The sequence below is a fragment of the Mesocricetus auratus genome, unplaced genomic scaffold, assembly GCF_017639785.1.
Source record: "Mesocricetus auratus isolate SY011 unplaced genomic scaffold, BCM_Maur_2.0 Super-Scaffold_100013, whole genome shotgun sequence".
Lineage (NCBI taxonomy): Eukaryota > Metazoa > Chordata > Mammalia > Rodentia > Cricetidae > Mesocricetus > Mesocricetus auratus.
In genome coordinates, this window is record NW_024429196.1 from 35940833 (window position 1) to 36012921 (window position 72089).

The 72089-nt window shown below is 38.4% G+C and overlaps 1 pseudogene; it reads right to left on the reverse strand.

Moving 5' to 3' along the window:
- Positions 1 to 22812: 22812 nt before the first annotated feature.
- Positions 22813 to 24082, reverse strand: LOC101827494 (annotated as a pseudogene).
- Positions 24083 to 72089: the final 48007 nt, after the last annotated feature.

Genomic DNA, 72089 nt, shown 5'->3' on the forward strand with positions numbered 1-72089 from the left:
TGGGTACCTCCCACTTTCTCTTCTAACAGGTTTAGTGTGGCTGGATTTATGTTGAGGTCTTTGATCCATTTGGACTTAAGTTTTGTGCACAGCAATAGACATGGATCTCTATGCAGTCTTCTACATGTCAGCCTCCAGTTATGCCAGCACCATTTGTGGAAGATGCTGTCTTTTTTCCATTGTGTAATTTTAGCTTCTTTGTCAAATATCAAGTATTCATAGGTGCATGGGTTAATATTGGGTGTTTAATTCAATTCCATTGGTCTATCTGAATATATTTTGTCAGTACCAAGCTTTTTTCAGGACTATAGCTCTGTAATACAGCTTGAAGTCAGGCATGGTGATGCCTCCGGATGGTGCCTTGCTGAACAGGATGTTTTGGCTGTCCTGGGTCTATTGTTTTTCCATGTAAAGTTGAGAAGTTTTCTTTCAAGGACTGTGAAGAATTGTTCTGGGATTTTAATGGCTATTGTGTTAAATGTGTATATTGCTTTCGTTAGCTTGCCATTTTTTAATGTGTTGATCCTACCTATCCAAGAGCATGGGAGCTCATTCCATTTTCTGGTGCCTTCATTAATTCCTTTCTTTAAAGACTCAAACTTCTTGTGATACAGGTCTTTCACTTGTTTGGTTAGCATTACACCAAGGTATTTTATGTTGTTTGTGGCCATTGTAAAGGGCTATGTTTCTCTGATTTCTTTCTCAGCCATTTTGTCATCTGTATATTGTAGGGCTACTGATTTTCTTGAGTTGATCTTGTATCCTGCCACTTTGCTGAAGCACATCAGCTGTAGGAGTTCCTTGGTAGAGTTTTTGGGTCACTTATGTAAACTCTCATATATTCTGCGAATAGTGAAAGTTTGACCTCATTTGTATCCCCTTGGTCTTCATTTGTTGTCTTATTGCTCTATCTAGAACTTCAAGGAAAATATTGAAAAGGTTTGGAGATTAGTGAATATCTTTTCCCAATCTGGGGGTTGCCTTTTTGCCTTGCTGACTTTGTCCTTTGCCTTACAGAAGCTTCTCAGTTTCAGTAGGTCCCATTTATTAATTGTCAATCTTAGTGTCTATACTACTGGAGTTATGTTCAGGAAGCAGTCTCCTGTACCAGTTCATGGGTACCTCTACTTTCTCTTCTAACAGGTTTAGTGTGGCTGGATTTATGTTGAGGTCTTTGATCCATTTGGACTTAAGTTTTGTGCACAGCAATAGACATGGATCTCTATGCAGTCTTCTACATGTCAGCCTCCAGTTATGCCAGCACCATTTGTGGAAGATGCTGTCTTTTTTCCATTGTGTAATTTTAGCTTCTTTGTCAAATATCAAGTATTCATAGGTGCATGGGTTAATATTGGGTGTTTAATTCAATTCCATTGGTCTATCTGAATATATTTTGTCAGTACCAAGCTTTTTTCAGGACTATAGCTCTGTAATACAGCTTGAAGTCAGGCATGGTGATGCCTCCGGATGGTGCCTTGCTGAACAGGATGTTTTGGCTGTCCTGGGTCTATTGTTTTTCCATGTAAAGTTGAGAAGTTTTCTTTCAAGGACTGTGAAGAATTGTTCTGGGATTTTAATGGCTATTGTGTTAAATGTGTATATTGCTTTCGTTAGCTTGCCATTTTTTAATGTGTTGATCCTACCTATCCAAGAGCATGGGAGCTCATTCCATTTTCTGGTGCCTTCATTAATTCCTTTCTTTAAAGACTCAAACTTCTTGTGATACAGGTCTTTCACTTGTTTGGTTAGCATTACACCAAGGTATTTTATGTTGTTTGTGGCCATTGTAAAGGGCTATGTTTCTCTGATTTCTTTCTCAGCCATTTTGTCATCTGTATATTGTAGGGCTACTGATTTTCTTGAGTTGATCTTGTATCCTGCCACTTTGCTGAAGCACATCAGCTGTAGGAGTTCCTTGGTAGAGTTTTTTGGGTCACTTATGTAAACTCTCATATATTCTGCGAATAGTGAAAGTTTGACCTCATTTGTATCCCCTTGGTCTTCATTTGTTGTCTTATTGCTCTATCTAGAACTTCAAGGAAAATATTGAAAAGGTTTGGAGATTAGTGAATATCTTTTCCCAATCTGGGGGTTGCCTTTTTGCCTTGCTGACTTTGTCCTTTGCCTTACAGAAGCTTCTCAGTTTCAGTAGGTCCCATTTATTAATTGTCAATCTTAGTGTCTATACTACTGGAGTTATGTTCAGGAAGCAGTCTCCTGTACCAGTTCATGGGTACCTCCCACTTTCTCTTCTAACAGGTTTAGTGTGGCTGGATTTATGTTGAGGTCTTTGATCCATTTGGACTTAAGTTTTGTGCACAGCAATAGACATGGATCTCTATGCAGTCTTCTACATGTCAGCCTCCAGTTATGCCAGCACCATTTGTGGAAGATGCTGTCTTTTTTCCATTGTGTAATTTTAGCTTCTTTGTCAAATATCAAGTATTCATAGGTGCATGGGTTAATATTGGGTGTTTAATTCAATTCCATTGGTCTATCTGAATATATTTTGTCAGTACCAAGCTTTTTCAGGACTATAGCTCTGTAATACAGCTTGAAGTCAGGCATGGTGATGCCTCCGGATGGTGCCTTGCTGAACAGGATGTTTTGGCTGTCCTGGGTCTATTGTTTTTCCATGTAAAGTTGAGAAGTTTTCTTTCAAGGACTGTGAAGAATTGTTCTGGGATTTTAATGGCTATTGTGTTAAATGTGTATATTGCTTTCGTTAGCTTGCCATTTTTTAATGTGTTGATCCTACCTATCCAAGAGCATGGGAGCTCATTCCATTTTCTGGTGCCTTCATTAATTCCTTTCTTTAAAGACTCAAACTTCTTGTGATACAGGTCTTTCACTTGTTTGGTTAGCATTACACCAAGGTATTTTATGTTGTTTGTGGCCATTGTAAAGGGCTATGTTTCTCTGATTTCTTTCTCAGCCATTTTGTCATCTGTATATTGTAGGGCTACTGATTTTCTTGAGTTGATCTTGTATCCTGCCACTTTGCTGAAGCACATCAGCTGTAGGAGTTCCTTGGTAGAGTTTTTTGGGTCACTTATGTAAACTCTCATATATTCTGCGAATAGTGAAAGTTTGACCTCATTTGTATCTCCTTGGTCTTCATTTGTTGTCTTATTGCTCTATCTAGAACTTCAAGGAAAATATTGAAAAGGTTTGGAGATTAGTGAATATCTTTTCCCAATCTGGGGGTTGCCTTTTTGCCTTGCTGACTTTGTCCTTTGCCTTTCAGAAGCTACTCAGTTTCAGTAGGTCCCATTTATTAATTATCAATCTCAGTGTTTGTGCCACTGGTGTTATGTTCAGGAAGTGGTCTCCTGTACCATTTAATTAAAGGGTACCTCCCACTTTCTCTTCTAAAAGGTACAGAGTGGCTGAATTTATGTTGAGATTTTTGATCCAACTGGACTTGAGTTTTGTGTATGGCAATAGACATGGATCTTTCTGCAGTCTTTTGCATGCTAGTGTCCAATTATGCCACCTCCTTTTGTTGAAGATGCTCTTTTTTCCATTATATAGTTTTAGCTTCTTTGTCAGATGTGACAGAGGTCTAATCTCCAAAATTTACAAAGAACTCAAGAAGCTACTCTCCAAAACACCAATTAAAACTGGGAGACTGAACTAAATAGAGAATTCTCAATAGAGGATTCAAAAATGACTGAGAGACATTTAAGAAAGTGCTCAACATCCTTAGCCATTAGGGAAATGCAAGTCAAAACAACTCTGAAATATCATCTTACTCCTGTCAGAATGGCTAAAATAAAAAACGCCAATGACACCTTATGCTGGAGAGGATGTGGATAAACACTCATCCATTGATGGTGGGAGTGCAAATCTGTACAGCCACTTTGGAAATCAGTATGGAGATTCCTCAGGAAAAATAGAATCAATCTACCACAAGACCCAGCAATTCTACTCTTAGGCATATACCCAAAAGATGCCCCTTCATACAACATGGATGTCTGCTCCACTATGTTCATAGCAGCATTCTTTGTAATAGCTAGATCCTTCAGCAACTTAGATTTAGATGCCCCGCAACTGAAGAGTAGATAGAGAAAATGTGGTACATTTATACAATGGAGTACTAGTCTGCAGAAAAAAAGAATGGAATCTTGAAATTTGCAGGCAAATGGATGATACTAGAAGAAACCATCCTGAGTGAGGTAACCCAGTCACAAAAAGACAAACATGGTATTACTCACACATATATGGATTTTACACATGGATCATTGGAGTGTCAGCCTACAATCCTAGGGTCAGTGAGTCTGGGAATCGGGGAGTTTCCCAAGAGATATGCATTACAGCATAGAGAAATGGAATTAGGCAAGATCTCCTGAGCACATTGGGAACATGGAGGGAGGGGAGAGGGAACCAGGAAAAAGGGAAGGGTTAAGAGAAGGGAAGAGGAAGACTTGGGGGAACAAGAAGACTGAGTCTGGGTAAGAAGAGAGGAGACCAGGATGAGAGATACCATAATATATGGATTCATTATAGCTTTGACAAAAGAGCTGACACTAGTGAGATTTCCAGAGATTTACAAAGATAACACCAACTGGAAAAGTAAGCAATAGTGGAGAGACTACATTAATAGCCCCTACCTGATGATAAGGTTGATGACTAACTTATATGCCATTCAGAAAACCTTCATGCTTTACCGATAGAAGCAGAGACAGATACCCACAGCTAAACACTGAACTGAACCCCTGGAACCCAGTGACAGAGATGGAAGTGATGGGCAAAGAGGTCAAGACCATGCTGGTAAAACCCACAAAGATAGCTGACTGGACAAGGGGGAGCTCTTGAACTCCAGACTTATGGCTGAGAGGCCAAGAGAGGACTGATCCAGACTCCATGAATGTAGTTCCAGTGAGGAGGCCTCAGAAATCTCTGGGGCCTTGGCTAATAGATTAGTGTTCACCATGGTGTACAAATGAACTTTGGGAGAACATTCCTAATGGAGGGATGCTCTTTCAGCTTGGACACAGGGTGAAGGGCCTAGGTCCTGCCGGGATGAAATGACAGACTCTGGAGATCCCCCCAAGGAGGTCCTCACTCTTCCTGTGGAATGATGTGGGGATTGGGCTGGGGGACTTGTTAGAGGGACAAGGGAGGAGAGGTGGGAGAGGTAGCTGGGACTAACATTTGAAGCATGCATGTTTATAATTTAAATAAAAGCATAAAAAAGAAAAGGTATGGAGAGAGTGGATGGCCTTGTCTTATTCCTGATGTTAGAGGAATCGTGTTGAGTTTCTGTCCATTTAGTTTGATGTTGGTTGTTTGTTTGCTGTATATAGTTTTATTATATTTACTTAAGTTCCTGTTATTATGGATCTCTCCAAGACCTTTAGTATGAAAAGGTGTTGGATATTGTCAAAGGCTTTTCAGCATCTAGTGAGATTATCATGTTTCTCAGCTTGTTTATATGATGGATTTTCATATGTTGAAGCATCCCTGCATCCCTGGAATGAAGCCTACTTGATCATGATGGATGAGTTTTCTGATGTGTTCTTGGATCTGATTTGCCAGTATTTTATTGAGTATTTTTGCATCAAAATTCATGAGGGATATTTGTCTGAAGTTCTCTTTCTTAGTTGTGTCTTTGTGTATCTTGGGTATCAAGGTTATTGAAGCCTCGTAGAAAGAGTTCGTCAAAGACCCTTCGTTTCTATTGCATGAAAACTTTGAGGAGAATTGGTATAAGTTGTTCTTTGAATCTCTGGTAGAATTCTGCATTGAGGCAACCTAGACCTGTGCTGATTTTGGTTGTGAGACTTTTGATGACTGCTTCTATTTCCTTAGGTGTTATACTTTTATTTAAATTGCTTATGTATTCTTTTTTATTTTAATTGTATTTTTATTACTGATGTAATGTATTGTCACATTAAAAAATTAAGCAAATATAAGAAGACAAGGAGGAAATGACTTTCCTCAAACTAACACTTAAACATTTATTTATTTTACCTCAAATGTCAGTTTTTTTATTTTATTTTCCAGTTTAAATTTAGATAAGAAACAAGGTTGCTTCACAAGTCAGTTCCAGGTCCCTCTCCCTTTCACTCCCCTCCTCCCGTGCCCTCCCCCAAACCCCCCCCCATTATCCCCTCATTCCCCCAGGGAGGGTGAGGCCCTCCATGGGGGTGTCCATAGTCTGTCATTTCATATAGGGCAGGGCCTAGACCCTTCCCCAAGAGTTCAGGGTGAGAGTGCACCTCACATTGTTCTATGGGAGTCCAAAGTCCATGTGTATACTTGGGATGGGTACTGATCTGCTGCCCAAGGCTCAATAGATTCTCTAGGCCTCCTCACTGACATCCAGATTCAGGGGTCTTGATCAGTCCCATGCTGGATTCCCAGGCTGATGCCTGGGATTCAAGAGTTAACCTTTGTCTGGTCAGCTGTTTCTGGAGGTTAAACCAGCCCAGTCTTAATCCCTTTGATCATCAGTCCTCCCTCTTTGTTACTGGCTTTCTTAGTTCAGCTCAGTACTTAACCTAGGGAGTCTGCCTCTTCTTCGATCAGCCACTAAATGAAGTTTCTGTTTCCCAGACCCTCTGGCCATAGGATTGTAGGCTGGCACTCCCCAGATCTATGTCTAAAATCCACATATGAGAGAGTACATGCCATGTTTCTCTTTTTGTGACTGGGTTACCTCACTCAGGATGGTTTCTTCTAGTGTCATCCATTTGCCTGCGAATCACATGATTCCATTATTTTTTTCTGCTGAATAGTACTCCATTGTGTAGATGTACCACATTTTCTCTATCCACTCATCAGTTGAAGGGCATCTAGGTTGCTTCCACGTTCTGGCTATTAAAAATAATACTGCTATGAACAAAGTGGAACAGACATCCTTGTTGTATGAATGGGCATCTCTTGGATATATGCCTAAGAGTGGAGTTCCTGGGTCTTGTGGTAGGTTTATTCCCATTTTTCTGAGGAATCTCCATACTGATTTCCAAAGTGGCTGAACCAGTTGGCACTCCCACCAGCAATGGAGGAGTGTCCCCTTTCACCACATCCTCTCCAGCATAAATAGTCATTGGTGTTTTTGATTTTAGCCATTCTGACATTCTGACAGGAGTGAGATGGTATCTCAGAGTTGTTTTGATTTGCATTTCCCGGATGGCTAAGGATGTTGAGCACTTTCTCAAGTGCCTCTCAGCCATTTTAGACTCCTCTATTGAAAACTCTCTATTTAGTTCTGCAGCCCACTTTTTAATTGGGTCCTTTGATGTTTTGGAGACTTGCTTCTTGAGTTCTTTGTAAATTTTGGAGATCAACCCTCTGTCAGATGTGGGATTAGTGAATATTTTTTCCCATTCTGTGGGCTGCCTTTTTGTCTTGCTGACTGTGTCCTTTGCCTTACAGAAGCTTCTCAGTTTCAGTAGGTCCCATTTATTAATTGTTGATCTCACTGTCTGTGCTACTGGTGTTATGTTCAGGAAGCTGTCTCCTGTACCAATTCGTTCAAGGGTACCACCCACTTTCTCTTCTAAGAGGTTCAGTGTGGCTGGATTTATGTTGAGGTCTTTGATCCATTTGGACTTAAGTTTTGTGCATGGCGATAAACATGGATCGATTCGCATTCTTCTACATGCCAGTCTCCAGTTATGCCAGCACCATTTGTTGAAGATGCTTCTTTATTTATTCCATTGTATATTTTTAGCTTCTTTGTCAAAGATCAGATCTTCGTACGTGTGTGGGTTAATACCCAGGTTTTCAATTCGATTCCATTGGTCTACCTGTCTATTTTTGTGCCAATACCAAGCTGTTTTCAGGACTATAGCTCTATAATAGAGCTTGAGGTCAGGGATGGTGATGCCTCCGGACGTTGCCTTGTTGAACACGGTTGTTTTGGCTATCCTGGGTCTTTTGTTTTTCCATACAAAATTGATTATTGTTCTTTGAAGGTCTGTGAAGAATTGTGCTGGAATTTTAATGGGGATTGCATTGAATCTGTAGATTGCTTTTAGCAGGATTGCCATTTTTACTACATTGATCCTACCTATCCAAGAGCATGGGAGATCTTTCCATTTTCTGAGGGCTTCTTTAATTTCTTTCTTTAAAGATTCAAAGTTCTTACGATACAGGTCTTTCACTTGTTTGGTTAGCGTTACCCCAAGGTATTTTATGTTGTTTGTGGCACTTGTAAAGGGTGATGTTTCTCTGATTTCTTTTTCAGCCCTTTTATCATCTGTATGGTTTGTCTGTCTTGTTGATTTTCTCAAAGAACAAGCTCTTCCTTATATTGATTCTTTGTATTTTTTCCTAGTTTCTACTTCATTGATTTCAGCCCTCAATTTGATTATTTCCTGGCATTGGCTCCTCCTGGGTGAGTTTGCTTCTTTGTTTTCTAGCACTTTCATTTGTGCTGTTTTCTCTAGTGTGACTATTCTCCAGTTTCTTCATGTGGGAACTTAGTGCTATGAACTTCCCTCTTAGCACTGCTTTCAAAGTGTCCCATAAGCTTGGTTATTTTGTGTCTTCATTCTCATTAAATTTTAGGAAGTCTTTAATTTCTTTTTTATTTCTTCTTTGACCCAGGAATGGTGCAATTGCACATTTTTCAATTTCCATGAGTTTGTAGGGTTTCTGCAATTTGTGTTGTTGTTGAATTCTAACTTTAATGCATGTTGGTCTGATAAGGTATATGGAGCTATTCCAATTTTTGTACCTGTTGAAGTTTGACATGTTGCTGAGTATGTGGTTGATATTTGAGAAGATCATGTGGCACTGACAAGAATATTCTTTTGTGTTTGGATGGAATGTGCTATAGATGTCTATTAAACCCAGTTGGGTGATAATTTCTATTAGTTCCTTTGCTTCTTTGTTAAGTTCCTGTCTAGTGGTCCTGCCTAGTGGTGAGAGGGGGGTATTGAAGTATCCCACTATAAGTGTGTCAGGTTTTATGTTTGATTTGATTTTTAGGAATATCTCTCTTTTTTTCTCTCTTGATATTGCTGGTTTTATTAAACATATGTAGCCCTGCAGTCTCTATTTTTATGTATGTTTTTTATTTAAATTGGAAACATGCCTGCTTTAAATGTCTATCCTGGCTCCACCTTCTGTCTCCACCAGCCCCATCACACTCCCCCACCCACAGGCCAATCCCCACATCATTCTCCAGGGAGAATCTCCAGAGTCTGTCATTTCATCCAGGGTCGGACCTAGGCCTTTCCCCATGTGTCCAGGCAGAGAGAGCATCCCTCCATGTGGAATGGGCTCCCAAAGTTCATTTGTATGCAATGGTAAACATTAGTCTACTTCCCAAAGCCTTCTCACTGGCACTACATTCATGGAGTCTGGATCAGTCCCCTATTGGCCTCTTAGTCATCAGTCTGCAATTCAAGAGCTCCCTCTTGTTCAGTCAGCTCTCTAGCACAGTCTTGACTGCGATGCTCATCACTCCTCCAACTCTGTTACTGGGTTGCAGGGGGTCAGTTCAGTGTTTAGTTGTGAGTATCTGTCTCTGCTTCCATCAGTCATCAGTCACAGGATGAAGGTTCTAGGGTGTCTTTATTTTATATGCTTGGGTTCTTGACTATTATGTGGCGAGGGGACTTTTTTGTGATCCACTCTATTTAGTGTTCTGCAAGCTTCTTGTACCTTCATTGGCATGTCTTTCTTTAGGTTTGGAAAGTTTTCTTCTATGATTTTGTTGAATATGTTTCCTGTCTCTTTGAGTTGGGTTTCTTAATCTTCTTCTATACCTATTATTCTTAGGTTTGGTCTTTTCACGGTGTCCCATATTTCCTGGATTTTGTGTTAGGGATTTGTTGGACTTCAGATTTTCTTTGATTGATGAATCTATTTCTCCTAGTGTGTTTTCAACACTTGAGATTCTCTCTTCCATCTCTTTTATTCTGTTGGTTATGCTTGCATCTGTAGTACCTGTCCATTTCTCTAGTTTTTTGATTTCCAGCAGTCCTTCAGACTGTGTTTTTTTTCTCCATGTCAGCTTTTAATCCTTGCATTGCTTGAATTGTTTCTTGTAATTTTTGCTTCATGTTTTCCTTCCTTTCTTTGGTTTTTTGGAATTTTTCTCTTATGAACATAAATGACGTTGTATTTGGGGCATAGATGTTCAGAACTGATACTCCTTCTTGGTGGATTTCTCCTATGATTAGTATGAAATTATCTCCTTCATTTCTTTTGATTGATTTTAGTTTAAAGTCAAATTTGTTAGATATCAGGAGTGCTACTCCTGCTTATTTCTTGGGTCCATTTGATTGGAAAATCTTTTTCCAACCAACCCTTAACTCTGAGGTAATGTTGACGTGTGTTTCTTGTATGCAGCAGAAGGATGGATTCTGTCTTCAAATCTATTCTGTTAGCCTGTGTCTTTTTATGGACAATTTAAGTCCATTAATGTTAGGGATATTAATGACCAATGATTACTTACTTTTGTTCATTTTTGGAGTTATTGTTGGTTGTGGAATTGTGTGTGGATTTTCATTCCTTTTTTCTTTTGGATGCTGGTAAAGTGAAATTATTGATTGCCTGTGTTTTTCTGGTTGTAGTTAACTTCCTTGGGTTGGAGTTTTCATTCCAGAACTTTCTGTAGGACTGGATTAGTGGATATGTATTGTTTAAATCTGATTTTGTCATGGAATATCCTGTTTTATCCATCTATAGTGATTAAAAGCTTTGCTGTGTATAGCAGTCTGGGCTAGCATCCGTGGTTTCTTAGTGTTGGTAGAATATCCAGGACCTTCTGGCTTTCAGAGTTTTCATGGTGAAGTCAGGTGTAATTATGATAGGTTTGTCTTTGTATGTTATTTGACCTTTTTCCTTAGCTACTCTTAATATTCTTTCTTTATTCTCTATGATTGTGGTCTTGATTGTTATGTGGTGAGGGAATTTTTTTTGGTCCACTCCATTTGGTGTTCTGTAAGCTTCTTGTACCTTCATTGTCATGTCTTTCTTTAAGTTGGGAAAGTTTTCTTCTGTGATTTTGTTGAATATGTTTTCTGCACCTCTGAAATGGTTTTCTTCACCTTCTTCTATACCTATTATTCTTAGGTTTGGTCTTTTCACGGTGTCCCACATTTCCTGGATATTTTGTGTTAGGTATTTGTTGGACTTAAGATTTTCCCTAGTGTATCTTCAACACCTGAGATTCTCTCTTCCATCTCTTGTATTCTGTTTGTTTATGCTTGCATCTCTAGTACCTGTCTGTTTGCCCAGCTTTTCTATATCCAGCATTCCTTCAGACTGTGTTTTCTTTTTTGTCTCAATTTCAGCTTCCAACTCTTACATTTTTTGAATTTTTCTTGTAATTTTTGGTTTGTCTTTTCCTCTCTTTCTTGCATTTGGTGGATTATTTGGTTTGGTTTTTTCTTCCATTTTTTGCATCTTTTGGTTTGTTTTTTCTTCCATTTCTTTAAGGGATTTTCTCATATCTTTTTTGAGAGGCTCTATCATTTTCATGTAGTTATTTTTAAGGTCTTTCTCATCTGCTTCATTTGCATTGGGTGGTTCAGGTCTTGCCGGTGTAGAGTCTTTAGACTCTGGTGATGTAATATTGGTTTTTCTGTTTCTGGGTGTGTTTTTATATTGTTTCCTTACAATCATTTCTTCCAGTGAGTGCAAAAGGCATCTCTTCCTCTCCTGGTGCGTATGTGAACATGGTTCCTTTCCGGTGGCTGTGAGCAGGTCCAATACTCTGGTAGCTTTCCTCTCATGTGAATGAAGGCAGTCCTAGTACCACGGCCTTGGCAATCTTTGGGTAGACTAAACCCTGCATTGGGCAGTCCCAAGGTCTCCAGTGGTTCTGCTCAGGGACCTGGAAGTTAGGCTCCCTTGTCCTGTCTTGGAGAATGGGACTTGGAAGCTGGCAGTCTCTGGCTGGGCTGGCTCCTGCCAGGGTAGGAGCTGCAGTTGACAGTTACTAGTTACTGTTTTAATAGCAAGAGTCAGTTCCCTTTAGGGTTGTGGGTCATGATAGTTTGACCATGTTCCAGTGGATGATCCCATACACACACATATATGGAATGAACAAATTGGATTAAACAGAAAGACATGAAGTAGGGAGACAGAAATGGGAAGGATCCAGGTGAAGTCAGAGGGGAAGTGTGAGGGTGAGTATGATCAAAATATATTCTATACATGTATGAAATTCTCAAAGACTAAGTAAAATCATTATGTTAAATTGGGTATGGTATCATAAAAACTGGAACTCAAGAGGCTTTGTGGTTTGGAATTGTGGTTGCCATTTAGAAACTCAGTCCCTGAATAGCACATCTTTCCATTGATAGCAGCAAGCATACTATTCATTTTTATCAAATATTAATAACCCTGAGTTGCAACAATATGATGTTTGTCTAATGAGTAAGATAAAGCTAGCTTTCTTGTTAAGCAGTTGAATTTATTAGACTTCTTGTGGTTGCTAAAACTCAAAAACTTTAAACCTTGGAAAAGTTCTTTTTTTCTTCTTCTTCTGGGAATAGTTCTTTCACATAAATAATAAGTAGGCTTAATGATTCCCCTCTGAGTGAAGACCCAGATGTCTGTAGAATAGAGCCTTCATTCCAAATATAGTTCATTTTCCTGAGAGGGTCTATAACTGTCACTCAAGAGCTTCTGAGTTGATTCCTTCCTTGGATGCAGAGAAGGCCTTAAAAATAACCTCTTTTTTTAATTAGATTTAATTTCTAGGCAATGATCATTTATGTTATAGAATCAACAAACTGATCTTTAAGATTTAGAAGAAATAACATCTGTGATTGCTAATCTCAGTTGTCAACTTGATGAGATCTATAATTACCCAGGAGATGGCCTCTGGGCATGCCTGTGGAGGACTCTCTTGATTTGGTTAATTGTCATGGGGGAATCTACTCACTATAGGTGGTTCCATTCCCTGGGCTAGAGATTCTGATCTGTTTAAAAATGAGAACAGGAGCTGAATCAGAAGCATTCATCTCTCTCTGCTTCTTACATGTTGACTTAAGGTGCCAAGCTGCCTAGAGGTCTGACTCTCCTAGGCCCCCATCCCCACACTGCATGATAGACTTATTTTTAACAAAATTCTGGACTATGTGATTAATTTGGTATTTCTTTATTAGTGATGGATGGGAATAATAACAGTATAGATACTTCATTTTAAAGTGGCATTAGTATATTATTTTTTCATGGCTGTTATACTAATAACTCAAGGAAGAAAGGGTTCGCTTTTACTTGGAGTTTGAGGTGACTTCCACCATGGTGGGGGAAGAATGACAACAGGAATGTGAGGGAGGTGGTCACATTACATTCATAGTCAGGAAACCAAGAGAAACGACTTCTGGTACTCATCCAGCTTTCTCCTTTTCCTCTTTTTATCCATTACAGGGCTATAGCCACCAACTTGTAGCTTGGTCTTCTCTGCTCTGTTAAATCTCTAGAAATACACTCAAAGATAAGCCCAGATCCTCTACTGAGTGAAATCCATAATAATTAGCCCTCACAATAAGTTGTAGATTTCTATGAGAAATTGATCTGATCACATCATTCTATGGTGGAAAGCAAACTCTCATGATTAGCAGCCTAGTGTTAAGACCTCCATTTGATCTTATAATTGAAGAGACTACAGGTAGCACCTTGATTTATTAGAGATAGTGATCATTTCTTTACCTCCCATGTGTCCTTACAGTTTTAGGTTTGCTCTGTAAAAACTTAGGACATGAATAATTTATGTATCAGTCTTTACAACAAGTGATTTGCATGGTGGTGTGTGCTGGACTGACAGTGATGATTGCCACAAATGAAAGCTGTTTGTGAAATGGGGTATCATAGTACAACCGGTGATCTGAAAAACAAAAACAAAAAAAAACCACTTATGTGTAGACTAACTTAGAGTAGGGCACAGTTCAAACAATGGCTTCTCTTTCTCTTGAACACCACACTTAATCAAAAAGTTTCACAAACTTCAGCTGGAAATTATTGAAATCATACTAGTGAGGGACTTCACAGTCTTCCTGAGGAAGAGCTGAGAAAGGAATGGAGACAGCACTACTCAAATGTACTTCATTATCTGACATATCTGCTTCCTAATAATACCTTATAGATATATTGATTTTGAGTATTTCCCTTTAATACCTGAGAACATGGGCACAACTTTGTTCTACATTGTTCTTAGAAAGCTGTTGAATTGGAACTGTCAAATTTATCTAATACAGTAGTATGTTGTTAGAATGCTGTTTGGGGACTACAGTTCTTGATGTGATTTTTGTGTTTTATTTCAGCAATGGCAAATCAGTCATTCTGAATTTGCCTGTTGTGTTTTATCTTTCTAGTAATGAGTTTTGATAGACTCACTCCTTTCTCAAGACCCTTCCTCTTCATAGTACACTTTAAGGAGTGACTGAACTCTTAGGATTGCTGAATAGTAAGGGGTATCCAATGTCTTTGCATTTATTTTTGTTTTCTGACCAAGATGACTAAATATTTCGTTACTTTTTGCTATTGCCTTGATTCCTCAGTCTCTGACTATGTGATGAAGATTTATAACAATACAGACTATGTTAGGGACATCACTAAGGTTCAGTTTGACTGTACATCACAGTGATATCTGTTAGTAAGATACAAAAGTATAGTACTTCTACAAGTACTATAAATCTGGCTTAAAAAACAAACAAAATAAAAACTCATCAGTTCCAGGGCTTTGATTCATATACCCATGCTTATAAATCTTGACCAATTTAGCTATCTCCCCAGACCCCATAGTATTTTTGTTTTCCTTTTATTCTGCTATCTACCTTCATTGGCAACAAATCAACTAATGTTCTATGATTCCAATTGGTTGATTTTATGTAATAGTTGGTTTGAAATCAAAGACAAAATGACATATAGCCTGAATGGCTCAGCTAATTCATATGAATGTACACTGATTTGGGCCTGTGTGGGATTTTGGAGGGTAGGGGGGTTCAATTTCTGGTAAAGAAACCATGAGGGAGATTAAACTAACAAGGAAACAAGACTAACAAAGGAAATAAACGTAAAGAAACAATCTGTAGTTCCGTATGTTTTCTCACAGATTTTTAAAATTAAACATAGATCCTGCATTGTTAGTAAAGGTCTTCAAATTTTCCATATTTGCATAATTTCAGATGAGTTGCTCTCCCTGTGCTTTTGATTTGATTAGATTAGTCTAGAGAGTAGAAATGACCATAGTCATGTGAGGATAGGATAAAAATTCAAAGGGACCCTGAAAGCCCAAGATCTTTCTTCAGTGGGTTTATTTTCATATCTTCCAGTTAGTAGTTATGAGCTAATACATCATCTCCCCAATAAACTGCTCTGAATTTCCTCTTCCTACAAACTGCTCAACATATAGTTTTGGAAAAAGCACAAGAAGATATTAGGTGTCATGATTTAAGCAAATTCCTCATATTTGTTTTCAATTTCACATGGTGCAGCTTTTAATTGAGAATCCTGATATAACTCTGTGCAAGTTCAAGCTCAGAAAACAGGGAAGGAGTCCAGGAACCTCAGACCTCTCAGCATGCATGATACCATGTGCAAGGTGGAAGGCAGCTAAAAAGCAGTGGATGCGCCTCACTGCAGAGTTCCTGGGGCTGAGCTCTGGAGCCCAGCAAAACCCAGACAGTTTCATTAGCCAGTCTGTGCGCTTGCCTAGGAAGATGGGATGGCACCGCGCCACAGCATCTGTGCTCATTTTCCACTGAGTCACTCTGATCTCTCCTAATCTCACCCACCCTTCCCTGTGTCCCTCATTTCAAAATCTGTGGCATGCTAAGAGCACTCCTTGAGAGAAATAAATAGAGATCTGCAAACTAAAAATAATAGATAATATGCTATGCTAATTGTCAACCTACTCCATCTCCATGGGCTGTGCTCTGCAGCTTTTAAATATATGTGTGTGTCTATATATAATTTGTCTTTCCACCATCTGTTCATGTCCACTGAGAGCATGTCCCCTGGGTTGCTCAGCAAACCCTCCCCTGCCAGTTCTGAGACTCTTTCCATGCCTTTGGCTCTGCAAGCTTTTTTGTTGTTGTTCCTCTTCACTGCCCCTGTTCCAGCTCTTTTTCATGGACTAGTGTCTCCAACCTCCTCAGGATACCACAGAGATGGCCAGCATTTTCAGGACTTGCCACTGGCCTAATCTGATGGCTAAGCCAACGAGCTGGCCGCGTTATTGAAAAGAAGATTATTGGGCACAACATAAAGCAAAACATGGGAGAAGCAGTAAGAATAAAATCCTGAACAGAATGCTGAAGTCAGAGGTGAAATTGCATTAGCTGTGGAAAAAGGAAACCTAAGCTGGTTGAACAGCTCTTCTGGAAAACTGCCCAAGTCTTCACCCCACAGGCTCACAGAGGGCTGCCCCTTCCTCCATCAGCCTCTTGGTGTTCATATCTGCTGTAATATTTATCATGCTGACATGTTCTTGGAGTTGGTGCATTCTTTCAGGTGTCTCTTTTAGGGCAAGCATATTATGAAATTATTCTGCATAAGATTTTTAATTATTGGAAAATAAATGTATGTCATGAAATATGACATTTTTAGTAATATACAAACTTAGAAAAATTCTAAAATCACAAAGATATACAAAGAAAAATAAGACTTTACCTAACCAGCAAGGAAGGGTGCCTGCTTGCTTTTTTAAGCAGCTACTATCAGTCATTTAGTGTATTACTCTGAGTGTCTGATACATAGTAACATACATGTCTGTATGCAATGGTATGTTTCTTAACTATTACTACAGAGTTGGAAGCTTAAACACTTTAACCCACATGAGTCCAGGATGAGAGAGCGTCCCTCCATGTTCATTTATATGCCATGGTAAACACTGATATACTACCCAAGGCCCTAGAGATTTCTGAGGCCTTCTCACTGGCACAAAATTCATGGAGTCTGGATCAGTCCCTTGCTGGCCTCTCAGCCATCAGTCGGGGGTTCAAGAGCTCCCCCTTGTCTGGTCAACTGTCTTTGTGGTTTTCACCAGCACGGTCTTGACCACTTTGCTCATCACTCCTCCATCTCTGTCACTGGGTTACAGGAGTTCAGATCAGTGTTTAGCTGTGGGTATCTGTCTCTGCTTCCATCACTGGATGAAGGTAGTCATCAATCTTATCATCAAGGAGATGCTATTAATGTAGTCTCTCCCCTATTGCTTTGTTTGCCAGTTGGTGTTATCTGTGTACATCTCTGGAAATCTCACTAGTGTCAGCTCTCTCCTCAAAGCTATAATGACGCCATAAACTATGGTATCTCTCATCCAATACTACTCTATGCTTACCTCAACTCAAACTTCCTGCCCCCCATGCCTTCTTCTCCCCTCCTCTTATCCCTCTCCCCTCCCCGATGTTCCCAATGTGCTCAGGAGATCTTGCTACATTCCACTTTTCTGGGGTATCATACATACCTCTTGGGAAACTCCGTTTCCCAGACTCACTGGCACTGGGAATTTAGGCTGACACTCCCCTGATCAATTTCCAAAATCCATATATGAGAGAGTTCATACCATGTTTGTCTTTCTGTGTCTGGGTTACCTCACTCAGGATGGTTTTCTCTAGTGCCATCCATTTGCTTGCAAATTTCAAGATTCCATTATTTTTCCCCTCTGAGTAGTCCTCCAGTGTATAAATGTACCACATTTTCTCTATCCACTCTTCAGTTGTGGGGCATCTAGGTTGCTTCCAGGATCTAGCTATTATATATAATGCAACTATGAACATAGTGGAACAGACATCCTTGTTTTGTGAATGGGCATATTTTGGGTATATGTCTAAGAGTGGAATTGTTGGGTCTTGTAGTAGACTGATTTCAATTTTACTGAGGAATCTCCATATTGATTTCCAAAGTGGATGTACAAATTTGCACTCCCACCAGCAATGGAAGAGTGTTCTCTTTTTCCATATCCTCTACAGCATAAATTGTCATTGGTGTTTTTGATTTTAGCCATTCTGACAGGAGTAAGATTGTATCTCAGAGTTGTTTTCATTTGTATTTCCCTAATGGCTAACTATGTTGAACACTTTCTTAAGTGCCTCTCAGCTGTTTTAGACTCCTCTATTGAGAATTTTCTATTTAGTTCTGTAGCCTACTTTTTAATTGGATACTTTAGTGTTTTGGAGACTTGCTTCTTGGGTTCTTTATAAATTTTGGAGCTCAGCCCTCTATCAGATGTAGGGTTAGTGAATATCTCTTCCCAATCTGTGTGGTGCCTTTTTGACTTGCTAACTGTGTCCTTTGGCTTTCAGAAGCTTCTCAGTTTCAGGAAATTTATTAATTTTCGATCTCAGTGTTTGTGCTACTGGTGTTATGTTCAGGAAGTGGTCTCCTGTACCAAGTCTTTCTAGGGTACTTCCCACTTTCTCTTCTAACAGGTTCAGTGTGGTTGGATTTATGTTGAGGTCTTTGATCCATTTGGACTTTAGTTTTGTGCATGGTGCTAGACCTGGATCTATCTGCAGTTTTCTACATGCCAATATCCAGTTATGCCAGCACCATTTGTGGAAGATGCTGTCTTTTTTCCAGTGTAAAATTTTCCCTTCTTTGTCGAAAATCACGTGTTCATATGTGCATGGGTTAATGTTGGGGTGTTCAATTTGATTCCATTGGTTTACCTGTCTTTTTTGTACCACTACCAAACTGTTTTCAGGACTGTAGTTTTATAATAGAGCTTAAAGTCAGGGATGGTGATGCCTCCAGATGTTACTCTGTTGGGCAGAGTTGTCTTGGGTAACATAGGTTTTTTCGTTTTTCCATATAAAGTTGAGAATTGTTCTTTCAAGGTCTGTGAAGAATTGTGCTGGGATTTTAATGGGGATTGCATTGAATTTGTAGTTTGCTTTTGGCAGGATTGCCATTTTTACTACATTGATCCTACCTATCCAAGAGCATGGGAGATCTTTCCATTTTCTGAGTGCTACTTTAATTTCTTTCTTTAAATATTCAAAGTTCTTGTGATACAGGTCTTTCTCTTGTTTGGTTAGCATTACCCCAAGGTATTTTATGTTGTTTGTGACAATTGTAAAGGGTGATGTTTCTCTGATTTCTTTCTCAGCCCTTTTATCATCTGTATATAGTAGGGCTACTGATTTTCTTGAGTTGATCTTGTAGCCTGCCACTTTGCTGAAGGTGTTAATCATCTGTAAGAGTTCCCTGGTAGAGTTCTTTGGGTCATTGATGTAAACTATCATATCGTCTGCAAACAGTGAAAGTTTGACCTCTTCCTTCCCAATTTGCATCCCCTTGATCCCCTTTTGTTGTCATATGGCAATGGCTAGAACTTCAAGTACAATGTTGAAAAGGTATGGAAAGAGTGGACAGCCTTGTCTTGTTCCTGATTTTAGAGGAATTGCGTTGGGTTTCTGTCCATTTAATTTTATTTGGCTGTTGGTTTACATGTATATAGCTTTTATTATGTTTAAGTATGTTCCTGTTATCCCAGATCTCTCCAAGACCTTTATCATGAAGGGGTGTTGGATTTTGTCAAAGGCTTTTTCAGCATATAGTGAGATGATCATGTGATTTTTGTTTTTCAGCTTGTTTATATGGTGGATTATGTTGATTTATTTTTGTATGTTTGACCATCCCTGCATCCCTGGGATGAAACCTACTTGATCGTGGTGAATGATTGTTTTGATATGTTCTTGGATCCAATTTGCCAGTATTTTATTGAATATTTTTGCATCAATGTTCATGAGGGATATTGGTCTGAAGTTCTCTTTCTTAGTTGTGTCTTTGTGTGGCTTCAGGATCAAGGTTATTGAAGCCTCATAGAATTGGAACTTAATCCTGGTGGATTTCTCCTGTGATGAGGCTGAAATGATCTCCTTTATCTCTTTTCATTGATTTTTATTTTAAAGTCTAATTTGTTACATATTAGGATTGCTACCCCTGCTTGTTTCTTGGGTCCATTTGATTGGAAAATCTTTCCCAACCCTTAACTCTGAAGTAACATGTGTCTGATGTGTGTTTCTTGTATGCAGCAGAAGGATGGATTCTGTCTTCGAATCCATTCTGTTAGCCTGTGTCTCTTTATGGGTGAGTTAAACCATTAATATTGAGGGAAATTAATGACCATTGATAGCTCATTCTCATTTGTTTTGGAATGGTTGTTATTGGTGAAATTGTATGTGGATTTCCACCACTTTTCCTTTTACCTGTTTGTAAAGTGGGACTGTCTATTGCCTATATTTTTCTGGCTGTAGTTAACTTCATTGTGTTGGAGTTTTCCTCCCAGAGTTTTCTGTAGGGCTGGGTTAGTGGATATGTATTGTTTAAATCTGGTTTTGTCATGAAATATCTTGTTTTCTCCATCTATATTGATTGAAAGCTTTGCTGGGTATAGTAGTCTTGGCTGGTATCTGTGGTCTCTTAGTGTTGGTAGAATATCTATCCAGGACCTTCTGGCTTTCATAGTTTCCTTGGAGAAGTCAGGTGTAATTCTGATAGGGTTGATTTTTTTATGTTACTTGGCTTTTTTCCTTAGCTTCTCTTAATATTATTCTTTATTCTCTATTATTGTGGTCTTGATTATTATGTGTTTGGGGGACTTTTTTTGGTCCACTCTTTATGGTGTTCTGTAAGCTTCTTGCACCTTCATTGGAATATCTTTCTTTAAGTTGGGAAAGTTTTCTTCTATGATTTTGTTGAATATGTTTTCTGCCCATTTTAGGTGGGTTCTTTACCTTCTTCTATACCTATATGTCTTAAGTTTGGTCTTTTCATGGTGTCCTATTTTCCTGGATATTTTGTGTTTGGGATTTTTGGACTTAAATTTTTCTTTGGTCAATGAATCTAATTCTCCTAGTGTATCTTCAACACCTGAGATTCTCTCTTCCATCTCTTGTATTCTGTTGGCTATGCTTGCATTTGTAGTCCTGACCATTTTCCCAGCTTTTCTATTTCCAGCATTCCTTCAGACTCTGTTTTATTTTTATTGCTCCTATTTATGATTTCAGCTTTTGCACTTTTTGAATTGCTTCTTGCATTTTTTGCTTTGTCTTTTTTTCCATTTCTTGCAACTTTTTGGATTGTTTTTCATCCATCTCTTTAAGGGATTTCCTCATATCCCCTGTCATTTTCATGAAGTTGTTTTTAATGTCATTCTCTTCTACTTTGTTTGTGTTGGGGTGTTTCAGTCTCGCTGTTATAGGATCCCTGGCCTCTGGTGGTGTCATATTGCTTTTTCTGTTGCTCCTTGTATTTTTATATTGTCTCCTTCCCATCTGTACTTGCACTGGGTTCCAGAAGGTGCCTGTTCCTCTCCAGGTGGGTGTGGTACCAGGGTTCTCTTCTGGTGGGTGTAGGCAAGTCCAATGTTCTGGTAGCTCTCCACTTCCTAGTCTCGTGGGTAGAGAAATGGACTAGGATGTTGGGGTACTTCAGATCCCCCTGGGATGGATGGGAGGCTGAGTGTGTCCTGGAGACAGGCCCTGATAATCTTAGTCACGTGGGTGGAGCAGGATACTAGGCTGCTGGGGTGCCTTGGCTCCTGCCGCTGGGATGGAAGATGCCAGGTTGGAAGCCACTGTGGCAGTCCCCAAGCATAGGCAGGTGGCCCAGCCTAGTCCACCTAGAAAATATTTCTCCCAAATGAAGAGACTTCGCGCACCCATGATGATCGGTAACTTTTTCTTCAGTAATTAATCCTCCAGTTTATCATCTCTTGCACCCATCAGGGGCACCCTCCACAGTGTACTTCAATGCCTTTAATCCCAGCACTCGGGAGACAGAGGCAGGAGGATCTCTGTGAGTTCGAGGCCGGTCTGGACCGACAGCCTCCAAAACAATACAGAGAAATCCTGTCTCGTAAAACCAAAAAAAAAAAAAAACCCAACAACAACAACAACAAAAAACAGTGTACTTCAATACTTAATCAGGTAAACTATATATTACCAGTGTGATTGACATACAAAATTTCCTCAGTTTTTTTATATAGAAAAGCAATTTATAAGCAGTTACACAGTTAGTCATGGAGAGTAACAGGACTGATGGTGAGACAGGTCAACCAAAATGGAGATGGCATCAAACTACAGTGGTCAAGGGCTAACTCCTAAAAAAGCAACTCTTATCAAGGATTAATTTAATTTTAAAAACAAATACAAACTAGCAATACACTCTTTCTCAACTTGAGAATGCTCTAGTGGCATGACTTTCAGTTAAAAACATACGGCTTACAACTTGGTGGTCCCAAGTTCATAAAACAAAACAGAAACAAAAAACCCACACACAACAAATCCATTTCACAGAAAGGAAAAGAATAATGTGGACACAGCTCAAGAAATATACTAATGAGCAAAAATATGAGGGGAAGGAGGAAAGTGTGATCTTAACTAAAGAAACCAAGAGTCTGGTTTACATAGAAAAATGTGCCTCCTGGAAAGTCATGTGAGAGAACCTTAAAATCTATGACTTGAGTGTCCCCTAATTCCTGAATAAAAATGACATCTTATAATATTTATACTCATGGCTCAGATACCTACTTCACTTGGCTCTAATTCCTTATCCATGCTTGTCTCTTACTTGAGAATCTGAAAAACTTGGGGATATAGATTAAGAAGAAAAATAATCAACCCATAATATGCCCCATTTTTGAAGCTACTTTAGACCTGGGTTTGTTACTAGAACATTCCTGAAGAAAATTATATAAGTCTGTGACTTTGTTTAATTAAGTCTCCCAGTTAAGATTTATAAAACACCCATGGTTTTGGCTAATAGTATTGTTGGTGGCACCTATTGTAGCTGTATAGTTGAACAAAGTCTGTGTCTCAAACCAGTATTAAATCCACCTCAGTGTTCAGAAGAAAATAAGGGTAGTCTAAATCACTAGTGCAGACATATCTAGGATCCTTGTCCTGCTAGATCCACACTTCCTTCAGGGTCTTCATCATTATAAATGTTCTCTTCCATCTGCCACACTTGCATGACATTGTCTTCTGATACAGAACAAAACACCCAAGGTTCATTCGTATTCCAGGAGAAATCAGATATCTTGTCAGTGTGACCACCTTGAATAAACAACTTTGGTGGGCCATATTTTGCATCTTCTGGGGATTGTTATTCTCCAATTTTACTTAAATCCCAGACATTCAGTCTATGATCAGTACCACTAGAAGCCAAAATAGTCTCATTGTGAGGTGACCACTGAACCTGGAGTATTTCATCCTTATATGACTCAAAGGAATGCAACTTGGGTTTCAGGTTTCTCAGACCCCACAAGGCAACAGTCTTGTCAACTGATCCTGTGGCAAGAATAAACTCGCTATAAGGATTGAAAGACAGGCAGTTCACTTCAGCAGTGTGAGCATTGACCAAGTGGCTTGGCTTGAAAGTGTTGTTTTAACGAGTATCCTAAATCATAAGTTTCTGATTGTCAGCAACAGACCCAAACAGAGACTCGTGGAGCAGATGCCAGGAAACGTCCTCTACTACTGCGGTATGCCGTATAAAGATGGTATTTGCATCCACCACTTTTCCTTCTTTTGGAACTGCACTGATGTCCCATAGACAGATGGTATAGTCATCTGAAGCACTAAGTAAGTGCCCACTGAGATTTGGATTCCAAGAAAGATGATAACCTTCCTTCTGATGTCCACGGAGACGTAAATCTGGGTTGCACTCACCAGAAGGGTCTGGTTTAGAAGGATGCTTTATGTAGTCAAAAACAAGCACATCACTGGATGGAGCCTTTGTTGCAATGATGCAAGGGTTCTGTGGTGTGTATCAAGTCCTGTTTACTTCTCCTTCATGATCTTGATTTCTATTTCAATTTTTTCACTGACTGAGACAAAACCTCCAAGTTCTCCTTTTTCACTGTCATAGTGTAATGCATCAAACTGAACATCATCATTGGGAAGCTGGACACTGGCTATCACAAGGTGATTTTGTTCATCTGATGTATGTGTTCCAAGGACAAGATGGTGAATGCTGAAATCTTTTCCTTCAGGCCTGGTTATATCTGGCAGCCACTGGAAAGTTAAACTGGGCCACTCCAGGACATGGGTCATCACCAAATCATAATAAAAGTGGTATTCTTCTTCCATATTTTGTACTCCTCATTGATGACATGTTCTTCCACCACATTGTCAAAGGTAGCTTCCTTGTCAGCCATGGCAGTAGGGGAGACAGGTGGGGTTGGGGAATCCTGGTATTGTGCATTGCAAGGGGGTGCCAATTTCCACAGATTTATGCTATTTGTTTTGGAGAATATTTTTCTTCTTTTGAGACTTCATTGTTAGTATTTTCAAAGTTCAAATGTCTACTAAGAGCCTGATCATGGTGATTTAGACATTTTGTATTATTACATTCCAGATCTTTCTAGCCTCCAACTGTAGCATGTATTGAATCTTCTAGCATGAAGAAAGGTAACCAGCTCCCTGGGCATTCTCTGCACCTAGAGTAGACCCTCCCCACTAGAAATGATCACCTTGAGTCTGGCCACACCTCAATCTTCAGTCTCCTCTAGTCCTTGCCCTGTGTCTGAGTCTTCAGACTCCTCTGGTGCCCTCTCTGAGCTTGAGACTTCAGTGCCCTCCAGTCTCCACCCTGTGCTTGAGAGTGTATCAGACCCACCTGCACCCATTGTGAGACCCATCAGAGTACTGTACCTGCTTGAACGCACTGGAAGAGATCCTTAGACCTAAACCCACCAGGAGAAGAAGAGACCCCATGAGCTCCCACTGAACGAAGTGATGGGAAGATGGCAATATAAAAACACAGCCAACAACAGAACCAGTAAAACACAACCAGAGGCTAGAGACTCTACACTAGCAAGACCTGAACATCTCAACACAGATGAAAAAGAAAAGAATGACCTTCAAAACAATCTCATGAAAATGATAGAGGCTCTCAAAGATGATATGAGAAAATCCCTTAAAGAAATGGAAGAAAAAACAAACCAAAAATGCAAGAAATCAACAAATCTCTTAAAGAAAGCAAGGAGGGTCAAGAAAAAACAATCAAACAGATGAAGGAAACAATTCAAACAGTTCAAGACCTGAAAACTGAAATAGATACAATAAAAAATACACAAACTAAGGTACAGCTGGAAATATAAAAGCTGAATAAATAATCATGAGCTACAGGTGCAAGCATAACAATCAAAATACAAGAGATGGAAGACAGAATCTGAGGCACTGAAGATAAACAAGAGGAAATAGATTCATCAACAAAAGAAAGTCTGAAATCCAACAAATCCTAAACACAAAATATCCAGGAAATATGGGAGATGATGAAAAGACCAAACCTAAGAATAATAGGTATAGAAGAAGGCAAAGAAGCCTAGCTCAATGTTGCAGAAAACATATTCAACAAAATCATAGAAGAAAACTTTCCCAACCTGAAGAAGGAGATGCCTATGAAAGTACAAGAGGCTTCCTGGACACCAAATAGACTGGACCCCCCCCAAAAAAAGTCCCCTCACCACATAAGAATCAAAACACCAAACATACAGAATAAAGAAAGAATATTAAGAACAGTGAAGGAAAAAAGCCAAATAACATATAAGGGCAAACCTATCAGAATTATACCTGATTCTCCATGGAAACTCTGAAAGCCAGAAGGTCCTAGATAGATGTTCTACAAACACTAAGAGACCACAGATTCCAGCCCAGACTACTATGCCCAGCAAAACTCTCAATCACTATAGATGGAGAAAACAAGATATTCCATGACAAAACCAGATTTCCACAATATGTATCAACAAATCAAGCCCTACAGAAAGTAATAGAAGGAAAACTCAAACCCAAGGAAGTTAACTACATTAAAAATAACATGAGCAATAGATAATCTTACTTTACCAGAAGTCAGAAAGAGGGGAAAATCTTACACACAATACCACCACCAAAAATGGATTCAAAGCAAACAAGAATCAGCAATCTATTGTCATTAATATCCCAGAATATCAATGGTCTTAACTCACCTATAAAAAGACACAGGCTTAACAGAATTGATACAAAGACAGAATCCAATATTCTGCTGCATATAAGAAACACACCTCAATTTCAAAGACATATATTACCTCAAGATTAAGGGTTGCGAAATAAATTTCCAATCAAATGGATGAAAGAAGCAAGCAGGTGTAGCTATCATAATATCTAACAAAATAGAATTCAAACTAAAATTATTTGAAAGAGATGAAGAATGTCACTTCATATTCATCATAGGAAAAATCCATCAGGATAAAGTCTCAATTCTGAACATATATGCCCCAAATACAAAGGCACTCACATTGTAAAAGAAAAAATACTAGAATTCAAATCACACATTAAACCACACACACTTATAGTGGGAGACTTCAACAACCCACTCTCACCACTGAACAGGTCCACCAGACAGAATCTTAACAAAGAAACAATGGAACTAACAGGATTTGTGACCCAATTGGGGTTAACATCCCATCCAAACTAAAAAGAATATTCCTTCTTCTCATCACCATATGGAACCCTCTCTAAAATCAACCACATTCTTGGCAATAAAGCAAACCTCAACAGATACAAAAAATATTGGAATAACCTCCTGTTTCTTGTCAGACCACCATCGCTTAAAATTAGAATTCAACACCAACACAAATTGCAGAAACCCTACAAACTAATGGAAATTGAACAATGCTCAATTGCATCACCCCTGTGTAAAGAAAGAAATAAAGAAAGAAATCAAAGACTTTCTAGAATTCAATGAAAATGAAGGCACAACATGCACAAACCTATGGATAATTTGAAAGAACTACATAGCTTAAGTGACTACATGAAGAAACTGGAGAATTTCCACACTAGAGAATTGACAGAACACCTGAAAGCTCTAGAACAAAATGAAGCAAGCTAACCCAGGAGGAGTGGATACCAGGAAATAATCAAATTAAGAGTTAAAATTAATAAAGTAGAAACAAAGAAAACAATACAAAGAAGCAATGAAAAAAGAGTTGGTTCTTTCTTTGAGAAAATCAACAAGATAGACAAACCTTTGTCCAACCTAACCAAAAGACAAAGAGAGAACATATTAATTAACAAAATCAGAAATGAAAAGGGGGACATAACAACAGACAATGGGGAAACCCAAAGAATCATCAGGTCATACTTTGAAAACCTGCGCTCCACTAAATTGTAAAATTTAAAGGAAATGGATGATTGTCTGGATAGATATCACTTACCAAAATTAAATCAAGAACAGAAAACAATTTAAACAGATCTATAACCCACAAAGCAATAGAAGCAGCCATAAACTGCTTTCCAACCAAAACCATTCAGGGCCAGGTGGCTTCAGTGCACAATTGTACCAAAAATTCAAGGAAGAGCTAATACCAATACTCTCCAAATTGTTCCACACAATAGAAGCAGATCTATTTTTATCTGCAAACTCTTTTTATGAGGCTACAATTACCTTATTACCCAAACCACACAAAGACACAGCCAAGATAGGGAATTACAGACCAGTCTCCCTCATGAACAATGATGGAAAAAATACTCATTAAATACTGGCAAATTGGATCAAAGAACACATCAAAAAACTCATACAACTTGATCAAGTAGGCTTCATCCCAGGAATGCGGGAATGGTTCAACATATGAAATTCCATCTATTTAATCCAACATATAAACAATCTGAAAAAGAAAAAACAAATGATCATCTCACTAGACAGTGAAAAAGCCTTTGATGATATCCAACAGCACTTCATGATAAAGGTCTTAGAGAGATCAGGGATACGGGAACATACTTAAACATATTAAAGCAATATACAAGAAACTGATAGCCAACATCAAACTAAATAGAGAGAAACTCAAGGCAATTCTTTTAAAATCAAGAAAAGACAAGGATGCCCACTGTCTCAATTTTTCTTCAATACTGTACTTGAACTTCTTGCTAGAACAATAAGCCAACAAAAGGAGATCAAGGGGATACAAATAGGAAAGGAAGAAGTAACACTTTCACTATTTGCAGATGATATGATAGTCTACAAAAGCGACCCCCAAATTCTACCAGAGAACTCCTACACCTTCAGCAAAGTGGCAAGAACAAATTTAACTAAAAAATATATCTCTACTACATATAGACAATAAAAGGGATGAGAAAGGTAACTCTAATGTATAACAACATTATTGAGTCTTTAAAGAAAGAAATTAAAAAAGATACCAGAAAATGGAAAGATCTCCCAAGCTCTTGGATAGGTAGGATCAATATAGTTATTAACCCACACACCTTTGAACACCTGATCTTTGACAAAGAAGATAAAACTATACAATGGAAAAAAGAAAGCATCTTTATCAAATGGTGCTGGCACAACTGGATGCTGGCATGTAAAAGACAGCAGACAGATCCATATCTATCACCATGCACAATACTTAAGTCCAAATGGACCAAAGACTTCAACATCAATCCAGCCCCACGTAACCTCTTAGAAGAAAAACTTGGAAGTACCCTTGAAAGAATTGGTAAAGGAGACTACTTCCTGAACATAACACCAGTAGCACAGACACTGAGATCGACAATTAATAAATGGGAACTCCTGAAACTGAGCAGATTCTACAGGGCAAAGGACACAGTCAACAAGACAAAAAGGCAGTCCATAGAATGGGAAAATATATTCACCTATCTCACATCTGACAGAGGACTGATCCCCAAAATTTACAAAGAAGTCAAGAAGCAAGTCTCCAGAACACCAAAGAATCCAATTAAAAAGTGGGGTACAGAACTAAATAGAGAATTCTCAATAGAGGAGTCTAAAATGGCTGAGAGACACATGAGAAAGTGCTCAACATCCTTAGCCATCCGGGAAATGCAAATCAAAGCAACTCTGAGATACCATCAAAAACACCAATGACAGTTTATTCTGGAGAGGATGTGGACAAAGGGGAATACTCCTCCACTGCTGGTGGGAATGCCAACTTGTGTAGCAGCCACTTTGGAGATCGGCGTGGAGATTCCTCAGGAAAATTGAAATCAGTCTACCACAAGATCCAGTAATATCATTCTTAGGCATATACCCAAAAGATATACACTAATGCAATAAGGACATCTGCTCAACTATGTTCATAGCCACATTATTTGTAATAGCCAGAACCTGGAAGCAATCTGGATGCTCCACAACTGAAGAATGGATAGAGAAAATGTGGTACATACTCAGCAGGAAAAAATGGAATCTTGAAATTTGCAGGCAAATGGATGTCACTAGAAGAAACCATTCTGAGTGAGGCAACCCAGTCACAAAAAGACAAACATGGTATGTACTCACTCATATATGGATTTTAGTCATAGAGCAGGGGATTGCCAGCCTATAATTCCACTGCCAGAGAGTCTGGGAAGCAGGGAGGACGCTAAGAGATATGCATGGTAACCTGGAGAAGATAAATGGGGTGAGATCTCCTAATTGGATTGGGAGCAGGAGGAGTAGAGGGAGGAGGGAGATGGAAGAAACATAGGGGAGCAGGAAGACTGAGTCAGGATAAGAATAGAGGAGAGAGTGATTAGAGATACCATAATAGAGGTATCTGTTATAGGTTGGAGGAGAGATCTGGCACTAGTGAGATTTTCAGAAATCTACAAGAATGACACCACTGGCATATATGCTACCTTAAATGTCCTCCCCTGATAATGAGATTGATGGCTACCTTAAATACCATCCTATAACCCTCATCCAGTGGCTGATGGAAGCAGAGGCAGACACCATAGGTAAAAAACAATCTGAACTCCTGGAACCCAGTTGCGAAAAGGAGTGATGAGTAAAGGAATCAAGACCTGGCTGGCAAAACCCACAGAGGCAGCTGACCTAAACAAAGGGGAATGCATGGACCCCAGTCTGATGACTGAGAGGCCATCATGTGACTAATCCAGACCTCCCCCTCCCCCTGTACCTGGGTGTCAGAAAGGAGGCCTCAGAAATCTATGGGACCTTGAAGAGTAGATCAGTATTTATTCATGGCATATAAATGAACTCTGGGAGTCCATTCCACATGGAAGAATGATCTCTCAGCCTGCACACAGGGGGGAGGACCTAGGCTTTACCCAGGATGATATGACAGACTCTGAATATCCCTTATGGAAGCTCTTAACTTCCCTGGGGATCAGAGGGGAATGAGTGGGGTGGGAGGTTGGAGAAATTGGGGGGCGTGGGGAATGAGGGGAGGGAAAGGGAACTGGGAGTAACATGTGTAAAAAGTTAAATAAAAACATTAGTATAAAAAAGAAAGGTAGCCAGTAGGGATGAATCTTCTAGGTAGTACCATCTTGATTTCTCCATACTTGAATTCAAGTAAGTGGTGTCTTCAGGAACAAGGTCTTACCATCAATTTCTGAGGGTAACTATTACCAATGGAAATAGCCTGTTATTTGGCTATTGACCTCATTGACCAACAACTCAAAAAAGAGAAAACCAATACCTACCACTTTGGTTTGTATTTACTAGGTATGATATCTGGGGAAATTTTACCTTTACAGGGTAACTCCATTTTAACCTATCTATCATCTATCTATCTATCTATCTATCTATCTATCTATCTATCTATCTATGTATCTATCTATCTATCAATCTATGTATCTACCTTATGTTTTAGAAATCTTCTCCAGTAGTAGGTTTCCATATGGTATTTTCAAAAGTCTTAATTTTAGTTATTTTTCAGAGTGGTACTCTCTCCTCTATCCTAGGATCCCAGCCCTACCCCTATGCAACCCTTCCTGTTACATTATTCCCCTGTATTCCACCTGCTTTCTGTACCCATTTACCAGACCTACTTTATGACCTCTTACTGTTGTCCTAACTTCTTTGGATACTCTAACTTAAACATACATATTTAAATATTCAGAGCTAGCATCCTCATATAAACATGGAGTGTTTGTCTTTCTGGGGTTGTGTTACCTCACTTGGAATGATTACTTTTAGCTTCATTCATTTACCTGCAAGTTTTATAATTTCATTATCTTATAAGCTTTATCATTTAAAGATTTTAAAATAAGTAAAAACACCACACACCAAAATTGATCAGACCACATTTTATACAATCAAATGAAGTTCTATATAGTTATAATTGGCATTCATTTTTATTTACAGCTGAATAACGTTTCATTGTACATATTAACAACATTTTAATTATTCATATGTTGACAGACATCTAGGATGTTCTTATTTCCTGGCTATTGTGAATAGAGGAATCATAAACATGGTTGAGCAAGTATTTATATATTAGCATAGAGAGTCTTTAAGTTATGTTGTGTAACCTACTGAGTCCGTTTAGAGTTGCTCACTGATATGCGTATTTAGAACTTACCCCTTAGCAAAATGTAAATGATTTCCCTCTTTCAGCAGCCATTGACTGTCTATAGCTCTTCATCTAGGCGAAAGGCCTTGTGAGTCTCTATTTGGAGACCTACAAATAGTCAGTAGGAAGGAAATAAAAACTGTTGAGTATCCAGCTTTAAATGGTACATCAATATTACACATTTCCTCCTCAAGGCAAAGAGGTTATTGCTAAAATGGGAAAGTTGCAATAGCCAGAGTGTGTGGATGTCTGTAACTAAACACTATGTTGTATATAACAGGGCAGTTGCACACATGAACTCACAGTGGCTGGGACTATATGCACCAGACATTTGCAAGACCAAACCAGCTAAAATCATTTGTGCAAAATCATTAAGCCCTGTCTTTTTCTGAGGATCTGAAGATCTGTTAGCAATTGATGGTGTGTGAGGCATTTGCTTCAGGAATGAGGACTGAGATTCAATTTATGCTCTAGTAAATTGTTCTACATACAGATAGTGTGACATGGACTCAGTGGGTATGAGAGAGAGACAGACAGAGAGAGAGAGACAGAGAGACAGAGAGACAGAGACAGAGAGACAGAGAGACAGAGAGACAGAGAGACAGAGAGACAGAGACAGAGAGACAGAGAGAGAGACAAAGAGAGAGACAGAGACAGACAGAGAGACAGAGAGAGACAGAGACTGAGAGAGAGCACCCCACACGAACTGGGGAGAGAAAAGTGGTGGACAGGAATGGTGGTGTATTTGATCTAAACATATATGCCTGTATGAATATTGCATAAAATTCATAAAACTGTTTAAATGACAAGATGCACAGAGTATGAAGGACCATCACTAATGCTCAAATCTTTTCTTCTTATTCAGTAATGTAACTTGACAATCATTATACATATACATGGATAGATACCCCTTTTGAAAATTTTCTCTCTTAGTATTTATAGCCTCAGTCAAGTCTTTCTGTATTTAAGGTTTTTGGCTAATGTTACTCTATTGAAATATGTACATTATGAAAGGGAAAATATATGAAATCTAATGATTTGTTAAGTTTATGTTTTCAAATTATGTAGTTGAGGACTAGAGTTATAGCTCAGTTGGTAGAGTATTTACTTACCTCGCATATACAAAGCCCAGGGTTCAATTTCCAATACCACAAAAAGTAGGAGGGGTGATGCACACCTGTAGTCACAACACATAGGAGTGGAGGCATAGGATTAGAAGCTCAAGGTCATGACTGCTACGTGCGGAATTTGAGGCCAACTTAGTTTTCATAATGTTAAAAAATTAATTGAGCAAATTGTATCAAAAACTCTATTAATATTAAAAATAGGGTTCTAAAGATCTTATTCAAATAACAATCTACTTAAAAGTAACAAGGCTTCTGTTACATTTTACTTAATGTGTCTTTTCAACCAATGTTCTCTGAAGCACCACAGGGTAGTATTAATTTTAGTAATGTTCTCAGTGTAATATTTAGTAACATACTAAAGAGTAATTGTATGAACACAGTGAACTCAGATCTGAAGTGGTAATAATTAAAATGACCTGAAAGAACTAGTTAGTAATGTTATTTTAAATGTAGACAGAGCATCACTTAGAAGGTGCATAAATTGCCCTGTATTTGTCACTGTGTTAAATTATATTGGAGCTATGACAGATAAGGGGAGATGTTGTCCTTCCAATAATTTACTTATTAATTATATGCAGAAGTATGTTTCTTTAGACATTTTCCCTTGGTTAAATTGCTCTGTATATTGTTTTTGTTAGTCTTACGTTTTAAGAGAGAGAATCTTAGTGTGACACACATCTATACTCTATGCATTTGTGTATCAATATGTATTAGCTTGTGAGTGCATGTAAAAGCCAGAGGAGGGCATTGGGTATTCTCCTGTTTGTCACATTGAGTCAGTGTCTCTCCCTTTGTTTGCTTGATTTGGTATTGTTGCTGGACTAGCCTCCAGTAAGCACCATTGATCTTCCTGTTCTACTCAGCTCAGAGCTAAGGTTCTGGGTATGCAGAGGAACACACCTATAGCATGTTACATGATTGCTGGTATCTAAACTATGGTCCCCATGATTGCATGGCAAGTGCTTTTACTTGATGAGCCATATCTTTATTAACATTGCTTTGGTTTCAATTTTTCTAGTGCTGATGATTGAGCCTAGGACCTCACACATGCTAGGCTAGAGCTCTACCACTCTACAGCTCTTGAGTTCCAGACTCTACAACATTACTTGGTCACAAGTTCCATGTTCCTTTCTGCTGACAGAAGTAAAAAAGATGGCACCAGTTTACTTCATGACCATCTGTTTGAATCCAAAAACCAAATACATATATGTTTTATTAGTAATAAACATGTTACTAAATTCTCAAATATTGTATTTCCTTTACATGAAGACACATTAGAAAACTCTAAGCAAGCCATATTAGCATTGTCATTCATTGCTGTATGTTTATTCTACACTCTCACAAATTTCCATGAAAATTTTCATATTTATGGGACTTCAGTTTGTTGCTTCTTATATTGATAACAAAACTATAATAGAAGCTTTCTCAACAGAAATGACTTGGTATATATGTCTACATACATGACAATAACTGACTTGTGATATATTATAATCCAGTAAAAGAAGATTTTTCTAATAAACCTTTGGCCCAAGCTATACTAGCACTAGTAATAATATATTTTTCATTCTGAAGCTAATTGAGACATTAAGTATTTTCAGATGAAACTGATATTTGGACACTCTTCTCTGGGCTCATCATCTTGTACAAATCACAAATAAGGTGAGGTAAATGTAACACCTTTTTTACTGATCTATTTCCAAGAATGCCCCTCTGATTTCTCAAATTTTCTGAGTATAGACTATGTTTTCTTAGTGCAATGTTTATCTTTACATTTTTATTTGAATCTATTCACCTATTTATTTTTATTTATATTGTCTGTGTGTTTGCTCATATATGGGCCATGAAGGAAATGTTGAGATCAGGATACCTTGTGAGAATGGGTCGTCTCCTTTCACCATGTAGATCCCAGGAAATTAGACTCATGTCATCAGGCTTGGTAGCAAGAATCTTTCCTAAATGAGACCACTCTTCAACCCATTAAAATGTTTTTATTCTATTTATCTGAATTTATAAACCATATAGTGTGCATTGGCATGGTGTTTGATAAATTGTTGTAATCATTTGAATTTCCCACAGTTGGCTTCAAGTTTAGTTAAAAAAAATCTTGCCAGATGGTGGTAGTACACGCCTTTAATTCCAGCACTTGGGAGGCAGAGGCAGGCAGATCTCCATGATTTCAAAGTCAACTTGGACTACAAAGTGAACGACAGGGCAGGCTCTAAAGCTACACAGAGAAGCCTTGTTTTGAACCTCCTTCCCTCCAAAATGCTTGTTATTTCTCTTATAGCGGATAATTTTTAGAGTACAGTGAGATTTTCAAAGATTTATTCTTAGTTTTCTTCATGTGTAAATGTCTATGTGAGTTTATGCCACAGGAGTACAGTATCCCTAGAGGCCAGAAGAGGGCATCAGATCACCTGGAGCTGAAGTTACAGGCTGTTGTGAGCAGCTATTATAATGAAAAAAAAACAAACAAACAATTCACTAGGCTAGCATTTGTGGTCCTGATTTTAAATTGGCTTCTGTTGCACATCAGTGAATCTTTTACATTCTTTGATGGTCTCAATTTCTGTGTGTAGCATTGGTAAGAGCATTTAAATATGCTGCCTGGTGCTTAATGAAAACTCCCTTTGAGAGTCATTACTAACAGTAATAAACCCTGTCAAATAATTTTCACACTTCTCTCACTGATTAGTCTCTCTATAACTTCTAATTTTACATTCCAGTGTTGAAAATTATATTTTAAAATGTGTAAGCTGACTAGTAGTGAGAGTGGCTTTTTATGATCAGACAGTGAACTTCAGTCTCAGTAGTCATTTCTGTGTCATTATGTCTAGGGTTATTGTTTGCAAAATACCATAAAGAACAAGGATGAGAGCAGGCAGCACTAACACATTCTTTCAATAGTGAAGGTTCAAAGTCTACAATGAGGCCTTTGGATAGCTGCATTCCTCCAGGAAGAGTACCTGCCTCAGGGTGCCTTTCCAATCCTACTAGAGCCTTGGCTTAAGCCAGAATCAATTCTTTTCTTAAGAGATATTCCTATACAGGCATGCTCCTGTGCTCAAATTTCCCCTGTCTGTAACAGCACCAGTCACATCATATAAAGGGCTCTTGGATGCAGTACGACCTTATCTTAACTAGAATATTTCTACATGGAAATACCCTATTGCCATTGCCCCTGGCTTTTAGCAGTGAGGATTTTGAGAGTCTTTTTCTTTGTGGAATACCACCCAACTCAGAGTACTTAAATATATGTTACCACTGTCTTTTTAGATATTACTAGCAACCATAAAACTATGTATCAATTTTATTTTGCACCAACACTGTTTGGAGCACTTTGAATAAGTCATTTCACTTAAACTTCTCAGTGATTCTATGGATAAAAGTAAGGTTATGATGCAAGCTTTACAGATGAGAAGATGGAGCCACTGTCTTTCATCATGTTCTAATGATGATTTACATTTAAAAATTATTTGCAAGTACTATCAACCAGAATAAGTTCACACCCCAATTTCAGGAAGCTTTTTAACTTTTACTACCCCTATCTAAAAGCAGGTCAGACACTTTTTTCTAAGTGTAGAATAGTAAATATTCACTACTTTTTTATCACATAATCTCAGATGCAATGATGGAAGCATTAAATGAACCTAGAGGTATGTGTGTATGTGTGAGTGTGTGTATGAATGTGTGTGTGACATAGCTCAATAGTTATGAACATTGGCTGTTCTTGTTGGGTTTCATTCCCAGCAGCTGCATGATGGCTCATAACCATCTGCAATGCCAATTCTAGGGGATCTAATGCCTTCTTCTGACACCCCTTGGGCACCAGGATGCATATGATGCATGCACATAGAGTCAAATAGAACATTCTTGTGCATAAAAGTAAAAATATATAAAGCTTTATAAAAAAGCCTGAAATAGTTGGATTTTTAAAAAGCTGGGAGGAAAAAGTAGTTGAGAGATGAGAGAGGAATTAGAAGGGTGGGAATGGAAGGCAGAGTTGATCAAAACACATACACGTGTGTGAAATTTACAAATAATAAAACACATAAATGACAAGTATGACTGCCTTCCAAGAAAATGACCTTTACAACAGAAGGAAATGGTTCAAATTTGTCCCACAGGGCTTAAACTGTTTATTGATTTTTGGTCCAAAATACCTATTATAATTTCACTTCAAACAAGTCTGCTGAGACCTTCCTATAGATTCATGATCTACAGATAGATCACAGATAGCTATCTCTTTGGATAATACTCTAGGAATCTTCGTACAGGGAACATTGTTCTTTCAAGAATAGTTTCATGGGACTGATCAAGACCCCCTGAATCTGGGTGTCAGTGAAGAGGCCTAGGGAATCTATTGAGCCTTGGGCAGCAGATCAGTACCCATCCCAAGTATACACACGGACTTTGGACTCCAATAGAACAATGTGAGGTGCACTCTCACCCTGAACTCTTGGGAAAGGGTCTAGGCCCTGCCCTATATGAAATGACAGACTATGGACACCCCCATGGAGGGCCTCACCCTCCCTGGAGAAATGAGGGGATAACGGGGGGGGGGCACGGGAGGAAGGGAGGGAATGGGAGAGGGACCTGGAACTGACTTGTGAAGCAACCTTGATTCTTATCTAAATTTAAACTGGAAAATAAAATTAAAAAGAAAGAAAAAAAAAGAATAGTTTTTCCACTTAAGCTGTATGAGAGTTTTGTTGTTTGTGTTTTACGTTTTGTTGTTGTTTATTTGAGACAGGAGCTGTAGTCCATTCTGGCTTCTAACCAACCATGTAGCTAAGGATGACTTTGAACATCTTGTTTTTCTGTCTTCACTACTGAGTGCTGAGTTTACGGGTATGCAGCACAAAGTCTGGTTTATGCAGTGTTAGGGATCAAAGCCAGGGCTTTCTGGATACCAGGCAATCATTCTGCTAACTTATCCTCATTCCTAGACCCCAAATTCAATATTTTTGTTAAATGTCTTCACTCTAGAAAGCAAATGCAATCCAAAACAAACATAGCCTCATGCCATAAGATGCTCACTTTCGACGGACCATCTCAAGGATGGATAATGTACCCTGATGAAAGGATGTTGAAAAATGACCTGTAGGCTCTGGATATATCAGCAGATTAAGGGTAGAGCTGATGATAGGCATTTGTTCTGGGTTTTGTAGTCAGGGGATTAGAATAATTCCATGACTACTAGTTCCATGATTACTTCTACTATGTAGAAGATGGAGGCAGAGATAGGCTAGACTGTGATTGACAGAGGCAATGCTGTGTCTCTTATCATCAAGGACCAACAACATTTGATTATTATTTTTGTGTGGCTTGGACCACCTCCATAATTTGCCAACCTTTAGACATGACTATAAAAAGATCTTCTCTTTAGTCTGGACACAGCAGTGTCTTGATGTAGCTTTGTCTAGGACTGATTGTTAACAGTAGTCACCAAGACCTCGATATGAACTGTAAGGTAGACTGGGTATACAATCACACATGAAGCAACTTAAATTCAGAAAGATGGAGGTTTGTGAAGCTACAGCAACAGAGGCAAGATTTCTTTCTCAACAAATACATATAATGTATAATGCTGAATGCCTGCCCACATTAATCAACTTGATGTTCCGATTAATTTGTACTTAATATAAAATATATTTTATGGTTCACATTTTTAAAACTTAAGGTTACCAAAGGTAAATAAGTTTGAACCCCATGCCTAGCATGGTGCATTGATGAAAAAGAATTTCCATAGTATGTTATGAAATGAACTAGCTGTAGAGTTTTACCACAAATACTGATGACTGAAAGGGATTCTAAATGGACAAAAGCCACATGGTATTTAAGCTTCTGAATTGTAGCCAAGTCTTTCTAACAGCCCTGGACCTAAGACTACAGAGCCTCTTTTAGCTCAGTGAGAGCTGACATGTTTCAGTCTGTTGACTTACTCTTTCCAAGAGTAATACCACATTTGAAACCATATAATAATTCACAATTAGAACAGACTAACTCTCAAACATGGGATTGCTTTGAAAATAATGTATGTGCATTAAAGGAAAAAAGCATAAAATATGTAAATTAATCCAATAATTATAAATCAGATATGTGTATTTAGAGAATTAGAGAATTGAGTCACTTGTCATGCTTTTTTTTTCTTTCCAAGTCTGCACCTTGGAAACTATAGATTCATATTCTAAGGACCTAAAGAATAATTCTCTGGGCTTGAAATACAGTAAAGGAAATACACAGGTCCCATAAAAAGTAAATGTCAGATGCTTAGAATGTCTCCTGAAATCCTGTAAATTCCTTGAATTACAGTTTGCAGTGAAGCACTCAGTTCCTTTTCAACAATTCCTAAAATGTCATCTTTCTCACAACAACATCAGTCTGATGAAGAAAACGAAACAAAACTTGTTTCTGAAAGTGTCATTCGTTAACACTTCAAGCACAAAGTTGTAAAAATGTATTTCCTTATATAAGAAGAGAACATAGAATCACTTAAACAAGTTTTCTGGGAAAAGTATGTCTGGAAAATACATTGCGTGTGTTGTTCTGAGGTTGTTCAGTTCTAATTCATTGGCTCTCTGATGTTTCCTTAGGAAACCATCGCTTGGAGGGAAGCTACACAAGTAGAAAGGCTGGTGCTGATTTAATTGGGTCTTTTGGGTTTTGTGGTTTAATAGTACTGTTGTCACATGTGGAGCAGAATGTATTTTATAGCTATTTTCAAGTGATTAAAGGTAAAGGTGTTATGGCAGTGGAGACTGTAATTTCCCACTGGCTGCGATGGTATGTGGGGAATACATGTGAACTATGACATGCACCCCCCCAAAATGCAAGTGCATACGTGTAATAATGATAATGGGAATACCAGTCTTTGGGTTCTTTTTAATACAGTAATAGCATAACACATCAAGTCATTTTTATCCAAATCATAACTCATATATATATTATTTTAAAATTTAAATTTAAATTAGAAACAAGGTTGCTTCACATGTCAATTCCAGGTCCCTCTCTGTTTCCCTCCCCTCCTCCCCTGTCCTCCCACCAACCCCCCCAATATCCCCTCATTTCCCAGGGGGGGAGGCCCTCCATAGGAGTGTCCATAGTCTGTCATTTCATCCAAGGCAGGGCCTAGACCCACCCCCAAGAGTTCAGGGTGAGAGTGCATCTCTCATTGTTGGATGGGAGTCCAAAGTCCATTTCTATACCTGGGATAAATACTGATGTACTACCCCAAGGTTCAATAGATTACCTAGGCCTCCTCACTGACACCCACATTCAGGGAGTCTTGATCAGTCCCATGATGGATTCCCAGGCATCAGTCTGGGATTCAAGAGCTAACCCTTGTCAGGTCAGCTGTTTCTGGGGGTTAAACCAGCCCAATCTTAATCCCTTTGGTCATCAGTCCTCCTTCTCTGTCACTGGATTTCTTGAGTTCAGCTCAGTGCTTAGCCATGGGAGTCTGCCTCTGCTTCCATCAGCCACTGAATGAAGGTTCTGTTTCCCAGACTCTCTGTCCATGGGATTGTAGGCTGGCACTCCCCAGATCTATGTCTAAAATCCATATATGAGAGAGTACATGCCATGTTTCTCTTTTTGTGACTGGGTTACCTCGCCCAGGACGGTTTCTTCTAGTGCCATCCATTTGCCTGCAAATTTCAGGATTCCATTGTTTTTTTCTGCTGAATAGTACTCCATTGTGTACCACATTTTCTCTATTCACTTGTCAGTTGAAGGGCATCTAGGTTGCTTCCACGTTCTGGCTATTACAAATAATACTGCTATGAACATAGTGGAACAGACATCCTTGTTGTATGAATGGGCATCCTTTGGATATATGCCTAAGAGTGGAGTTGCTGGGTCTTGTGGTAGGTTTATTCCCATTTTTCTGAGGAATCTCCATACTGATTTCCAAAGTGGCTGTACAAGTTGACACTCCCACCAGCAGTGGAGGAAGGTTTCCCTTTCACCACATCCTTTCCAGCATAAATTGTCATTGGTGTTTTTGATTTTAGCCATTCTGACAGGAGTGAGATGTGTTAAGTGAAGCTTTTTCTTTGCTAGCCACTTTGGTTTATCCCCCGCCAGTCGCCCGGGCTCTGCCACGCCAGCCTGGTTCCAGAGCCGCATCAGTCCCAAATAAACACACAGGAGGCTATATTAATTATGAAGCTGTTGGCCTTGCTTGTCCCTTACTGGCTAGCTCTGCCTTAAGTAATTACCCCATAATTGTTAATCTAAGTATGTCTCTTACCGGAGAATAGTTCCAGGCTTCCTACCCCCAATAGCGTTACATGTTGACTCTCCTGTATTGTTCTCCTTCCCAGAGAGATGGTATCTCAGAGTTGTTTTGATTTGCATTTCCTGGATGGCTAAGGATGTTGAGCACTTTCTCAAGTGCCTCTCAGCCATTTTAGACTCCTCTATTGAAAATTCTCTATTTAGTTCTGTAGCCCACTTTTTAATTGGATCCTTTGGTGTTTTGGAGACTTGCTTCTTGAGTTCTTTGTAAATATTGGAGATCAGCCCTCTGTCAGATGTGGGGTTAGTGAATATTTTTCCCATTCTGTGGGCTGCCTTTTTGTCTTGCTGACTGTGTCCTTTGCCTTATAGAAGCTTCTCGGTTTCAGGAGGTCCCATTTATTAATTGTTGATCTCTCTGTCTGTGCTAGTGGTGTTATGTTCAGGAAGCTGTCTCCTGTACCAATTCATTCAAGGGTACCACCCACTTTCTCTTCTAAGAGGTTCAGTGTGGCTGCATTTATGTTGAGGTCTTTGATCCATTTGGACTTACATTTTGTGCATGGCAATAGACATGGATTGATCCGCATTTTTCTACATGCCAGCATCCAGTTATGCCAGCACCATTTGTTGAAGATGCTTTCTTTTTTTCATTGTATATTTTTAGCTTCTTTGTCAAAGATCAGATGTTCATACATGTGTAGGTTAATATCCGGGTTTTCAATTTGATTCCATTGGTCTACCTGTCTATTTTTGTGCCAATACCAAGCTGTTTTCAGGACTATAGCTCTATAATAGAGCTTGATTTCAGGGATAGTGATGACTCTGGACGTTGACTTGTTGAAATTATAACTCTTATCTATAACATACCTAGAAAGAAACTCAGTGTTAGGAAGGGGTGGTGAACTAAGCTAAAAGAAAGTTATTCAGAACATATGATATGTGGGCTTTGGAAGTCTCTCTGCCTCCAGTTGGCTGTGATCATGGCTACCTCTGTAGGCTTTAGGAAGGGTTTGAGTTGGATATGGTTATGCCTTAAGCATATTTCTAGCCCAAGAAGGTTGTCACATGCTTGGTTTTCATTTTCTCATTACCACTGATATTTTTGTAAGACTCTGACAAGAGAGTAGGTGGAGAGGAGTATATATCCATGCAAGCTTCCCAGGATAAAGCTGGCTCATGCTAGTCTTTTTTCTCATCCTTTATTTTCCTCACTCTTGATTTGTGTTCTTATCTCTGTTCATTTCCTATGTGTCAACAAAAAATCATTTATTTATTTTTCTTTATCAACAGTTCATATTAGGAAAAATAAAAACCTGCTTCCCTTTAGAAGAACCAAATTTCTTTTACAAACTGCTAACAATTGCAGCATAGATTTTATAGAGATCATAACATACCTTTGATCTGCTTTGTATCCCAGGAGTTCCAAAGGTAAGCTGTGCTGAACATTTTTAAATTGTGAGAAAGATTTTACCATCTAGTTGATGATCTAGAAAGTTCAGGAAACCACAGCAAGATGAATGAAGACTTCAGATTTTCATTGTTACTTTAGGAAGACCATTTGTCTAGACATGCAGTGAAGGAGAGTGATGACCATTGCTAATATTAAAAAGTATTAATATTAATAAAATGGGATGAATAATAAAATGTGGAATGCTTTAAATATCAATTACAGCTAAGGTATTGAAGTTTTCTGTAGACCACAAACACACACACACACACACACACACACACACACACACTCTTGAATAGACATCAGAATGACAATGGGCTCCTGGAAAGAAGGCTGTACCAATATAAATGTATGAGTGAGTTGTTATAGTAGGGAAATACCAGCCAAAGAAACACCCTGAGAAGAGCCAAAGAAACATACTTTGACCCTGAAACCAAAACCAAAGAAATGTACCCTGACCCTGAAACCAGTGCCAAAGGAACACATTTTATCCCTGGAATCAAAGTCAGTAAAAGAAATGCACCTTTGCCCTAAAATTGGAGCCCAAAGGCTAAAAAGCACCAGAGAAAGAAACACACTTTGGCCCTGAAACCAGAGCCAAATTTGACCCTAACCCTGTGCCGAACCAATCCTTGAGCAGGATCTCTAACCAATGTGAGCTCAGCATTAAAATCTGACCAATCCCCACCCTGGAAGCCCTATATAAACCCTGTGTTTGTTCAGCTTTGACTGTTCGTGCTACCCGGCTGTCCTCTGCCACTTTGACAGAGGGCAGCCACTCTCCTGGATTCTTCCCTCCCAATAAACCCCTTCAGTGCGCTTTGGGTGAAGATCTTCTTTCAAGAAGACAGAGCAGAGCAAGCAGGGCTGTTACACTTTTGCTTGGGAAACCTTCCCCTGACAGAGTGGAATTGTTACACTCGGCTCTCCACTCCAGGGAGCAGAGATGAACTGTTGCAACTTCTCCCCGGGAAACCCTCTCCTGTTGGAGGAGCAAAACTGCTACACTGGGCAAACATCCCCAGCTGGAAGACCCTGTCCTGCCAGAGCAGAGCTGATAGACTGAGGAAGACCTTCCCTGAGACAGGGCTGTAAGCTGCTATGCTTACTGTGGCCTGTGGTAGTCCTCGGCTCCTGAGCTCCAGAATACCTTTCCATCTGAGCTGAGTAACATTCAGTATTCTGTGACTCCCGAGCTCCAGGATACCTTTCATTCTGTGCTGTGTAACAGTCAGTATTCTGTGACTCCCGAGCTCCAGGATACCTTTCCATCTGTGCTGTGTAACAGTCAGTATTCTGTGACTCCCGAGCTCCAGGATACCTTTCCATCTGTGCTGTGTAACAGTCAGTATTCTGTGACTCCCGAGTGCTGGAATACCTGTCCTGATCTGATCAGCTAGAAATGCCAACAGTTATGGTTACTGCTGTTAGGATAAATCATGTGGGAGACCTTGGTGGATTTTATGGCAGGCAATGTTGGCCGAGGTGGGGACAAACATGCCAGGTAGGCAGAGTGTAAGTGAGAAGTTTTATTGGAAAGGGAAGGGGAGGGGGACAGATGAGAAAAGAGGTAAAGAGACATAGAGACAGAGGACAGAAGAGGGAGACAAGAAAACTCCTGTCTGCCCCCGGGGAACAGCAGGAAAGAGAGTGCAGAAAGAAATTGTTGGTGGGTGGGCTCTGTCTTTTAAAGGGATCCTTTGCATCTGCATGCAGACCAAGCAACCATGGAACCCTGGGCTGACCAGGGTACTGCCTGAGTGCTTTCTGTCATGTGGCTGGGGGAGGCCTGCATAATGCTGGAATTCTCACAATTGCAAATGAGAAGTTCTTGCCAGAGTACAATGTGGAACATAAATATTGAAATTTACAATGAATCCGTCTTCTGTTTTGCATCTGCAAGATAGACTTAGTAAAACAGGCTACAGGTGCTGGAGAGGTGGGTCAATGTTAAGAACACTATGGCTTTTGCAAAGAATGAGAGTTCAGTTCACAACACCCAGGTGGGGCAGAGGATCTAATGGCTTTCACTGGACTTTACAGGCATACTTGGCATGTGCACACACACACACACACACACATACACACACACACACCACATACACACACACAGAGGAGAGAGAGAGAGAGAGAGAGAGAGAGAGAGAGACACCCTATGGTGATGTTAATTGTATGTAGACTGCTATTGTTAATTGTATGTAGACTGCTATCCACCATGTCAATGTCTCTATGCTTTATCCCCAGCCTTGCAAAGAACAAACAAGCTAATGAGGGCTAAACCACCTTCCATATTGATAAGCACGGTTTTCAAATACTAGGCCCTTATGTAGTACAACACTTTTAATAGTACACTATTAAATATACTCCTAAGTAGACAGCACCACAATTACAGTGTTGGATGAAAAAACTGAATTCAAATACAAATGTACCAGTGTAAGTAGGTGTGAGACATTATGGTTATTGCAAATGAAGGATTCTTGCCAGAGGATCTGGTGGATAATGAGAAAGGTAAACGTTACAATTTGGAGGAGAATCACCATCCATTCATTCAACACTAATTCTATATGTACTACAAGAAAGGGTATAATGGACTCTATGCTTTAAAAAGAAACATCACATTATAATTTGTCAGGAATGCAGGGAAGATTTTTAGAATCAAGAAAAAAATCTGATTGTTTATTTTCCCACCATGGATACATTTGTGTATCAATTCTATGGTATTTAAGTATCAGGAAGCACAAAAGACAGCAATCTGCCTCCACACGAGTCAATGGCCTTGCAACATACATAGAGCAAACAAACAAAACATCAGCGGATCACCCAAAATGCTTCTGTCAATTAAAAACCTTTTACCTCTATCTAAGCACCTCAAGAATAGACTCCTACTTTCCCTAAATACATTTTACTCTTATGTGATGATGTATTCTGATTTTTTCAATATGAGAAAATTATCTCATTGTATTTGTAGTGATTAAGACATAAAGATATAGGTCACTAGTAGATAGCAATGGCAGTTTTATTGAAATTCTCTCTGAATGTCCCTTTAAGCAGCATAAATTAATGAACTGTATTAAGATGCTCAAAAGTTGACAATTTTCCCATAGAGAAAACTGATTTTATCTATGCAGAATATGACATCTATATGCTCAAATGTCTGCACCAGATAATCTAGAGGAGTAACATACACACTATGAAAATGCAGAATTATGCAGCAACTTTTTTTTTTGGTTTTTACGAGGCAGGGTTTCTCTGTATTGTTTTGGAGGCTATCGGTCCAGCCCAGCCTCGAACTCACAGAGATCTGCCTGCCTCTGCCTCCCGAGTGCTGGGATTAAACACGTGAGCCACCACCGCCCGGCTTATGCAGCAACTTTTCCTGGTCTTTCTTTATTCTCATATCTGAACCTTTTTTGGTTATAGTAAGTATATTAAACAGGATACATGAGAAACAAAATGTCACAAGATTGATTGGCAGAAAGACATTTTCATATGTGAAACAAGATTGATGATTTAGAAAATTGAAGATTTTAAGAATTCTGTCATTTTACCTATTATATCCTAACAATTCAGTCATTTGACTTTTGAAGAAAGGAGAAAAATGAGAGGAAAAATTGTGTAGTAGAGAGAAAAAAATTTGAATAGGTTTTGTCATGGAAAATAGTGGATTCATTCTGTAATAAAGCAGTGTAGGATCAAACCAGGGAAGATTTAAAAAATACAATTGCAGATTATTTTGTATTTTTGTAGATATGTATCTATGTATCTACTATCTATCATCTATGGCCCTGTGTGTCTATGTATCTATCATATCTATTTATCTATCATATCTATATATCTACTTATCATCATCACCATCTATCTTATCTACTATTTATGTGCAACTATGTGTGTTTATATGGTCTGTGTGTACATTCTCAAAGATGTCAAAAATGATCATTGGGTCCCCTGCAGCGAATTACAGGTAATTTTGAGCTGCCCAGTGTGGATGCTGGGCACTGTACTTAGGTTTTTTTGCTGGTGCAGCAAGCATTTTTAACTATTAAACTGTCTTTCCAGCCCCAAATGAATTCTTTTTTAAATTCACATTGGTTGTCTGTGAATTTAAAAACAAAAACGAGAAGTCAGAAGATACTGTAGTTTGAATGTTCCCCTATAGTTTTGTGTTAGAAACTCGGTTCCCAGTGGGATGGAAGTTTGAAATGGACCTTGAGTGCTAACGGTGGATTGAAGTTGTTATTTATGGAGTGAGTTAATTCATTTGCACTTTTACCCTTCTCCTTCCCTTTCACTTCTGGTTGTCTCTTGTCCTGCTTCCTACCATAAGATAGCTTGGCATGTGAAAAACCTTACCAAGTACCAACCTCTTGGCCTTGGACTCTTCATCATCTACTACTGTAAGACATAAACTGTGTTCATTATTACTCAGGTTCAGGTTTTCTATTCAAGAGGAACGAGGTAGACTAACAGAAACTCCCAGGAAACTTCAATCTTAGAGAAAGAATATTTTTTTCTTTAGGAAGCTGACTGCAAATAATGCATTTCCCTCTTCTCTTTTCTCTCTCTGCCTCTCTGTGTCTCTCTCTGTCTCTGTCTCTCTCTCTGTCTCTCTCTCTCTGTGTGTGTGTGTGTGTGTGTGTGTAGTTTAGGTATTGGGGAATCTGAGTAACCAGGGAGTCCATCAGAATGTGGTGTTGAAGGATCTCTAATAACTTCCCATGCACCACTCTTGTGGATGGTGGCTAAATGTAATTTAATTAAGAAGAGGAATTAGTTTGGGGAAGAATGTTGCTTTTCTACACAGTCTGCTCTCCTTGCTAGCTGAGGGTGCATAAAGAATCTGTACCCTTTGTGTTTCCCATCCATCCAGACATTAATGCATTCACTCCTTTTGCATGTGTTCCTGAGGATATCTACTGTCAGTGACTACTGTGAGCAGATAATGAAATGGGAACAAAGCAGGTGTAGTCCATAGCCTCATGGGACTCACCATGTGGTTGGCCTTGGAGAAAGTGGGACATTAAGGATAAAGGAAGGAAACAGACAGTTGCATCAAGGGTGTCACAAGAATCAGCCAGGGGGCGGTCCAGAAAAGTTTCCTTGTGGCAGTGCTATTTGAGCCAAACGTGGAAAAATGAGTAGGTGTCATTTATATCTACAGACAAAATATCTGGGAAGGACATTGTGGGAAGAAGAAATATTCTGTTCAAAAGATTTCAGGCAGGAGGGCCCATGGTTTATTTAAGGAGTCGAGAGTTGCATGATTTGTTAGAAATAAAGAGCTGGAAGGAGAATGGCACACTGTGTTGCCAGAGCAATTAGCAATGTCCAGATTTTGTTCCTAAAGCTCCCAGAAGTGATTGAAGTTTTCAAACACAGGAGTGGTGTGATTAGGGCAGCAATGTACAGAAGGTCCCTGGGAATAAATGACTCCAGGACTTCAGCATGGATGTACAGAGTGAGTTGTTAGTGGGAAACTATAATGGCTACAGGAAAGTTGACAGTGGATGAGACTATAGTTAGTGAAATGGGAGATTTGTGGGATATTTAGGGATAAAATCCAGTTACTAGAGTCAGGAGAATTCATTATGATGTAGAAGATAACCACCCCAAATTCAATCCGCTAACCAGCTATTCTAAGGTAACATATTTATTCTAAGGTGGTTGTATTTTATCTTTTTTTCACTTGATTTCTTTTGGTGTTTCTTTTTTTGTAATGTTTTCCTTTAAATTAGAAATATGAATGCTTCACATGTCAATCCCAGCTTCCTCTCCCACCCCTCCTCCCTTGTCCCTCCACAAGCCCCCCAGATCCCCACCTAATCCCTACATCATTCCCCAGGGAGGGTGAGACCCTCCTTGGGAGGATCTCCAACGTCTGTCATTTCATCCATGGAAGGACCTTGGTCCTTCCTCATGTGTCCACTCTGAGAGAACATACCTCTATTTGGAATGGGCTCCCAAAGATCATTCATAAACCATGGTAAACATTGATCTACTACCCACGGCCCAAGTGATTTCTGTGGCCTCCTCACTGAGACTACATTCATGGAGTCTGGATCAGTCCCCTGTTGACCTCTCAGGTATCAGTCTGGGATTCAAGAGGTCCCCCTTATCTGGTCAGCTGTCTTTGTGGGTTTCACCATCATGGATTTGAACCCTTTGCTCATCACTCCTCCATCTCTGTCACTAGGTTCCAGGAGTTCAGTTCAGTGTTTAGCTGTGGGTATCTGTCTCTGCTTCCATCAGTCACTGGATGAAGGTTCTAGGATGGCATATAAGGTAGTCATCAACCTTATCTTAATACAGAGTTTGAAGAAATCTTGAAATGTTTCCTGGAGATCAGATGGAAGAGACAGAATAGTAATGAGACAGCAAACAAAAGAGAAGTAACTTAAACAATCAGAGTATTTGGAGAACTCCTGAGATTAATGAAACTGGTAATAATGAGTGTGTGCAATATTGGAATTTTAACAGTAGGTTAGGTAAGGACAGCACTGTGGTAGGAAAGAAGAAAGATGGATCTAAGTCTCTCTTTCTCTCAACTCCAATTTATCACAAGCTAGAGGTGGAAATGCTGATGGAGACAGGAATGATAAAGATATGGAATCTAAAAATACAGAGATATAATTCATGTTCAATATAGAGAACTTTTGAGATCCCCAGAGATGACCTTAATCCAGTCAGGGATTTAAGATACTCAGGGCTGATGAGTGTTGTGGACACAACTTTGCCTATTTCTACCTACCCCATGTAGGGAATGAATAGGATTACATATCAGCTGGGACACAAGTCTTTATAACCATCTCATTCACATCTCAGCTGCTCCAGGATGCTAGTGACTGCTCTTCTGCTCAGAGGTGTAAGGCATTAGGACCTCATGCTGAGTATTCTCAAATACATCAAGGAAAATGAGCTCTAGAACAGGGTTATTATCCAGATCTGCCTCAAGTCAGGTTGTCATCATCAAACACAAGATTTGCTTCACTGCTCTGCTGTGAGGCTATAGGCTCTGCTGCCTTGCTAGGGAGGGCTAGGGAGCTAGGTGCTCCACTGTCTCCTTCTTTGGTTCCCTGTGCCCACTACATCTGAGCTGTACCTGAGCAGTTCACACAGGAACAAGCCATGTTTCTGAAATTTCCTTTTCTGTATGACCTTAGTCCTTCAAACACTTCTTTCTTCAGAGCCTCTGGAATGCTTCAAACAAATTCATTTTGTATTTGACCTGACTGTCGTGGTTGCTTTCATTGGGGTTGTGGTTTTATTGAATTTTCCTCCTACATGATGCAAACTGGCAGAGTGCTTCCTCATCTAACTTTAAATATCATGATTAATTTAATAAAAGTCTAAAAGGTTTTATACTCAGGATATTTCTTATTCCATAAGTATATTATAACAACTGTGATTTTTTCCGTGTTCTGATTTTGCAAAGGATCCTGTAAAACTGTGTGTCTCTAGCATCCAACACCAAGAGTAAAGGCAGAATTCTCTTAATTTCAACATCCCTGCTTGCTCAGGGATAGCACACAACTGTCTAAAGATACACAAGAACAGTCGGGGGTCCATGATGTTGGACAGCCTCTCTGGAAGGGAAAACATGTTGTTCTCATTTCAGCAATGACAGGCAGGAGAGTTGCCAGATGGAGCTTTTAAGACTGAAAATGGTCCCTTAAATCTTTGTCATTTACAACAGAGAAGCTTTTATATTTCCAAATTTCATAAACTATGAAACTGATTTTGAACAAGTTTCAGCTTATTCTGGGTATTTCGTACTCAGTGTCTCAAAGAAGGTATTAAACTAACATTCTTCAGATGTTAAACTGAAATCAAATTGTAATGAACTGAGTAAGACATAAGTACTTGATAGTTGATGGGCATGAAGTATGTGGCCCTGTATATATCCCACTCCTTCCATTGTCTTTATCAATGATTGCACACAGACCTTCCCTGGTGTCTATGAGCCATGTCTAGAAAATTCAAGACCAGCTTTAGAAGCTCCTTAATTTCCTTATAAGTTTCCATTATAAAATCAAAGGTAAAGTGCTCTTTGTACCAGATGATAGCAGAGTATTTCTTACTGTGTTTCCCAGCTTTGTCAAAATGTGAAATGTGTCAGGCCTAAGTGCAAGCCTATATTCCCAGATGTTCAGGCTGCTGAGTCAGGAAGATTGAGAGTTCAGCTTCTGACTGGGTTACAGAGTGAACTCAAAGGTAGTCTTAGTAAATTAGTATGACTGCACATAAATAAATAATAAGTACATAAACTTAAATCATGTTTGAGGTTATAGATTCAATTCTTTGTACTACCCCAAACAAGAAAACATGTAAATGAAAAGTCAGCAAACAAAGTAAAGGACAAAACAGTAATGATATAGCCAGCCAAGATGTTTTCTAAACCACAAAGAAACAAATGTATATGTGAAGCACTTTATACTCAGTAATTGCTAGGTAAACATTGTACCTAATAGTTAGTGGGAAGAACAGTATCAATCAAGAAAGCTTTAAGCCTAGTTAGGTTAGTTACTTGTCTTCTGTGACAAAATACTTGACAAAATCCACTTAAGGAATGTGGATTTTTATTTCACCTTATCTCTGGAGGGGATACAGTCTGTGATGGTAGGAAGACACTGTGTGTGGCAGCAGCATGAGGCCGCTGGTCACATTGCATCCCTAGCCAGGAAGTACAGAGAGGTAAATGCAGGTGCTCCCCTCCATTTCCCCTTTTAATTCAGCCCAGGATCCTAGCCCATGGGACAGTGCTGTCCACTTTTAGAGCGCATCTTCCCAGCTTCATTAACACAGTCTGGAAGCTCCTGCACAGCATGCCCAGAGGTTTGTCTTCTAGGATATTCTAGATCCTGTAACGTTGACAATATCAACTGTCACAACAGTAAACTCCAAACCGCAGAGTTTGTTTAGTAAACAGTGAGCTTTCAGTAGAGACCATTGAATTTATAAACCACATTTGGTTAACACCTCGGACTGGAAATCAATGGGAACTTTCTTCTTATCATCAGGAAAATTAAAGTGAAAATTAGATTTGCCATAGCACATGGGTAATCTCTATATTTTAATTTGTAAATGACCTGTCAAGTAACTCATTTAGTATGGATGAATGCTTAGATTCCTAATGGCTGTTAATGCCTTGGAGACAGCAATGTGTGCCCTGTGAAGAAAGGCTTTCTGCCTGGGCATGGCCTCATTCCTGCGCCAGGTAAGGTACACAGAGCCCTTGGTCTGCATGAGGCTCTAGTTCAGGCATGACTCATGGAATCTTTCTTAGTCTCCATCTTTTGGACTTATTGCATAACCACTTCTTAGATAATTTGATGCATCATTCTTTTCCCAAAATACATCCATTGGGATGTTTGTTGTCAAAAATCTGCCCATAAGTATGACTTTTTGCAAGTGGTTGTCTGTATGCTACTAAGAAACTATTTCTGTTTCATGGAGTGCACCAAGTTAAGGTTATATAAAAGAGAAGAGAGAAGTAGCCAAGCTGCATAAGGATAAGCCCCTGGCCAGAACAGAGAACAGAACAATGAGTGACATTGTAGGTTGAATGACTTTCTTCCCAGGATCCACACCCTTCCTGTTAGTCTCCTTTGTTCCCCAAGCAGCTTGACTTTTATGTCACACACACACACACACACACACACACACACATGCATATATATATATATTACATGTATATATAGTACATGTACACATGTCATATGTTTATATATTTTATATATAATTGTATCTCTTTATATAAAATTTCAAAGCACAAATGAGAAAAATCATAATATTTGTCTTTCAGAAGTTGGTACAACATTTTAATATATGGATGTCAAATTATATCCATTTTTCTGACATGTCTTAATTTCTTTTTTATATTTGTCTTAGGGATTTTTAAATCATTTTTTGTTTTAAAACAATCTTTTCTCATTTTATATGCCAATATGAACATAATCCACAGTGTATGAAAATCATATTTCCTTAACCATTCCCACGATAATGGGCACCCGGGTTAAAAAGCCCTTTCAGAGCCAGGCTCTCCTTGCCTCGGGTAGCTGTGAAGCTGTAGCTAGCCTCATAGGCACTGCGATAGCTGGTAGGCCTGAGGCACACATCTTGCCTCAGTTTTAAGAGTTCTGGAGAAGCAAGTTTTGCTATTAATATCATTATTTATTATTATTAATTTGTTAAATTACATCATTTGGTATATTTGTCAAACAACCTCCCCTCTGTGCAGGTGTGGAAGTACATGAAGTAGTGAGATGAAGCAGTGGACAGCCACCATAGACATTTGCTGATGTTTGTGTGCCCATTCACATAAGACACAAGGTACAGTTTCCTAGGAATTAACTCCCCAGGCAACTCAGAGAGCATTCCCTTGGTTGTCAACCCAGCAAGCATCCCACAAATGATTTTGCAGTCCCTTTCAGACATGACTGTGTAGCTGTTCCTTGTTGCTTAGCTTGTCCTTTCATTGCTTCTACTTTACAATTCCTTGGCTAAAAGATGTGCCAGGCTTCTGCAGCTAGTTGTCTCTGGTATAACACAGCCAAAATGATATCACAAATCCTAAAGATTGATGATTGAAGCCTCTTCCAATTTTCCCTTTGGGCAGCCCTGTGTGGCTTGGCACATTGTTACCCTTATAGCAAACCCCCCCGCTTGGGACAGACGGTTTGGCCCTGGACCAGCTTGGTAGAGAGCATCAGAAACAAAAAGTTGGCTTTGTAGAGGATGTTGCTAATCCTATTGTGTTTTATACTAATATTATGAAATACTTAACAAAACTGGGGGGGCATTACAGTTGTCCAAAAAGAATTCTGTACATTGAAAAGCAACAAAAGGGATACTGGGTACACACTCACAACAGCCAGTCCCCAGCATTATCTCTATCCCTGTAAGTCATGAATCATGAGGAAGAAGCACTCACGGTGCTTATATGTAAGATCCAGATGTCCAGAAACAAAATAGAAATAACTCTTATATAATGCAGATTGGTAAAGATGTTGGATTTTGTTTCTATGTAATTATAAACTAATTTTGGGTTTTTGTTTGTTTATTTGTTTTTTGAGACAGGGTTTCTCTGTTAGCCCTGGTTGTCCTGGAAATAGCTTTGTAAAACAGGCTGGCATGAAATTCAGTGATCTACCTGCCTTTGCCTTTGGAGTACTTGGATTAAAATGTTGCACCACCATGTCTGGCTTTCTGTGTGTGATTTTAAACAACTTGTGAAGATATTAACTTTTAAACAGTGTCATTTTTCTCCTTAAAATATTTACCAGTCTTAATTATACATACAAACCCTATATACACATATAAAGTATATATACAACTTTATCAATTTCTCACATGTGTGAATTTATGTAACCACCACTCAGATTTAACCAAGAAATATCCTCTAGATGTCAGAAAATCCCATGTGACAGTCTCATCAGTATCTTGAGCTCTAAATGACTTTGTCTCCTGCTATCTATATCCTTATAAAGTCTCTTATAATGCACATTTTTTCTAATTATGGATAGGATGCTATGTGGTCTTTTCAGCTAGATCATGGAAGCCACTGTGTCTTTCTCTTTGCTTCTGCCTTGTTTTCTTAGAGTGTGTACTACAGTGGTTTCCTAGTTGGCAGGTCATGTAGTTTTATGGGAGACCATGTGGTAAAGAACTGAGGCATCCTGACTATAGTCATCTCCAACTTGCTAACCAGGAGTCCACCATCTGGGAAGCAAATTTCATGGTCCAAGCTGACATTTCAGGTGTCTACAACCTATGTTAGCACTATGACTACAGTCCCCCAGGAAAGCAAAAGTCATGTTGAGCTCACAAAGTGAATCATGTTATTGTGTGCTATAACCAGATATTTAAAGTGGTCAGAAATTCGCCAGCCAGGCCTCATCCCTTACTAAGGAACTGTTTGGCATTTGATAATACCTAGGAGGAGATTCATTTCTGGTGAATTTGTGTGCACTGGTAATAGCCCCATGTTCCAGTGGCTGGCCCTACACCTACATGTATATAGGCAATACTGACTATACTTAGTAGGTCATGTATTTTTTTCTAGTCATGCAGTTGGGAGAGGGACCTGTTGGGAGGCTATAAATGGAATTAAAGGGATAAAGTGGGGGTATATATAACCATATTTCATCGCATGTATGTATGAAATCTCAAGAATAAAGGGGAAAAGGGTTATTTTAAAGTTCCAGGTAAGGACTAAAACCAGGACATGTGATACATGTCTAAAAATTAATAGTTGTCTGAATAACTTGTCCCTATAGTGAAATATAATAATAAAAGTATTAGAAAAAATATGAAGAGCATAACATCTAGAACATAGAACATATAGAAAATAGACTTGTAAATTCTGTAGGACATTTCTATAGTAGAGTGATAAGTGATAAATCATCTTCTATATTTTTTTTACTTTTTTGAATTACTGTATGATCTGTGTATGAGTAGATGAACCATAGCTTTCCTCTTCCATTGTGACAGGATGATTGCTCTCTGTATTATTTAGTTCTAAAAGAAAAGAAATATTTCAGTCTCCAAAGCGTTTGCATGTAAGTACACGCTAACTCATTATTTGTGTTATTAATATAGCAATACACTGGCTATACTATACTACACTATACTAGCTTTGATTTCGCTTTCCAGAACTAGATAAGAAGACTAAGGTTAGAAAGGGGAAGAAGAGGCAAACAGAAGTGCGTCTGCTGAACATTCATCCTGTGCCAAGCACTAAGGTCAAGAATGCCTATCTGCTGTCTGAATTAATCCACATAGTACACCAAAGAGAGAAAAAGTATTTCTCTGTTAATCAAGATGATTGAAGAGCAAATGCCTAGGCCAGAAAAGAATTTGAAAAGAACCGAGTCAATGTCTGAATTCAAATATCTGACTTCAAAATTGTATTCATCATTTTTTGTAGAATTTTGTTTGTTTACTTTTTTTGCCTAATTGTTTTCTAAACAGAGAGAGAGAGAGAGAGAGAGAGAGAGAGAGAGAGAGAGAGAGAGAGAGAGAGAGAGAGAGAGAGAGAGAGAGAGAGAAGGTGTGGAACTGAGCAGATAGGAACATTGGGAGGATCTAGAATGGGTTGGGTGAGGGAAAAGAATGATCAGAATATATTGAATGAAAAACGTAACTAAAAAAGACAAAAATGTTTATCTTACTAGTCAACACATGTGGCTAAAGAAGACAAAGAGTCCAGCATTTTTTATTACAAATTTGGTGTATCTGTCTGTCTGTCTGTCTATCTATTTATCTATCTGTCTGTCATCTATGTACCACTATCATTATTTTTACTATCCTTTTAAATTGGCACACAAAGCAGTGAGTCTCATTATCAATTTACCTGCAAATGTTTTGCTTCATTTTTCTTTATGGTCGAATAAACTCCCATTGTGCATATATATCAGTTCTCTCCATTCGTCTGTTGATTGACCACTAAGCTGATTTCATTTCTTAGTTACTGAGAGTGGCAACAGAAGTGAACATAGATGAGCACATATCTTTACTGTATGATTTAGAGTCTTCTGGTTACATTCTATCATTAGTAAAATTAGGTTACAAGGTTGTTCTACTTTTGTTCGTGGGAAACTTCCATACTGATTTACATAGTGGCAGCACAGGTCTGCACTTCTACCAAGAGTGACTTAGGATTCTTCTTTCCACACATCTTCACCAGCATTTGTTGTTTGTTTACTTAATGATGGACATTCTGGCAAAGGTGACAGGGGATTACAAAGCTGTTTTATTTTGAATTTCCCTAATGGCTAATGTTGTTGAACATCTTTTAAATTACTTGTAAGTCTTCTTTTGAGAATTGTCTAATGATTTTGAATTTTAATATTAAATTTTGAAGTTCTTTATATATTTTATGTATTACTCCCTGAATGATTTGTAGTATATGAATGTTTTCCCACTCTTAAGTTGTATGTTCACTATGATGATGTTCCTGGCTGTTCAGAAACTTTTTAATTGCATATAATTTCATTTGTCAATTATTTGGGCTATTCCTGTGCTGATAGAGTGTTTATAGAAACTTCTTGCTTATGTCTTAATTTATTCCTCTCTATTGTTTTAAGCATTTACGGATTTATACTATGGTCTTTCTAGCAGTTTACATTTGGGAGGTGTTTTTTAACTATGGAATCATGCCATCTGCCAACAATTTGCTTTCTTCATTTCCTGTTTGTATGTTTTTGTTTTTCTCTTATCTAGTTGTATCTAAGACTTAAACACTACACTAAGATGGGATGGAATAGTCACTCTTAACTCACTGCATTTATGGGCACTGCCTTACCATATCCCTGGGTAGCTGTGTCATGGTTTTCTTTTAAATCTCAGAATTAAAAATATTCTGCATTATTTCTTCAGTTACCTCATGTTCAGTCAAAATTATATTATTCAGTCTCCAAATATTTATTTAGCGTCCTTTACTGTTTACTTGTAATTTTATTCTACTGTGACTTAATCAAATGAAAGTACTTACTTAGATTATTTTTGTATGTGTTAACACTTTGTGGTATATGAAAGGATGAATTCTAGAGAAACTAGGTGGTACATGTTTTCAATACAGCTATCTCTGAAGATTCTTCACTAACTTTTAGTATAGGTCATATACCTAAATGAGGTTGACATTTTGAACTACCCTGTTATTGTATCAAGAACCATCTGACCATTCATGACTTCTAGTATCTGATGAGGCTGGAACCCCAAACTTTTGATGCACAGATAGTTACCATCATTGTACCTTCTTCATAGGTGCTTTTAATATATATTCATATATCTAAATATGTCTTCATTTGTTCTAAATAGTTTTCGTTTGATGTCTACTTTATCATCTATGAGAGCAATTCCATTTGTTTGGAGATGAATTTCTGTCCTTTACCTCTATCTCTGTTGTATTGGTTTCAGATGTGTGTTTCTTTGAAACAAAAGACACTTGGAATTTGTTGTGTTAATTTCATCTTTATTTATGATGAATTGAGTCCATTGTTATCCCAGGTTATTTCTGAAAGAGATTCGCAGTTTCTGATAGGTTTGTTGGTTAGTAGTCTAGTTGGTTGGGTTTTTATCAGTGTTCAAATCCTTCCCTATAATTATTACAGTTTTCTTGTTTACATGTTTTACATGATGGATTTCTTCCTAATGCTTCTTCATATTACTCTCATAAAATTATATTTTTTTCTTGTACTGTTGGGAATGAGACTTTTAATTTCATTTTCTCTCTTTGTGTAGTATATTTTAAAGTATTTTTGCAGTTTGAATTTACTCTTCACAATTTTTTAGCTTGTATTTGTTTTCAACCAATATTATTCCATCAATTGTAAAATATAAAATTACTGGATATTTAGCAATTTTGCCTAACTATTACTTTCACTACTCTGGCATTGTTTTTTAGACTGTAAGTTGGTGTTTTGCCCAAAGAACCTTTAATATTGTGTCTTTGCTTTGCTTTGCATTTTAACATCTTGACTGCAATATGGTAAATTTTTTCTTGGTTCACATCAATTTGGATTTGTTAATGTTCTTTTGCTTGAATTTCCATTTGTTTTTAATTTTAGAAACTTCCTGATATAATTTCACTGAATAAATTGTCTGTACCATTAGATTTTATTTTAGCACTTTCTTCTCCCCCATGGGCTGTTAGGTTTGGTCTCTTGAGTATGTCTGAAAATTCTTGGAAGCTTTCTTATATTTGCTAATATTGTTTTATACATATGCAAATATATTGTATCATCCTTGACAACTTACCCCTAAACATCTTTCTTCTAGGCATTCTATGTTGATGGTTTTCCACTATGCTTTTTATTAATAATTCTTCCATTTTCAGCATTTTTGTTTGTTACTTTTTCTCTTTCATCTTCTTTGACATCAATTTTCTTTTTGAATTTGTCTTTCATATTTTTTACATTTTCCTCTAAATTGAGTTTTTATTTATGTTGCCAATATTTTTGGTTAATTCCTGAGTTGATTTCTTGAGTTTATTCATCTTTTTATTTGAATGATCTTTTGTGGCCATTGATCATTTATTAAAGAAGAATTCTGACATCCCTATCTAGTGCTTCAGCTGCATCATTGTCTTTGCTCTTCTGTATTGGGGCCTGAGATTGTGGAAGTACGTTTGTGGAAGATTGTCTCATATTATTGTTTCTTCTTTTGTTTTGTATATCTGGTAGGATGGGTATTCCATCCAATTTTGTTTGTACTTTTCTGTTTTTCTTGTTATTTTATTTTATTTATGTGCAATCCTTCTGGTAATTTGTCTTCAGCTGGACTTAGGTTTTCCACCATAGCTATGTGTGGGGGGCTCATGACTACAGTATCAGATATGATGACTTGATACTAGCCAAAGTATTTCGTTATTGGAGAAGACACTTGTGTACTTTATCTGCATCCCAGACACAGTTCACAAATAATATAACTGAAATACTGACTATGTGAAGTATAGTTTGTAGAATTTTATAGCTAAGGGCATCAATAAGTGAGTAGTGAAATGAGAAGGGAATAGGAAAAGTAGAATCTGACAGGCTGGAATTTCCTAGCTCACCAGTCTTTTGAGCTAATGTTATAACACCACAAAGTAGCATTAATAAATATAATACCACAAGATAGCATTCTCAAATTTGTGGATTAATTTTTATTTATTTTTATGACATAAAGCAACTTAATTCATGTATTAATTTTATTAGGAAAATAATAGAAGTGGAGTTTTGACATTCATGATTATTTAAAAAAGATTTAGTTTAATATACACTCTTTTCTCTAACTTGCAGGTTTTCAAAAACAGCATCCTCAAAAAACCTTTCCTGAGTTTAACCTTGAATAGTTGAGTCTAGTGTTACACATTTTATGACCTGTGTCTCAATCATTGGCATACAATATTGTTCTTTTTCTAGGCTTACTGGCTTTCTTTGTGTTGAGAGGCATTGCAGTTTTTCTCCCAGATTTTTCAGTTTGCAACAATTGCTGCCAGCAATTCCTTTAAATCTGAAGTTCCAAGATTTGAAATTGGGAATACATAAAATGGAAACTGTAACATACCTTGAATATGTCAAGTGAATGATGTAATAATTGAAACATGGCTACCGTGATATATACTTGTGGTTATCTATATTTAGTTAATGACATTTTATCATCACAATGTCATTTTCAATAAAAAGGATGTGAACCTAAGTATGACTTACAAAAGTAGCTTTTGATGTGGCTGACTGGTTTCCATTCTTTAAGCAAAGCAAAATGCAGTAGGGTTGGTTTCTCAGCTACCAATGCAGTTCCTTTCAGTAGAGTTGAGAAGACTTGTTATTCCAGTACCACACTGAGTGCTCTGAACATTTAAAATAATGCATCAGGCTAATTAATTAATGTTTGGAAACACAGTTCTTTGTGATAGATTAGTTTTTGGTTCAGTAACTGCTGACAGCACCTTGCTGTTTATAACAAAGGGCAGAAAACTGTGCTAGGAACATGGATCCAGTTAGACAGTGCTTTTGAAATAATCCCTAATGAGTTGTGTGAGTCTAAATTGTCTTAGGTTTTATTCCTAGTATTTCAGAGTTTTTTATATCATTTTTTATTTTAATTTTAAATAGCTTGTTTTACATGTCAATCCCAGTGCCCTCTCCCTTCCCTCCTCCCGCACTCCCCTCCCCCCCCCCCAGCCTCCCACCCTATTGCCAATTCCTTCCACATAGGGGATATCTAGAGTCTGTCATTTCACTCCGGGTAGGGTCCATTTCTGGAGGCTTAAACAAGAGCAAAACCCTAGCAATTTTGGTAAAAGTTACCAAAATGTACTTTCCTATAGTTTTGTTTGTGTGTATTTTATCTTGCAAACATTATAAATATACCAATTAAACTCATGCAATAAAATGTATTTCCTAGTGAATATTGATATGTTAATCAGGTTTTCTGAGGAGGATAGTGGCTTGCCAATGTAAGAAAATATCTCTAAGCATAACAGAGTGGAGTATGCAGGAAGCCCAGTGTCAGATCCAGGAATCAATGACTATTACTTGACACTCCTGAACAGAAGGTCCTTTTGTAGTTGTCAGTATCTATGTTATGCTATTACTTATATTTCATTATACTTGTTGCCTAGTATATAATTACAGAGAATGGAGCATATAATGGTAAATATTTTAAAATATGAATTCTGTGTGAAAATATCTCTTGAATATAGGTTCTTATAGAGGGACAAACCAATTACCATTTTTGTAGCCCTGGCAGGAGTACTTTTTATGTAAGGACTACTTAATTCAAGGTACACAGTGAAATCTGACTGGAGAGCTATAAGAATATCAGGTAAGTGGGATCTCTGCCTACATAGAAAACTCTCAGAATTTAGGGAAACTGAGAACCTTATAGTACAGCAGTCTGTGGGCTGATCTAGATACCTCTTCCTTTGTTGAGAAAAAGTCTCTCCCTGACTGGAATCTCAGCTTGCCTGCTTATCTAGTGAACCATAGGGATCCTCCTGTATATACTGAAATTTGAATAAATAGAAGGCAGTTTCATTTGGGAAGACCTTGAAATTATGCAATGACCCATAAGAAGTAAAAAAAAAAACCAAATATGATGGTTATAAAAGGCTGGGTGGGAAGAACTCCAAGAGAAATAAGATAATTATAACATTTTTACACAGGAGAAAGTAAGTATTAATGGTGACCTAGATACTGATAAAAAATTTACCTCAGGTCACATTATTTGGGGAAAGTCATGTAAATAAGATGAAACAACCAATAATGTTAATTACTTACCTCAACTAACATATGTAGCAATTTTGAAATGACTGTGAGAAGATGATACTTCTGATTTTTTTTGTACTTAAGAATATCACTGCCAAAATGAATGTTAAGGAGGAGTAAATTCAGTCAAAGTGAACAGAACAACACATTAACATAACAACTTAAAAATAGTTCTCTGTGTGGGAGAGAGGATGGTGGCTCTGAACTTCATTAAGCCCATTGTTGCGGAGACATCTGGAATCTCATTCCAGGGGACGCTGGAGCAATACATTTTCTGGGTGCCTCTGTAATCTCATTCCAGGAGATGCTGGAGCAAAATATGTTCTGGGTGCCTCTCTTAAGATGCAGTTCAGACAAGATATGCTTGAATGAATCTTAAATGTTGTCCTCCATCTTTTCTGGAAAACTCTCTTAGCTTTAGAGGTGTGGAGTAAATGTCCTATATAAGGTTAAGCCTTCAAATATCATCTATTTTTGTGTGTGTGTGTGTGTCTCCTACAGCCATGGGTTATTGCATTTATCCCTACTCTGATTAGGCTGAGAGTGGTATTTTGCCTAAGGACAAAACAGCTATTTAAGGGGTGGTGTTACAAGGATTAATCAAGGCCAGAGACAGATATTGGGGTTCAGCTTGAAGGTCAGGGAAGCAAAGCTGCGAGTTACTAACTCTCACCTCTATCTCAGACTGAATGGGCTGATCCTATTACCACAAGCTCTCACCAAGCCTCAGACTATAACCTCTCCTCAGCATGGCTAGAGAATGAATGCCTGATACTGATTACTGGAGACCCTTCTATCGTTTATACCCCTCTAGAGCAAGACAAGGGCATCAGAGCTATAAACTCACTTTATCTGTGCACACTGCATTAACGGAAGTCAGGACTTCTGACAGTCAACTTTGGAGGGAGAAGAGACTCACAGGCTACTACCACATACTGCTGATTCAGGGAGAAGGGATGGCATAATATCTAGGTGTGTATACACCGAAGAACCCACTTAGTCCTATTGGTTAGTCCAAAAATGAACACAAATTCTGACCTGACTGAACACTGTGGAACACAAATTAAATCAAAACTGGTAAATATAGGAAAGGGACTTACATGGATGGAGTGTCTGTAAGGGCAAGAGAGAAATGGGATAAGGTGAGGAGAAAGGGACCAAAATATATAGCTACGTAATGAATATGTATGGAATTGTGAAAAAGTAAAATAAAAGAAATTAAAAGCCACCTTGCATGGAGGCTATCACTGAGCGCATTTGCTTGTATTCTGGGACATTTATAGTACTTTTTAAACATAATTCATCACTTCTTTATAAAAACAGATATTGTGTTCACTGATAACGAGGAGAGGAATTGGCGTTAAAGAGCCTCTACACTGACGCTTTGGGATGACAGTGCAACAAAAAGCTATGAGTTTAGGGAGGATGCTATTAACACTGGTGATATAGTCCTGTGTGGTCCTCTTCCCTAAAGGACAAGGTTTCCATTAGCTCAGATATTGTACATTGAGCAACTTATCCTCAAGACACTTCCATGTTCATGTGTATGATTCCACAGGATTACACTAAGTCACTGTAGGATACCAGGGGCTCTTCTGGCAGGTGGTGATTCACTAAACAAAAGCGCCAAGAAACTTTCATTAGAAGTAATCTTGTTCTAGGCCACCCTGAGTCACATTCCCCTTCCATTGCTCTGTGAATAGTCATTCAAGTCTGTTTCATATATCCTTATACCTGTCCAGAAAGGGCCAGCATCATATAGGGGGCTCTTTTTTCTGTATTCTTAGGGATGCAGAATGGGTAGTAGTTCTCCAGAGAACAACCTTTTGCCTAACTTATTAACAAGCTCAGTTATTTTGAGTCTGTCACTTTTACATGAGTATTCTATTTCCTTTATCAAAGGACATCTCTTTTTAAAAGGACGCAGTGTTTTATTTTTAATTTTTTCCTACTTCAAAGCAACTCTTAGAAAATACATAAAAATGAGCTGCATTGGCAGTTTCACCAAGGCTTTTGCTCAGCACCAACCTCTTTGACCTTGACTCGTACTCCAATCACAGCACACTTGCATTTTCTATTTCATACATCTTCCTGCTGTTTGAAGTTTCAAGGGCATGTATTTTTTTATACTCAGGGAAAAAAGAAAGTCATTAAAGTTTTAAGATGGCATATAAGGGGCTCCTTCTAGCCAATTTATGTTAAACAGAATATTATCAATGCTAGATATAAGTCATATAAACTACTGAGAAAAGAGCCAGAATTATAATGGATGTAATGACAACACATTGGCAACTTGTTATGACAGACTATCTGAGAAGGAACAAATTAAGACAGCCTGTTAGATTTCATGACTTAGGAATATAGTCCACAGTGATGGGAAAGCATGGTAGGATTCCACAGTGTCAGGAAGGTGTGTTTTCAATTCTGTAGCTTTCCACTGGAACAGGAACAAGAAGCAGCAATGTCTGACAGGAAATGGGGAGAGGCTATAATTGTCAAGGCCTGCATCCCAGTGACCTGCTTTACCCAGCAAGACTCCACTTCCTAAAGTTTCTACAACCTTTCAAAATAGTGATACCACCATAGAATCACATGTTCAAACACAACAGCCTGCAGGAAATTTTACATTCAAACCATAACAGACATCATCACCTGTGTCAACCAGAATACACATAAACTAAAAAGGTCCATCAATCAGAACTCAAAGCACTGAGCTATTCCTATATTTTAGCGCAGACATTTTAACTAAATAAGAATTGAAAAAGTAGACTTTATAAAAAAGAAGGATGTCAGCCGGGCGGTGGTGGCGCATGCCTTTAATCCCAGCACTCGGGAGGCAGAGGCAGGCAGATATCTGTGAGTTCGAAGCCAGGCTGGACCGACAGCCTCCAAAGCAATACAGAGAAACCCTGTCTCGTAAAACAAAACAAAACAAAACAAAACAAAACAAAACAAAACAAAACAAAACAAAAAAGAAGGATGTCTTGAAGATTATCACAAAAAAGAAACCAGACAATAAAGCTTAGAATTTAGTCATAATTTTCAGTGGACTTTTGTGAAGTAAATAGGTCTAGCCAAACCATTATCCCAATCTCTAGTCAGGTTATTGATTCAATTATCACTCTATGTTTTCCTTTTTATTTTAATCTATTTTCACCATAAAGCATTCTGGTCACTACTGTAAAGGTTAAAGGTCATCACAGGATGAGAACAGTTGTTCTAGGTTATGACCTTGACTGTATTCTTTCATTCTTCCTCATATTTTCCAGAAATCGCTCCACAATCATACTCCTTCTGGCTAACTTGAGTTTGCTGTTTATAGATAGTTTTTGTCAATATCAGGTCTTTAAAAATATTTTATGGCTTCATTCCTAGAAGAATGATTGTCACCTAATGAGTTATAAATATATTTCTTGAAAAATAGGACAATTTTCATGGATCTTTAACACAAAGACAGGTGCCAGTAATGTAATCATAAAGCAAAATTCTATTTTAAAATGCTAATCTAGGACATAACCATCTAAAGTGGATGGATCAAGTCAGAAGATTTCCTTAAATACTTTGCTGTGTGTTACACTGCTGTACACTTACAGGTTTTTTATTTGCTTTATTTTATTACATACTTTTGGCACTGGATATAGAACCTAAGACCTTATACACTTGAAGAACATCCTCATTGTACTACTGAGCTACATCCCCACCTCCTGGTAAAAGATTTCAAATAACTGTAAAGTGAATAAAACAGTAGTAGCCTTATTTAATGCCACCCCAATCCCACATGAACAGAGCTGTCCTAAGGAGAATGAATAGTTACATATTTGCTTAGTTATTTATGGAATTTGAATGTGCAGCCTCATGCTGTAGCATGAATGAGGCTTTGAAGATATATCAGTTAACAGAAATTTTTTCCTGGTGAAGCCTTGGGATCAATCCTTTATACCACATATACTGGACTTGATGAATCATACCTGCATCCCCAGCATTCAGGTAGAGGGATTAGAGAGAGCAGACGTTCAAGGTTATTATTCAGTTGTGGACAACCTGAATTTCTTGAGACCTTGTCACAAGAAAGAAAATAAGTCAATATATATATTTAATTAAGTTGGGACTAATACACACCTCTTAATTCTGCTACACTTGACTTAACTTTAATGAAGTGTCTTCAAAATATAAAAAACAGAACCATGATTCTATTCATTTAATTTGCCAGAAAACAAACGAATATGAGGCTAATATTTGATATGATGCTTTAGCATATCTTAAAAATTCTTTTATAAATGGCGAACAAGATTTTTAGCTCCCCAAGTTGAGAACTATTCTGATTCTAAATGAGCATGGCTAGCTTAGCTATCTAAGTTCTTTCTCCTAGGAAAGAAATATACGGCCACAACCCTTCATCCCACCTACCAATACACGGCGTCTACAGTTCTTCTTATTGATTTTTACCAAGTGTGCTGCTCTCATTTTTCTTGCAATATGCAGCTCACATGCAATGTCTATTCTATGCTCTTCCCAAGGAATTCAATAAATCTTTCATAAAAGAACTACACTGTGTGCCATTTCTCAATAAATGGATTTTTAAGAACTCTGAGGCACAGAATCTCAGAAGGTTAGGTGCACTCTGAAATAAAGCATTAACTCCATTAAGTACAAAAGAAACATAAACTTTGAAGACTGACCCAGGTATTTAGTCTGTTTTTCATTTCCAGAATTAAAAACTCTCATCTGGGACCTCTTCTCTCAAGAAGCACTGGTACCCAGGGGTGCTGTCCATTAGGATGCTTGGAAAAGGATGCATGCATCCTTTGGTATTTAGTGTTTAGTAAGTCTCTCTGATTATTTCATAGGAGAGTCAACAGGGAGTAAGTGAATTTCAAATATTGTCCTCCAGTGGGACTGTACAGCATCTTTGATTGTCAAGTATTCAACTTATTTTTGTCAAGATTTTTGTTTATGATATAACAATTAAAGCCTGCCTGAAGATATCAAATACAGCTTTATTTAACAAATAAAGCTAGCCACACTGATCAGTCATAGAGCTAGGCAGTGATAACACAACACCTTTAATTCCAGCAGCCACACTAGTTTGCCAGAGAGGCTGGGTAGTAGTGGTGCACACATTTAATATCAGTGCTAGAGAGGAATATAAGATGGGAGGAGGCAGGAATCAGACAGTCTGCAGTTATTCTAAGGATAGGATCGCCTCTTTTGGTATGAGCCTTGGTAGAAGTAAGAACATTCTAGTGGTTGCTTTGATTTTTTGATCTTCAGGCAAGCTTTATTTGTTAGATCATAAACAAAATATCACCATATTTTCCTAGAATTCATTTTATTATTTTAACCATGCTAAATTTACATCAAAGATGTTCAGTTCAGCTCTTCTCAGCCATCTTGGATTTATTTTGTGACCACTCCCATCCTTGTCTATAAATTGATAGTGGTATTGTAAACATTATTTCTAGGAATTGACTATTTATTTTAACTTGAGATAAGGAAATATGGAGATAGTTTAGAATGCAGTGCCCTGAACATACCTGATTAAGATGATGACACCTAGGCTGTGGAGATAGTGATGTCAAGGTCCTTCTTGTTTTAGGAGAGATCTGCTTTTCCATTGGTGAACATGGAGCCTCAACTGGGCAGTGGAGAAGGAAAACTTCAGTGCTGACAAAAGTGCACATGACTCTCTCTGATATTTCCAGCAAAGTGTCTTCCAGAGCATCTAATCAGTATGCAAAGTGGGGCGGGTCATGGTAATCCAGCTAGGGACTTCAGATTGGAGAGTGGGAGAACAAGGCCCACATCACCACAGTATATTGGGGATCAGATGGGTCAGCCAGAATTGATTTAATTTGTGTGTCGAGGGAGTATACAAACCACCACCCCACTCATTTTCTTCTTCACAAAGGAAAACCCTGAATGGAATAGTTTGAAGTACCAGGAGAATCATCTGAACAAGTAATTTTTAATGAATTCTAAAGATGGGGAAAATAAAAAAAGGGAAGAGAGAAAGTCATGGTGGAAAGAAGCCAAGGTCTTTAATACTTATTTGGAAGATGGGAGGATATAAAAAGGGAAATGAAATTGGGATTACAGAAGATAAAAAATGAGGGAAATAGAGAAAGACAGGGGAAAGGTTTGGTGGAAACTGCCCACTATTGGAGGGAGAAAGAAGGCTGAATGCCTGTGGAAGTCCATTGAGACACTAGCACTGACAGAGAGGTGAATAGTATTAATGTAGCTGAATTATAAACAAACTTTAGATGTGGCTATAGTAGTTTGAGACATGTGTCACTGGGTATGAGAGGCTGCTGCTCTGTCTAAGATTATAGATTCAGTTCTTGGCACCCATGTCAAACAGAGCACAAACCTGTGGTTTCAGCACAGTAGATCACTGCCCTCTTTTGACCTCTGTGGGCACTGCACTCATATTGACATACACATATAATACATAAATTTTTACGAAATTTAGCTATGAGAAAATTAAAACAGAAGTTGAAAGAAAACAGATGTAGGTTTTTCTTCTGTTTTACATTGTTTGGTTCTGATATAGCCTGGTCTCTTTTTTCAAAAATAAAACAGTGGGAAATATCATAATGGAAATAACCAAAACATGTTAGTGAAAGTGAAAACATGTTGAAAGTAAAACTTTATTCTAATTAGGAATTTAATTACATGCAGAAATTCAGATGGTATGAAAGTTAAGTGGACTAATGAATTGTGTGTGAGTGTGGTTACCAACCAGCATTTTAGTATCACATATAATCCTTAATGTTTTCATTAATTAGAAAGAAGGAACATGGGAAGATCCTGGATAGACTGTTTTTGTGCCCGTGAGCCACACTGTGTCCTTTAAGTCAACATTTAGGAAGAGTGCTCTGCTAACCACCTTATGCCTTTTATTAGTTCAACAAGACCAAAATCAGATACATTATGAGTAGGGACATGTGGAGTAGAATAGAGATTTGTGAGTTGGTCTGTCACTGAAAGCAAAGAACCGCCCACACTACCTCTCTTAACAACCAATCTCCTTTTTCTCCAGAATTCGAGATAAAAATATATTTCCCATATTTATGTAGAACTGAGATTTTAACAGTATAAAGCTTAAAGGTTTTTAATTTTGCATGAAATATATAGATTGTATGTTATATGTACTACTTTCTTCTAAAGCAACATGGAAAGTACAATTTAGTCATCTTATTTCAAATCAATCATTAATACCAGCTTACTGCATTTCTATAGAACATTAACAATGCTAAATGATCTAATTCTGTTGCACTGTTCAATTTTGTAATAGTAGACTTAATTGACTTTCTGGATTGTGACACTTTTATCTGTTTATTTCTTTATGTATTTTTTTTTTGTTTCAGACACATTTCATTCCCTGTCTATTTTATGTCCACCACTGTTTTTCTGGATTTCTGACCCAAATTGTGTGTATATTCTTTCAAGGATCTGCCTCATCCTGCTGAGGATGCTAGGAAGTGTCCCTGCTCTTCCTTCTATATGTGCTTTGCATTCTATTTCCTCCTTAACATCAGTTATAGAGACATAATCCATGGATATTTTCAGATCAACTCACCATAACTCACAGAGTACAGAATTGTCTAAAAAAAAAACAAGTGTTGATGGGGGGCCCTGTAGAGGAAGGGCATGAGAGCCTTTAAGTCACTGATATCCTCAGTGAGATATCTGTCCAGTTATAGGTTCCTATTTATGCTGTTTGTATCCTGGTCATGTGGTGAGGGTACCTGCTCTGCCGCATCTTACCAGCTGCCTTACAACAGGCTCAAAGGCCATGAATCCTCTGACCACAGACAGAACTCCAGAATTGTGAGCCAAAATAAATCCTAGATCTTTGTAAGTTTAATTATTAGAGGTATTTATAACAGTAAGGAAAAACTCACTATTACTTTACAATTAATGGAGTGACTGACAGGCAGGGACATGTCAACTTTGCAGCTGAAGAAAATTAACCTATGGTCTGTCTCCATCTTGCAAATAAACACATGAACAAAAGTTAAAACCAAACAACTCCGTGGTGTACTGCACATTTTGAGTGATTACTAAATATTGATCTAACTAATATAAAGGATGCAGAATCTGTTACTTTCAAAGTAAAAACCTTAAGTGATTAAAATCGGTAAATTAAAACTGGTGAAATGGTTTGGTGAGAAAAAAATGCTTGTGAAGACAAATGATCTGATTTAAACCACAGATACCACTGCATCATAGAAGGAGAAAACACAACTCCCACAAATTTTCTTCTGACTTACATGCTTTCAAGTGTCATTGCATGCATGGACACTTGCAAGCACATAAACACACATAATACAGTTTTATGCTAATAGACAAATAAACTATTAAGCACTTTTGTTCTTTTGTCACTACTGTGGTTTCAATGTTAAATGTTCACCATAAGCTCCTTTATTTGAACACTTAGTCACCAGCTGCTGGTGGGTGATGAAGGTATGGGAACCTTTAGAAGGTAGAGCCTCTTTGGAAGAAGTGAATTACTGAGGCCGGACCTTGAGTCCTTATGGCCCATCCCACTTCTTTTCTCTCTGATTTCTAAGTTCAGATGCCATGTGACCAGACAACCTCCTACTCATGCCACTAGGACTTATTTGTCTGTTGTCATGTCTTTCCTGACATGAGAGACTATATCCATCAGGAAGTGAAAGCCAACATCTACCCTCTCTCCCTTAAGTTGTTTTTGTTGGAGTATTTTATCAAAGGAATTGAAAAATAATTAATATGCCATCCCTGTATCTCTGAATTACTGCAGCAACACACTGAATGGCTGAATGGTTTGCTTTTTCTTTCTTTCTTTCTTTCTTTCTTTCTTTTTTGCTTCCATGTTTTTTCTATATAACAATGTGGATGACTTTTCATGTAGAATCCCCTGGAACACTTTGTTCTGCTGTTTAAAGCATTCTAGCAGCTTTTAGTCTTGCTTAAACTAAGAGCTAAATCCAAATGGTTGCATGTAGAATTGTACATGACCTCATTTTTCTGCTACTTTCTGATCTCATTTGTTGTCCTCTACCTGTCTCACTCTGCTCAGCCATCTTGCTATCTTGGCTATTTATAATAAGCCCTGCATATGATTTTCCCTTATGAGTTTTGCAGTGTTTTTCTATTGTTTCAGCTTCCTCTTTCTCTAGAAGTCTGCAGACCCCCTCCCCCATTCTGGAAATTATTCATCAAAACATCAGCTTTACAATTAGAGCACGGTAAACATGCTATGTGAATTTATAATTCTCTCTTTCTCTCTCTCTCATACACACACACACACAAACACACACACACACATACATACACATACTTCCCCTTCCCTGTGCCTGCACAATCTCCATACAGCAAGTCACCATCACACAAATCTGATGAATGTCTAACTCTCTGAGGAGAGTACGGGATCTAAGGCAGCATAGTGACTCTTTGCTTCACGTGTTCATCTGTTTAATTCACTACTAAAACAGCATCTCCAAGAAAGTGGTTGGCACAATATAATCTCTCAATAAATGCTCATTTGTCATTATCGTTGTTGTAGTTTTGAATGAATATGAAATTGAAGCTCAAGGGAATTCAAATCCCTAAGTTAAAGAGGAAAATACTGAAGAAAGACTCCTTAAAACATGGGCAGTCCCATTCCAAAATCAACAAGGGATGCAAATATATTTGTCTACAAAATAACTATCTGATAAACACATTGAAAATATTGCTGAGAATTACTAGTCCTAAGAAAAATACCAACCAAAGCCACAAAAAGAAGCCCTAACTATCCTCCAGCATGGCCTTTATCACTATGGCACATCTACCTGCTTCGCCAATCACTCCTCCTCAATCTCCATTCAGAAAGAGGCAGCCTTCTGTAGGCTTGAACACAGCATGGCACATTGAGTTGAGGCAGGACCTAGCTCCTCCCCCTGTATCAAGGCTGAGATTTTTAATCCAGCCTGGAGAACAGGTTCCCAAAAGCCAGCTAAGTGCCAGGGCCGGGTCCTGATATCAATGCTAGGAGTCTTACAAACAGACCAAGCTACACAACTGTCACACACATGCACAGGGCTTAGGTTGGTCCCATGCAGGCTCCCTAAACTTTTGATTCAGAGTCCATGAGCTCCCACACATGCAGGTGAGCTATCTCTGTGCTTTCCCTATCCTGACTTTGACTCCCCCCACCTATGGTACACTTCCTCCCCCCTTTCTTCGGAAGGACTCTAGGAGCTTAGCCTAGTGCTTGACTGTGGATCTCTGCATGTGCTTCAGTCAGTTACTGGATAATGGCTCTCATGACAATTAGGGTAGTCACCAATGTAATTACAATAGATGGCTAGTCCAGGCACTCTCCTCACTATTGCTAGGAGTCTTAGCTGGTGTCATCCTTGTGAATTCCTGGATGTTTCCCTGGCATCAGGTTCCTCCCTAACCCTAAAATGGGCCCCCCATTAAGCTCTATTATATGCTGAATGATTGGTGAATTTTGAAAGTTTCACATTAAGTGAAATTAGCTGGATAGAGAAAGATACCATGTGATGGTCATCAACACAGTTGAGAGTCACAAGGGAGAAAGTCTCAATCAGGGGTTGACTTGGGGTAATTCTATGAGGGATTGACTTGATGACTAATGTTAATTGATGTGGGAGGATCCAGCCAACCGTGGGCAGCAATCCCTAGATATAGGGCCCTGAACTGTGTAAATATAGAGAAGGGGCCTTAGCACATATAAGCCCAGATGGAGCATTTCCCCATGCTCCTGGCCATGGATGTGTGTGCTTATCTATTAAAGTTCCCCTGCCTTGACTTCCATGCTGTAATGAACTGGTACCTGTGATTATAAACTGAAACAATACCGTTCTCCCCAACATTGCTTTTTGTTAGGGTATTTGTTGTTGTTTTGCTACAGCTGCGGGTGATGAAACATGAACCACAAAACTCAACAAAATCCACGTGGAGTTTATTGGGGAAAGGGAGCAAAGGGAAGGATAGGTGTTGGCCAACCGGGAGCAGAGATGGACTGGGAAGGAGAGCAGGAAGAGTGGGTAAGAAGAAGGGCCCACAGGTGGAGGCACTCGCTTAAAAGGTAAAGCTTGCACATGTGTACAGAGTCCTTATGCATCCACATAACACATGCTGTAGCCACGCAACACAGGACCCTTGAGCTGTCTAAGTGTCTGCCTGAATGCCAGTTGTCAGGGGCAGCAGGTTCAGTATATTGCCTTCATCCTTACAGTATTGTATTACAGTAACATAAATGGAATGAGGGCTTGCCGTTTATATGTAGTTCTCAGCACAATCTACTT